The sequence below is a fragment of the Saccopteryx leptura genome, chromosome 3 (genome assembly GCF_036850995.1).
Source record: "Saccopteryx leptura isolate mSacLep1 chromosome 3, mSacLep1_pri_phased_curated, whole genome shotgun sequence".
Taxonomy (NCBI): Eukaryota; Metazoa; Chordata; class Mammalia; order Chiroptera; family Emballonuridae; genus Saccopteryx; species Saccopteryx leptura.
The window spans coordinates 269,502,472-269,574,560 of NC_089505.1; positions in this window are offsets into that span (position 1 = coordinate 269,502,472).

The following is a 72,089-nucleotide window of genomic DNA, read 5'->3' on the forward strand; positions in this document are numbered from 1 at the left end:
CAATATCAGAAATGAAGACTACACTAGAAGGAATTAACATCAGGCTGGATGAAGCAGAGAACAGAATTAGTGATTTAGAGGACAAGATAAATGAAAGCACAGAAGCAGAACAGCAAAGAGAAAAGAGGCTAAAAAATCTGAGGAAACTCTAAGACAGCTCTGTGACAACATGAAGAAAAATAGCATACACATCATAAGGGTTCCTGAAGGAGAAGAGAAAGAACAAGGGATAGTGAACCTGAATGAAGAAATCATAGCTGAAAACTTCCCTAATTGATGAAGGAAAAAGTCAAACAAGTTCAAGAAGCTCAGAGTCCCATTAAAGAGAAACCCAAAGAGGCCTACACCAAGAAACATAATTAAAATACCAAAGTTACGAGATTAAAAAAAGAATACTAAAAGCTGCAAGAAAAAAGCAGTGAATCACCTACAAAGGAGCCCCCATAAGGATGACATTGACTTTTCAACAAAAACACTTGAGGCCAGAAGGAAATGGCAAGAAATATTCAAAGTAATGCAAAACAAGAGCCTACAACCAAGACTACTTTATCGAGCAAGGCTATTGTTTAAAATTAAAGGAGAAATATAAAGCTTTCCAGACAAAAAAAAACAAAAAAAACAAACAAAAAAAAAACAACAACAAACCCAAGAAATCCATTACAACCAAACAAATGCTGCAAAAACTGTTAAGGGGCTGTTGTAAACAGAATAAAGGGAAAAAATATAGAAAAAGAGGAATGAGATTTAAAGAAGAAAATGGTAATAAACAACTACATATCAATAATAACCTTAAATGTAAATGAGTTAAATGCTCCAATCAAAAGACATAGTGTAGCTGTGTGGATAAAGAAACAGGACCTGTACATATGCTGTCTACAAGAGACCCACCTCAAAACAAAAGATACACATAGACTGAAAGTGAAAGGATAGAAAAAAATATTTCATACAAATGGAATTTTTTAAAAAGCTGAGATAGCAATACTTATATCTGACAAAATGTACTTTAAAACAAAGGCTATAGTAAGGGATAAAGAAGGTCACTACATAATAATAAAGGGAGCAATCCAACAGGAAGATATAACTATTATAAATATCTACGCACCTAATATAGGAGCACCTAAATATATAAAGCAGACTTTGATGGATATAAAGGGTGAGATCAACAGCAATACTATAATAATAGGAGATTTTAATACCCCACTAACATTACTAGATAGATCCTCAAAAAAAAATTTAACAAAGAAACAGTGGACTTAAAACAGGGGTCAGGAACCTATGGCTCACAAGCCAGATGTGGCTCATTTGATGGCTGCATCTGGCTCTCAAACAAATCTTTAATAAAAAAATAATAACGTTAAAAATATAAAACATTCTCATGTATTACAATCCATTCATTTTCTACCGCTCATGTTCATGGTTGCAGGTGGCTAGAGCCAATCACAGCTGTCCTCTGGAACAACACAAATATTTTATTGGATAATATATAATGTACAAAGGTTGTATGGCTCTCATGGAATTACATTTTAAAATATGTGGCGTTCATGGCTCTCTCAGCCAAAAACTTTCCCGACCCCTGCCTTAAAAGACACACTAGATCAACTGGATTTAATAGATATCTTCAGAACCTTTCACCCTAAAGCAGCAGAATATACATTCTTTTCAAGTGCTCATGGTACATTCTCTTAGATAGACCACATGTTAGGACACAAAATGAGTCTCAATAAATTTAAGAAGATTGAAATCATATCAAGCATCTTCTCTGATCACAATAGCATGAAACTAGAAATCAACTACAAAGAAAAGCTGAAAAACATTCAAACACTTGGAGACCAAATAGCATGTTATTAAATAATGAATGGGTTAACATTGAGACCAAGGAAGAAATTTTAAAAATTTTGAAACAAATGAAAATGAACATACAACAACTCAAAATTTATGAGACACAGCACAAGCAGTCCTGAGAGGGAAATTCATAGCATTACAGGCATACCTTAAAAAGCAAGAAAAAGCTCAAGTAAATATCTTAATCCTGCATCTAAAAGAATTAGAAAAAGAACAGCAAGTAAAGCCCAGAGGAAGTAGAAGGAAGGAAATAATAAAGATCAGAGTGAAAATAAATGATTTAGAGGCTATAAAAACAATACAGAGTACCAATGAAACCATTGGTTTCATTGAAAAGATAAACAAGATTGTTGAAACTTTAACCAGACTAACCAAGAAAAAAGGAGAGAGGATTCAAATAAATAAAATTAGAAATGAGAGTGGAGAAGTAACAGCTGACACAGCAGAAATACAAAGAATTGTAAGAAAATACTATGAAAAATTGTATGCAAAAAATTAGACAACCTAGGTGAAATGGACAAATTCCTTAAAACATATAATCTTTCAAAAATCAATCTGGAAGAATCAGAAAACCTAAACAGACCGATTACAACAAATGAGGTTGAAACAGTTATCAAAAAATTCCCAACAAACAAAAGTCCTTGGCCAGATGGATTCACAGGTGAATTTTACCAGATATTCAAAGAAGAACTAACTCCTATCTTTCTCAAGCTATTTCAAAAAATTCAAGAGGAGAGAAGACTTTCAAGCTCCTTTTATGAGGTAAGCATAATCTTCATTCCAAAACCAGGCAAAGACACTACAAAGAAAGAAAACTATAGGCCAATATCCCTGATGAACTTAGATGCTAAAATTCTCAACAAAGTATTAGCAAACTGGATCCAGCAATACACAAAAAAAATCATATATTATGATCAAATGGGATTTATTCTGGGGAGACAAGGCTGGTACAATATTTGCAAATCAATCAATGTGACTCATCACATAAACAAAAGGAAGGAGAAAAAACATGATATCAATAGATGCAGAAAAAGCATTTGATAAAATCCAGTACCATTTATGATCAACACTCTCAGCAAAGTGAGAATACGAAAACATATCTCAACATGATAAAGGCCATCTATGACAAACCCACAGCCAACATCACAATCAATGGGCAAAAATTAAAAGCAATCCCCTTAAGATCAGAACAAGGCAGGGGTGGCCCCTTTCACCACTCTTATTCAACATAGTACTGGAAGTCCTAGCCACAGCAATCAGAAGAAGAAATAAAAGGCATCCAAATTGGAAAAGAGGAGGTAAAACTATTATTATTTGATGATGACATGATACTGTACATAGAAAACCCTAAAGTCTCAGTCAAAAAACTACTGGACCTGATAAATGAATTCAGCAAGGTGGCAAGATATAAAATTAGTATTCAGAAATTAGAGGCATTTTTATACACCAATAATGAATTGTCTGAAAGAGAAATTAAGAAGACAATCCCCTTCACTATTGCAACAAAAAAATAAAGTACATTGGAGTAAATTTAACCAAAGAGTCTAAAGACTTGTACTCAGAAAATTATAAAACATTGATATAAGAAATCAAGGAAGATACAAACATGTGGAAGCATATACCGTATTCATGGGTAGGAAGAATAAACATCATTAAAATGTCTATATTACCCAAAGCAATCTATAAATTCAATGCAATTCCTATTAAAATAGCAATGACATACTTCAAAGATATAGAACAAATATTCCAAAAATTTATATGGAACCAAAAAGAATACAAATAGCCTCAGCAATCTTGAAAAAGAACAATAAAGTGCGTGGTATCACACTTCCTGATATCAAGTTATACTACAAGGCCATTGTACTCAAAACAGCTTGGTACTGGCATAAGAACAGGCATAGAGATCAATGGAACAGAATTGAGAACCCAGAAATAAACCCACACCTTTATGGACAATTGATATTTGACAAAGGAGGTAAGAGCATACAATGGAGTAAAGACAGTCTCTTTAACAAATGGTGTTGGGAAAATTGGACAGGTACTTGCAAAAAAATGAAAATAGACCACCAACTTACACCAGTCACAAAAATAAACTCAAAATGGATAAAAGACTTAAATGTAAGTCATGAAATCATAATCATTTTGGAAGAAAACATAGGCAATAAGCTCTCTGACATCTCTCCCAGCAATATATTTGCTGATTTATCTCCACGAGCAAGTGAAATAAAAGACAGGATGAACAAATGGGACTATATCAAACTAAAAAACTTTTGCACAACTAAGGACAATATGAACAAAATAAAAAAACAAACCACACAATGGGAGAACATATTCAACAATACATCTGATAAGAGGATAATAACCAAAATATATAAAGAACTTGTAAGACTTAACACCATGAAGGTAAACAATCCAATCAAAAAATGGGCAAAAGAAATGAATAGACACTTCTCCAAAGAGGACATACAGATGGCCAATAGACAAATGAAAAAATGTTCAACATCACTAATCATTAGAGAAATACAAATTAAAACCACAATGAGATACCACCTCACACCAGTCAGAATGGTGCTCATTAAAAAAAACAACACATGATAAGTGCTGGTGAGGATGTGGAGAAAGGGGAACCCCTCCTGCACTGCTGGCAGGAATGCAGACTGGTGCAGCCACTGTGGAAAACAGTATGGAGATTCCTCAAAAATTAAAAATGGAACTGCCTTTTGATCCAGCTATCCCACTTTTAGGAATATATCCTAAGAATACCAAATCACTGATTCAAAAGGAGAAATGCACCCCTATATTTATTGCAGCATTATTTACAATAGCCAAGATCCGGAAAAAGCCCAAATGTCTGTCAATGGACGAGTGGATTAAAAAGCAGTGGTACATATACACAATGGAATACTACATGGCCATGAAAAAGAAGGAAATCTTACCTTTTGTGACAACATGGATAGACCTGGAAACTATTATGCTTAGTGAAATAAGCCAGGCAGAGAAAGAAAAATATCATATGACCTCACTCATTTGAGGAATCCAATGAACAATGTGAACTGAGGAATGGAACAGAGGCAGAGACAGGATCAAAGGGACCAGAGGGAAAGCAGTCAGAGGGAAAGGGATGAGAGGATGGGATCAGAGAACAGAAAAAGATTAGTGAAATTATATATACATAACACAGCACTATAGAGGGCAGGACAGCAAATCCTGGAGGGAAGTGGTGAAGGTATTAGGGGGATGGGGCAAGAGGGGTGTAGAGAAGAACATGGGGGTAGGGGGGAGATATATTTTGTGGGACACTTGAATCTATGTAAACACAATAAATTAAAATCAATAAAAATTTTTAAAAATCAAAGAAAAGAGAAGCTTCATGAAATAAAGAAGTTATAGGCTGGATTTTATTAGTTTTTTTTGTTTGTTTGTTTTTGTTTTAATTCACTTTGTAAGACATATTGTCAATAAATTAAAAAGAAACCACAGGCTAGGAAGAAATAGTTGAAAAGTCATACTTGATGAAATATTTTTATCCCAAATATACAGATAATTCTTAAAATTCAAAATAAAGAAAAAAAAGCAACCTAATTTAAAATGTGCCAAAGACTTTGGAAGACATCACACCAAAGATGCACAAATGGCAAATAAGTATATTAAACCATGCTCCATATCATGTCATCAGGGAAATGTAAATTAAAACAGAAGTGAGATACCGCTACAACCCTATTTGAATGGACAGATAAAACTGGCCCAAACTATATGACAAACCTATAATAATTAAAACAGTATGATATTAACATAAAAACAGACACATAGATCAATGGAAAAGAATAGAGGGCCCAGAAATAAACCCATGCATATATGGGCAATTAATTTATGACAAAGTAGCCAAAAATATACAATGGGGAAAGAATAGTCTCTTTAATAAATGAGTTGGAAAAACTGGACAGCCACATGCAATAAAAATGAAATTGGATCATATCTTACACCATACAAAAAAAAAATCAACTCAAAATGGATTAAAGACTTGAACATAGGACCTGGAACCATAAAACTTCTAGAAGAAAATATAAGTTCCTTGATATTGGTCTTGACAATGAATTTTTGGATTTTGACACTAACAACAAAGGCAATAGAAACAAAAATAAACAAATGGGACTACATCAAACCAAAAGCATCTGTACAGCAAAAGAAATCATTTAAATGAAAAGGCTACCTACAGAATGAAAGGAAATCATATGTTTGACAAGGGGTTAATACCCAAATTATATAAAGAACTCGTACAACTTAATAATGATAATAATAATAATAATAAAACTATCCAATTAAAAATGAGCAAGGGATCTGAATAGACATTTTTCCAAAGACATACATACAAATGGCCAGCAAGTACATGAAAAGGTACTTAACATCACTAATGATCAGGGATATACACATCAAAACCACAATATTATCTCACACCTATTACAGTGGTTATTACCAGAAAGTCAAGGAATAACACGTGTTGGTGAGGATATGGAGAAAAGGGAACCCTTGTGCACCATTAGTGGGGATGTAAATCGGTGTTGCCATCACGAAAATTATATGGAGGTTCCTCAAAAAATTAAAAATACAACCAACATATGATTTAGCAATTCTACTTCTGGTTATTTATCCAAAAATAAATGCAATCACTATCTCAAAAAGATATATGCACATGTTCACAGCAGCATTATTTATAATAGCCAAGATAAAATATATTATATTACATACATATATGTACTTCAACCACAGAAAAAGAAGAAAATCCTACCATTTGCAGCAACATGGATAGACCTTGAGAGCATTATGCTAAGTGAAATAAATGATACAGAAAGACATATACTGTGTAATCTCATATATGGAATCTAAATTTTTTTTTTTAATGAACTCATATATACAGAGAAAAGATTGATGTTGCAGAGGTAGAAGGTGAGAGTATGGGCAAATGGGTGGGAAAAAAAAGAAAAAAGGAATGGCCAACAGAACACTGACTCCAAATGCTGGCAAGGATGTGAATCCCACAGGAACTCTCATTCATTTCTGGTAGAAATGCAAAATGGTACATCTACTTTGAAGACAGTTCACTTTGGTGGTTTCTTATAAAATTAAGCATACTTTTACATACGATACAGCAGTTGTGCTCCTTGGTATTATTTACCCAAGGAGTTGAAAACTTATGCCCACACAGAAACCTACACATGGATGTTTATAGCAGCTCTATTCATAATTGCCAAAACTTGGCAGCAACCAAAATGTCCTTCAGTAGGTGAATGGATAAATTAACTGTGGTACATCCAGACAATGGAATATTACTCAGGCTAAAAAAAAATTTTTTAAAATGAGCTAGCAAGCCATGAAAAGACATGGGGAAACCTTAAATGCACATTACTAAGTGAAAGAAGCCAATCTTAAAAGGTTACATACGAGTGACGTCATGGAAATGGCGCTGTGAGCTGCGCGTCCGACAGCTCTCCCCTAAATCACAACAAATTTATCAACTAGAAACAGAAAAATCTATCCTCAGAGCATTCCGGAATTCCACACAAACTGATAGCAAAAGGACTGTTATCACTTGAATCTGAGAAACTAGGGTGTGGAGGAAGCTACCACAGGGACGTTCATTCAAGCCGCGAGGAAGTGAGCCTGTGGTGAGTTAGCCCACACTCAGGAGCCGCGAGCCGCCGCGAGCCGAGCCGCCGCGAGCCGCGGGGCGCGCGCCCGGTCCGGTTGCAGAGTGAGCACCGCTTACGTTCCCAGTGGCCCGCGCACTACGAGTGAGAGTCGCCAGCCACCGGTGCCCGGAGCACCCCATTCGCGCACGTGCCCTGGGCATTCCACGCGTCCAGAGCGCCCTACTGGCCCGCACACCCAGGGGGCCCCATTATCCTGCGCCTGGTGCGATCCAGCCGCCAGCGGCAGGGTGAGCGGGAGAGGCTTGGGAGATTCTCTCCGTAGGCGGGGCACCTCACCCAGCCATTCAAGCTAACAATCAAGCGTTGGGGGAGGGGCGCGCGCAGGCAGCCTAAAATACCTTCGGGAGCACAGCTGCGACCCAATCACTGAAATTAGCTTAACCCATGAAATCTGCGCACCCTCGGTTCTAATTGATAAGATCTCTCTCAGTTCAGCGATCCAAGACAAGAGGCGTGATATTTTTTAGTGCCTCTCGCTAAAGGGGCGGGGGCAACTTCTGATTGATAGAGCCTCCATATTCAGGGATAAACGCTAACAAGAAGGACTTGGCAGATAATAAGATCTATACTACACTAGTCGCAAGCAGAGACTAGTGCCTCTTCTTCCCAGCAAAAACAGGCTACAAAGTGTGGAAAGCCTGGGTTAAGAGGTCCAACTGAATGATAGGCGCTGAACAGTCACCTTGACAACAATTGACTCCCACCCCCGCCTGATTACACTGGAGGCCCTGACTGCCAGAGCCTTTCCCAAAGCTTTGCACTGAGTGGGGATAGAGTGGGGATTTCCCAGCTCTTTGAGCCTCTTACTCCCCAGGCAGAAGCAGTTGCAGCCTTATAGCTGGATCACCAGGCTGCTAATTCAGAAAGGGGGGACTAGGAGAGAGAATCCAGGAAAGCAAACTCTCTCATCATTGGACCCTGCAAACGCCAACAAGCCTTGACTACCAGCAAGACTAAAGCCAATTATATGACATTGCCATAGAATCCCATCAACTGCAAATCCCTACCTAAGTGTGACACAGGGGCAGAGCCTGGGGTACAGAGTCACCGACCAGGAAGAGGGAGAGAAAAGAAAAAGGAAGAAGTTAACCTCTCAAAATCAAGAAAAATCCACAGACTTTACAACTTGTTCCACTAATTCTTTTTTTGTTGTTGTTGTTTATTTCTTCTATCTTATTGCCTTTATTTCCTCCACCTCGGTCCTTCTATTCTCTGCCCATCTTATGCTTCCCTTTTCTTGAACTACACTACCCATGAGTGTTACATTTTATTTCTCTTCTTCATCCTCACCCTCCTTTAAGGTTATACTCCAAAACACTTAACTCTCACTCTCTCCTCTTTTGTTTTTTTTTGTCTTGCTTTATTTTGTTTTTTTTCTCTTCCTATTTTATTTTTTCCTTCGTTTTTCTCTTTTTCTTATTTTTTCCTTTCTATTTGTTTTTTCTTTTCTCATTTTACTTTCCTCCCATTTAATCCTCAATCACGAACAAATTAGTTAATTTGGGACTCAAGGCATTTTTTGGCTTTATTTTTCTTTTTTGCTTTTGTTTTTATTTTTTTTTTCTTGTTTGTTTATTTTTGTGGCATTTTGGGTCCTCCCAACCCAAGGTCTCCATTGTATTTAGTCTTCGCTCCACTTAATACAACAGATTTTTACTTATTATTTTTATTTTTTTCTTCTTTATTATTCTTTTTTGGTCCTTTTTTCTGGTTCCCTCTTATCCCTCTCATTATATCTCTTAGTTGACCATCACTTACAAGCAAATCATCTTATGCTTGTCTAAGATTTTCTTCCTTTTTTTTTTTTTTTTTTTTTTTTTTTTTTTTTTTTTTTTTTGCATTTAGTAGGTCCCTTCTCCCTTTTTTTGCCCCTTGAAATCTTCACCCCAAATCAGGCCCTCCATTATAGGCATGATATTTCCCTGAGGAGGGGAGAGGAGGGAAAGAGACGAAAGAAAAAAGGGGGAAATAATAAATTATTACTGGTTTTTTTTTGTGGGGTGTTTTACCTTTTTTTTTTTTTTTTACTTTTTACTCTTTATTAATTCTAATTAGTGCTATCAACAAGACCACCCTCAGATGCCGATAAGAAAGAGGAAATCGAATATTATGGATACAAAAGAAAGAGAGGTAACACAAATAGATGTGGAAAAATCTATGGAGAAAAGATTTAACATATTGGAAGCCTTGGAGCTAAATGACAGAGAATTTAAAATAGAAATCTTAAAAATACTTAGAGATATACAAGAAAACACAGAAAGGCAATATAGGGAGATCAGAAAACAACTCAATGAACACAAAGAATATATTACCAAGGAAATTGAAACTATAAAAACAAATCAAACAGAAATGAAAAACTCAATTCACGAGCTGAAAAACGAGGTAACAAGCTTAGCTAACAGAACAGCCCAGATTGAAGATAGGATTAGTGAAATAGAAGACAAACAACTTGAGGCACAACAGAGAGAAGAAGAAAGAGACTCAAAAATAATAAAAAACGAGAAAGCCCTACAGGAATTGTCTGACTCCATCAGAAAGAATAACATAAGAATAATAGGTATATCAGAGGGAGAAGAAAAAGAAAATGGAATGGAGAATATACTCAAACAAATAATAGACGAGAATTTCCCAAGCCTGTGGAAAGAACTAAAGCCTCAAATTCAAGAAGCAAACAGAACACCGAGTTTTCTTAACCCCAACAAACCCACTCCAAGGCACATCATAATAAAGATGACACAAACCAATGACAAAGAAAAAATTCTCAAGGCAGCCAGGGAAAAGAAGAGTACAACATATAAAGGAAGGCCTATTAGATTATCATCAGATTTCTCAGCAGAAACTCTACAAGCTAGAAGAGAGTGGACCCCAATATTTAAAGCCCTGAAAGAGAGGAACTTTCAGCCAAGAATACTATACCCATCAAAGCTATCCTTCAAGTATGAAGGAGATATAAAAACATTCAAAATACAGAAAAAATGAGAGAATTTATCAACAGAAAGCCCCCACTCCAGGAAATACTAAAGGGGGTTTTCCAACCAGATTCAAAGAACAAAAGAAAACAACACCACAAGTAACAGCTCCAACAAGAACACAATAAAACCAAACTTAAACTGTGACAACAAAGGAAAAAAAGGGGGGAGAGGATGAAGATTAACAGTAGCAAAGGACGATGAAGTGCAGAAATACTTATAAGATAGGGTACTACAATGAATATGGTAGGTACCCTCTTCATTACTTAATGGTAACCACCCTTGAAAAAACCACCACAAAAACACTTGACTTAAAAAAGGTAGCAACAGAGGAAAGAAGTATGGAACACAAACAAACAAAAACAAATGATAGAAAAACAAAAGAGAAGAATCAAACTAGATACAAAACTAACAGAAAGCAATTTATAAAATGGCAGTAGGGAACCCACAAGTGTCAATAATTACACTAAATGTAAATGGATTAAACTTACCAATAAAAAGACACAGAGTAGCAGAATGGATTAAAAAAGAAAATCCAACTATATGCTGCCTACAAGAAACACATCTAAGCAACAAGGATAAAAACAAATTCAAAGTGAAAGGCTGGAAAACAATACTCCAAGCAAACAACACCCAAAAAAAAGCAGGTGTAGCAATACTCATATCTAATAATGCTGACTACAAGACAGAAAAAGTACTCAGAGACAAAAATGGTCATTTCATAATGATTAAGGGGAAGTTGAATCAAGAAGACATAACAATCCTTAATATATATGCACCAAACCAAGGAGCACCAAAATATATAAGACAGCTACTTATTGACCTTAAAACAAAAACCAACAAAAATACAATCATACTTGGAGACCTCAATACACCGCTGACGGCTCTAGATCGGTCATCCAAACAGAGAATCAACAAAGACATAGTGGCCTTAAACAAAACACTAGAGCACCTGGATATGATAGACATCTACAGGACACTTCATCCCAAAGCGACAGAGTATACATTTTTCTCTAGTGTACATGGAACATTCTCAAGAATTGACCATATGTTGGGCCACAAAGACAATATCAGCAAATTTAGAAAAATTGAAATTGTACCAAGCATATTTTCTGATCATAAAGCCTTGAAACTAGAATTCAACTGCAAAAAAGAGGGGGAAAAACCCACAAAAATGTGGAAACTAAACAACATACTTCTAAAAAATGAATGGGTCAAAGAAGAAATAAGCGCAGAGATCAAAAGATATATACAGACAAATGAAAATGAAAATACGACATATCAGAATCTCTGGGATGCAGCAAAAGCAGTGATAAGAGGAAAGTTCATATCACTTCAGGCCTATATGAACAAACAAGAGAGAGCCGAAGTAAACCACTTAACTTCACACCTTAAGGAACTAGAAAAAGAAGAACAAAGACAACCCAAAACCAGCCGAAGAAAGGAGATAATAAAAATCAGAGCAGAAATAAATGAAATAGAGAACAGAAAAACTATAGAAAAAATCAATAAAACAAGGAGCTGGTTCTTTGAAAAGATCAACAAAATTGACAAACCCTTGGCAAGACTCACCAAGGAAAAAAGGCACAGGACTCAAATAAACAAAATCCAAAATGAAAGAGGAGAGATCACCACAGACATCATAGATATACAAAGAATTATTGTAGAATACTATGAAAAATTATATGCCACCAAATACAACAATCTAGAAGAAATGGATAAATTCCTAGAACAATACAACCTTCCTAGACTGAGTCATGAAGAAGCAGAAAGCCTAAACAGACCAATCAGCAGGGAGGAAATAGAAAAAACTATTAAAAACCTCCCCAAAAATAAAAGTCCAGGCCCAGACGGTTATACTAGTGAATTCTATCAAACATTCAAAGAAGACTTGGTTTCTATTCTACTCAAAGTCTTCCAAAAAATTGAAGAAGAAGCAATACTTCCAAACACATTTTATGAGGCCAACATAACCCTCATACCAAAACCTGGCAAGGATGGCACAAAGAAAGAAAACTACAGACCAATATCTCTAATAAATACAGATGCTAAAATACTAAACAAAATACTGGCAAACTGAATACAACAACATATTAAAAAAATAATACATCATAATCAAGTGGGATTCATCCCAGAATCTCAAGGATGGTTCAACATACGCAAAACGGTTAACGTAATACACCATATCAACAAAACAAAGAACAAAAACCACATGATCTTATCAATAGATGCAGAAAAGGCTTTTGATAAAATACAACACAATTTTATGTTTAAGACTCTCAACAAAATGGGTATAGAAGGAAAATATCTCAACATGATAAAGGCCATATATGATAAACCATCAGCCAACATCCTATTAAACGGCATAAAACTGAGGACTTTCTACCTTAAATCAGGAACAAGACAGAGTTGTCCACTCTCTCCACTCTTATTTAACGTGGTGCTAGAAGTTCTGGCCAGAGCAATCAGACAAGACAAAGAAATAAAAGGCATCCATATCGGAAAAGAAGAAGTAAAGGTATCACTTTTTGCTGATGATATGATCCTATACATCGAAAACCCAAAGGACTCCACAAAAAGATTATTAGAAACAATAAACCAATACAGTAAGGTCGCAGGATACAAAATTAACATACAAAAGTCCATAGCCTTTCTATATGCCAACAATGAAATACTAGAAAACGAACTCAAAAAAATAATCCCCTTCACGATTGCAACAAAAAAAATAAAATACCTAGGAATAAACATAACAAAGAACGTAAAGGACCTACATAATGAAAATTACAAAGCATTGTTAAGAGAAATCGAAAAAGATACAATGAGATGGAAAAATATTCCTTGTTCTTGGATAGGAAGAATAAATATAATCAAAATGGCCATATTACCCAAAGCAATATACAAATTTAATGCAATTCCCATCAAAATCCCTATGAGATTTTTTAAAGAAATGGAACAAAAAATCATCAGATTTATATGGAACTATAAAAAACCCCGAATAGCCAAAACAATCCTAAGGAAAAAGAATGAAGCTGGGGGCATTACAATTCCTGACTTTAAACTATATTATAGGGCCACGATAATCAAAACAGCATGGTATTGGCAGAAAAATAGACACTCAGACCAATGGAACAGAATAGAAAGCCCAGAAATAAAACCACATATATATGGTCAAATAATCTTTGATAAAGGGGCCAACAACACACAATGGAGAAAAGAAAGCCTCTTCAACAAATGGTGTTGGGAAAACTGGAAAGCCACATGCAAAAGAATGAAACTCGACTACAGCCTGTCCCCGTGTACTAAAATTAATTCAAAATGGATCAAAGACCTAAATATAAGACCTGAAACAATAAAGTACATAGAAGAAGACATAGGTACTAAAATCATGGACCTGGGTTTTAAAGAACATTTTATGAACTTGACTCCAATGGCAAGAGAAGTGAAGGCAAAGATAAATGAATGGGACTACATCAGAATAAAAAGTTTCTGCTCAGCAAGAGAAACTGATATCAAAATAAACAGACAGCCAACTAAATGGGAAATGATATTTTCAAATGACAGCTCAGATAAGGGCCTAATATCCAAAATTTACAAAGAACTCATAAAACTCAACAACAAACAAACAAACAATCCAATAAAAAAATGGGAAGAGGACATGAACAGACACTTCTCCCAGGAAGAGATACAAATGGCCAACAGATATATGAAAAGATGCTCAGCTTCATTAGTTATTAGAGAAATGCAAATCAAAACTACAATGAGATACCACCTCACTCCTGTTAGATTAGCTATTATCAACAAGACGGGTAATAGCAAATGTTGGAGAGGCTGTGGAGCAAAAGGAACCCTCATTCACTGTTGGTGGGAATGTAAAGTAGTACAACCATTATGGAGGAAAGTATGGTGGTTCCTCAAAAAACTGCAAATAGAACTACCTTATGACCCAGCAATCCCTCTACTGGGTATATACCCCAAAACCTCAGAAACATTGATACGTGAAGACACATGTAGCCCCATGTTCATTGCAGCACTGTTCACAGTGGCCAAGACATGGAAACAACCAAAAAGCCCTTCAATAGAAGACTGGATAAAGAAGATGTGGCACATATACACTATGGAATACTACTCAGCCATAAGAAATGATGACATCAGATCATTTACAGCAAAATGGTGGGATCTTGATAACATTATAAGGAGTGAAATAAGTAAATCAGAAAAAAACAAGAACTACATGGTTCCATACATTGGTGGAACATAAAAATGAGACTAAGAGACATGGACAAGAGTGTGGTGGTTACCAAGGGTGGGGGGAGGGAGGACATGGGAGGGAGGGAGGGAGAGAGTTAGGGGGAGGGGGAGGGGCACAGAGAACTAGATAGAGGGTGGCGGAGGACAGTCTGACTTTGGGCGAGGGGTTTGCAACATAATTTAATGACAAAATAACCTAGACATGTTTTCTTTGAATATATGTACCCTGATTTATTAATGTCATCCCATTACCATTAATAAAAATTTATTATAAAAAAAAAAAAAGTTACATACTGTATGATTTCAACTATAATTGATTCTGGAAAAGGCAAAAAACTAAGGAGATATTTAAAAGATCAGTGTTTCTCTGTGGTTTGGGGGAAAGGGAGGCGAATAGGTGGAGCACAGAGAATTCTTAGGGCAGTGATACTACTCTGTATGATTCTTTAATGGTGGCTATACGTCATTATAAATGTGTCCAAACCAGAGAAAGTAAAATACCAGTAGCAAACCCTAAGGTAGACCGTGGACTTTGAGTGATTAAGATGTATGAATGTAGGTTCATCAATTGTAACAAATGTGCCACTCTGGAGTGGGATGTTGCTAATGGGAGACGCTATGAATGTAGGGGCAGGAAATTTATGGAAAATCTATGTATCTTTTGCTCAGTTTTACTATGAACCTAAAACTGCTTTAGGAAATAATGTATATTAACTATATATTTGACACTTAATGGATAGACCTCATAGGCTTCATTGTACCTGGGTCAGATAGGGAGCCAGCTGTTTCTCTGGAAAAGAATCTTCTGATCTTCCATTGAGATGGCACTGTGCCAGCTGTCAGTTTGGGAAGTAAAAACAGGGAATGAAACTGAGGATCCTATCACTCTTCCAGCAGATTCTCTTGTTTTCATTGTCACACCTCACCCCTGACCTCACAGTCCTTGTGAATTTCTGCCAGATTTCATCCACTTCTCCTTAGTGTTCCACTCTGAGGTTCATAACTTTCTGTACTCTGTAGTGATTATCTTTCCTCTATTAGCTTCTTGCAAAAAAAAAAAAAAAAATTGTTGGAATCTCCTCTAATGCCTCCTCTACTTTTTGTCTCTGAGTCCTTATATAATTTCCATCTCAATTAGTGGCATAATTACTTATATTCTTATCTGCCAGAAATCAGTATGTCACTCTTTTATCTCATCCAATTGTTCACCTAGTCTAACTGATTTTTTTTTCTGAAGTTGGAAACGGGGAGGTAGTCAGACAAACTCCCGCATGCGCCCGACCGGGATCCACCCGGCATGCCCACCAGGGGGTGATGCTCTGCCCATCTGGGGCATTGCTCTGTTGTGACCAGAGCCATTCTAGCACCTGAGTCAGAGGCCATAGAGCCATCCTCAGCTCCCGGGCCAATTTTGCTCCAGTGGAGCCTCAGCTGCAGAAGGGGAAGAGAGAGACAGAGAGGAAGGAGAGGAGGAGAGGTGGAGAAGCAGATGGGCGCTTCTCCTGTGTGCCCTGGCTGGGAATTGAACCCGCGACTCCTGCACACCAGGCTGACGCTCTACCACTGAGCCAACCGGCCAGGGCCTCTAACTGATTTTTATATTTGAAATATCTCCTAGATGTGTACCCATCAATGCTACTTTAGATCTGGCCCTCCCCCTTGGACCACTAAAAAAGAGAAAGGAATCTTAGGGGGAACCGTCCCAAAGTGAGCATTTGCCTTTGTGTTTCAGTACTAATGAGAAACAAAAATTCCCCAAGATGAATGTTACTGGCCATTTGGCTGGTGTCCTCTAATAGAGAGATGGTTGTTATAACAAAATACAAGCATTTCTTGGGACAACTCACATCCTTTTATCCTGTGTATATCAAAGAATTTCCTGGAATGAATGTTATTTTTTACTTTCCTTCCTTCTGGAAAGATCCTGGGATGTACTATTGGCAACTGTTACTGAAAAATAACCAATAAATCTGATAACTGAGAACCTTGGAACCTGATTACTCTGGAAACTGCATCTGGTGGATCTGATGAGCTGAGGCCTAAGTCCTAGGTCCATGTTGACCCCAGGAAGTCTGATACTCCAGGAAAGTGCAACTATCAGTGGATACTTTTCTCCCTCTCCCTCTTCCACGTTGCTACAGTACCATATTCTGAAAAAGTATTCATCATATTTTCAGTGTTACTCTATATATCATCAAAGGCTAGGCAGCATAGTTACGGGCTATCAAGAAATAACCTGAAAATAAATCTCATTATGTCAGACTAATGGCTTCTTCTTTAGTGTGAAAATCAGTAGAGCCAAGCACATGATTGGTACAGTGCATTATCTGTATATACACACATGCACACACAGAATTCATATTTATATTCATATCTCTAAGCTGCCGCATCATAATACACTGCTAAAAACTAGGACTCCTTTGGTTCTTCTGGTTGCCAAGGTGATTCTTGCTGGAGTAAACACAGTTTTTCTGGTTGACTCAGACAGAGAGAGCTTCATTAGGACTTCAGGACTTCTGTTAAGGAACCCTCCCCTTTCCTGATGTCCTTCTTCCTGCCCACTCCTTCCCCAACACCACGCAGAAATGCACAGTGCCAGCTGCAGAGCTGGCTCGAGGTCTGAGGAACTCTGTGTGGGAATCCTCAGTTAACACATAGAGCCTGAAAAGAAACAGGGGGGAAAAATCTCGCTGCTCAGCTGAATTCCAGAACTGACTCATTCCAATACTAACAGATGAGTAGAAGAATAGGAAAGCAAGTGTCATGATCCCACCCCTCCTATTTTCCCTGGCTCCCTCCTCTATCATTCCTGCCTCCTCCACTCCCCCCAATTCCTGCATCTGAAGCAGCTCTAATATTTAAGTCTGAAGACCTGCCATCTTTTACTTCTCAGTCTTTCAATGTTACAGTCCTTGAGCCAACTAAGGCTATATGATAACTAAAAGAAAAATACGTTTAAGGATGAGATTATAGAGCTTTGGAAAAGTTCAGTGCTCCTTCCCAGGAAGACAGCACTGCCTTAATGCAGCAGAGCGCACCGGGACAGGCCCCCCGTGAGCCCTGCGACCCGGCCCAGGTGGCCAGGATACAAGGGTAGTCTGATAAGGCCAGCTTCTCCCACAGGCTTTCCCTGGACACAATTTTTATATCTCTAAACTCCAAATTTTTATTGGAAAAAAAAAAAAGTTCTCTACCTCACTCCCTAATATAAAATCAAACAGAGGGACTTACATTTTGAGGTCTGGCTGTGCCTTTAAATATGCTGAATGTTTCTCCCCAGATTATACCAGAGGCAAAACTCAGTCTCTGCTGGTTTTTCCAAGAAATCCACTCATGCCAAATTTGGGTCAGTTTAGTAGAATTTACTTAAGCTTTTGTGGAGTTACAAGAAGGGGATCACATCTCAAAATGAGGAGCTTTTTCTCCTTTCTCCTCAGCGCTTCCTTTTCTTTGCTCTCCCTCTGTGCCCACTACCCCTCCAAAATTTTCTCACCCAATTAGACATAATAGTTTCCCTCTCATTCTGAAGCTGTAATGCTCAGTGACATCCAGACCCTGGATGAGGGTGGGGTGGCTAGAGAGGAGGCAGGAAAGGAGCTGGGCTTAGATTCTACCCTAAACTTGCATAAACATATGCATCAAAATGCTCAGAAAAACAAAGGCCTCTTCATTAACATAACCCACTCTCTTTAGAGTCCTATTACACATATTACAGATAACAAATCTTTCCCCTGATATCAGAAGATATATGTACAAATAGTTGCAACAGTGGAAATTACTTTTGACTCTGAGCCCAAACAAACTGCTGAAAACCTCTCTCTTTCCTGGTGGGGTCTCCGGGGACTCACTTACTCTCCTTGGAGAATATTGCTTTTATTTTGGTCAGAGCAGCTGGTCTCCATTCTGCTGCCTGGTAGGTGGAGTCACCTCTACTCTTTTTTCTTCTGACCAAGGGCTATCGTGCTCCCTGGGCCCATGCCCATGTGGCCCATAGAGCCAGTGATATATTTTCCTGAGTTGGAGGAGGTCTCTGTCTCTCAGTCAGGTTTATGACTTTTATGCTCTGGTCCCTAAACAGGAGTCCTCCTGTTACAGTTCTTGTACATTTCTTGCTCTGTCAATTTCTTAACCATTCTTCTCTTTGAAGGAAAGTCCTCAGTGTTACACACAAAAATATCCCTTACTGTCCACCTTTATGTACTATCCCAGGGCCAAGTTCAATTGCCTTGCCTCTCCCCTACTTCAGTGTGCATCCATAGCTCTCTCTGGTGTGTATGTGGGAGAATACAATACTGTTCAATCTGAGCATCTCCCCAACCACTTACCTCACAGCCTCCCTGTTGCTCCCAGTGTTCCTTTTGTCCCTTCATGAAAATAAGATTCTTTTAAGCCCATCCTGACAAAAAGCCCAGCCTAGACTGCCCAGGAACCCTCACTGGGCCCACAGAGCAGAGCTAGCAAATAGAAATGTAATGCAACTTCCATATGTAACTTTAAATTTTCTAATGGCTACGTTAAACAAACAACATAAAATAAACAGGTAAATTTTAATAGCATTTAACCTAACATACTTTATATACTATAATTTCAACAAATAATCATATAAAACTTTTAATGACTTTTTCTGGTATAAAATCTTTGAAATCTAGTATGCACTTTACACTTACAGCATATCTCAATTCAGACTAGCCACATTTCAAGGACTCCATAGCCGCATGTGACCAGTTGCTGTGATATTGGACAGCATCGTCTTAGAGTGGGTAGGTATATAAACAGGCCCTTCTCATATATACAAAATATGCACAGATGTCTCAAAGTACAAACTGCTCAGCCAAGCTTTTAAGACCTTCTTTAATGTGTCCTACAGTTTCAGCCAGGCTGGTCTCCTTGTTGGTACTACATTACCCCACGTTCATTCCTGCCTTTATGCTTGGCCTTTGCTCTTCCTCTGAGCAGTGACCTTCCTTCTTTTCTCTTTGCTATTCCAACTCCAAGCCCAGCTACAGTTAGTTCCATCTCCTCCTGGACTATTCCAGTTCCTACTGCTCTTTCTTCAGAGTTTCCTACAGCAACCCTTTATAGGCAGGACCAGTTAGACATTTAGACATTTCTTTGAATATATTGTCTTTGTATTACTTGCTATTATAGAGGAAACTCTTTTCTCTACCAAAAATGAGAGCCCTTTGAGAAAAATACCCCTGTTGTATATTATACTTCTCATTCACCTGATATGATTTATCCTAGCACAGAACCCACAGTACACATTAAAAATGCTTTTTAGTGGTTTAATATGCTGTTAGTTGTAGTTTTTATGCCATTTCACTTGTACCTTGTCTCTCCACATAGATGAAAACTTCTCCCAAACCATATGTTTGTTCTCTTTTATCTCCCAAATCACTTAACACAAATTCTACTAGGATTTAAATATCTAAGTTTAGCCAAAATTGGAAAGTACTTGGCAGATTAATAAGTGCTTTTGCATGCACAATCTTATTTAATTCTCAAGAAAGCTCTTTGAGGTAGAACTTACTGATATCATCATCACATTATAAATAATTAACGTGAGGTTCAGGGAAGTTGACTGATGTGCTTGAAGTCACACAGCAGGAAAATGCTACAGTGCCCAGACATCTAACAACAAATAAGAAGCCTTGCTTTTCATTTATTGATTTTTTTTTTTTTAGAGAGAGAGGAGTGAGAGAGAGAGACAGAGAGAGAGAGAAGGGGGAGGAGCAGGAAGCATCAACTCCCATATGTGCCTTGACCAGGCAAGCCCAAGGTTTCGAACCGGCGACCTCAATGTTCCAGGTCGATGCTTTATCCCACTGCGCCACCACAGGTCAGGTCAAGCCTTGCTTTTCAAATCAGTGGTTACCACCTGTACCTATCATACCTCACTCCTACTCTCTCCAAGTCATGATGGAGCTATGGTTTTTGTTTTGCTTAATTTTTGTAATTAATGTTTTCCAGAAGATTCTTGGGCATGTGGCCCTGCCATTTCCAAGAATAAGCATTTGAGAACTACTCCTCAGACAATGCTATATAAAGGGCAGCTCCCTTCTTTGCTCCCGTGGGGAGGATTTCCAGGAAAAAAATGTCCTTGTAAGGGATCTCTCCACCTGTTTTTCTTCCCTGGCCTGAAAAGAGAAAGGAGTACAAGAATTGTTAAATATATGTGAATGAACGCTATTCAGTAATAGTTCTATCCAAGTGTCAGCTCTCATATTAATACTCCAAAACTCCAGTGATAATAGTTCAGAACTTTCAGCTACACATTCCCCCTATACCCAGCATGCCCCACACCCATTAAAAGCAGCATTATTGAAAACAGCAGCTACTGGGTGTGCTTAGAAACAACTCTTCTAGAGTAAATAACTTGGAATGTTTTTATTTTAGAATATCAAAGGGAGTCTGGGCCACATTATGGCTAATTGACTACATATTTTCATAAGCAGAAATGAAGCTATATTTTAGTTATAAGGATACAACCACATTGTCTTTAATACTGGTTACCAGCTTAAAAAAAAATGAGACAAAGAGAAGCAAAAGTGAATTGCACACTTAATTTCAGCCTGACTGAAATCTCAGCTCTTAGTTCTAGAACAAGGAGGTAATGGGGGGTATAGAGCTTATTTTGGCCTAATTACAGCACTTTAAATCATGCTGCCATGGCTCTACCTTTGTGTAGATCTGTTCTGATAATGAAATGTTTTTAGAGACAATGTTCTCTCTCTCTTTTCCTCTTTCTCCACCGTGGAGTGAGGTGGTTAAAGCAACCTAGCTGACTAGAGAACAATGAATTCTGAAAGCTGAGCATACTTAAACGAAGAGCCAATCCTCAAGTTAAGAAACACTTAGAACATAGTTAATCGGTCTCTTTTCATGATTGGCATAACTGTTTTTGTGCTACAGGCTAATTAGGCTTAATAAACTATTATTTTAGAGCTTAACCAACCATTTCTGAGCTTAGCTAGAGTGGATCTGTAGGAGGACTGGAGAAGTCCCAGTGCAGAGTCCCCTCCCCTGCCACCTGCCCGCTGCCCATCAATATCAGGGGAGGGGCTGCAAGTGAAGCCACACCTAGCACCCCACCTCTCAGTTGGTTTCTTCTGTTTTCTCTGCTGGTGAATTAATGGCTCAACTGGAGACTTCTAAAATATCTAGTCTGTGGGTGGCCTTGATTAAATGCTCTAGGAAGAAAAGAGGAGAGAGGAAAATCTTGATTATCCAGAACCCCTGGATAATGAGTCTTTCTGGGTGGTGAAAATTTCCCAGATAACTAAACGTTTGCTTCTTTAAGCCCTAAACTTTTCATTTTACCTACATATTTCAAATGGAAATCTGCATCCAATGTTTTCCCTGGGTTCTTAAACAATGGCCATAATATAACATGTCCTTGACGGAGTCACAAAAATTATAATTTATTACATTGACTTATAATAGAAATACAATAGAAAGATGACCTCAGAGGTTGCTGAGACATGTAAGATGGTTTATTCCTATATTAAATGACCCAGATTTATATACATGTAAGTCCTTGCAATGGCTTTTTATAGTTTTTCTGAACATCTTCCTCTCTATTGTCAGTGTACTTATCACTAGCAGTTTCCTTTCCCTCTTTTAAACTGCTACATACTGCAAATTAGAATAACTAGGGTGTCTATATTTGGTGTAAGTGAAGGTAAATAGGCTGTGACAGAGGAAAGGACATAAGGACAGCAAATATGACTTTCTTGTGTCTTACAGAATTTCCTCATTTGTGCCAATTTTATATATGGTACTTTCTATGTGGGGAGATGATCAGAAAGCTGAATTCTGAAAGGTGAGAGATTACTGTAGCTGCTTCAAAGAAGTTGATTTGAAAACATGGAGATATGAATCTCACAGAATTTATAATAAAAATAATTTTCTGGGAGAGACAAGATGGCACTGGAGTAGGCGGAAGTACCAGCATCTACCTCCCAGAACCAAAGTGGATTACAAACTAATTTTATGAACTATCATCTGGAAAAACCAACTTTGGACTAAACTAAGAGGACTCTTCAACCAAGGAACACTGAAGAAGCCACACCGAGACTGGTAGGAAAAGCAGAAACACAGAAACGTGGAGAGGGCTGCCCAGCTCCTTGGAGCGAACGGCAGTAGGGAGAGACTCACGTGGTGGGAAGTGAGTTTAGCAGAGGGGAAAGGGTCTTGAGCCCCAGAAACAAAGCCCCAGCCTGCAGCCCCAGAGCCCAGAAGAGGCGTAAGGACAGTATTTAGCTGGAAACAAGTCAGGATACTGTTTGTGAGAAAGAGTCTGATTTCTCAGACCCAGGATCCTTCTTAAAGGGACCGCGCAGAACATCTCTCACAAAACCAATCACCTGGGGCTCCTGGGGACAAGGGGAGAGAGGAGAGGACCAGAGTAACAGGAAGAGAGTGTAATCTAGGAGGCATAGGGAGAAACATTTTGGGAGATAGCCACCCTAACCCCTAAGACAAGTCACTCCCCAAAGCTGAAGTGAATATTTCCCCCGGAAACAGCCATACCAGCAAAGGGAAGCAGGAGAGCAGCCAAACAAGCTCCCCCGTGGCATTCAGAGCAGAGTCGCATAGAAGGAGGGAGCTTTCAGGTCTAAAGTAGTGAGTTGTAGGGTTCAAGCTGCAATGCCCACACCCACGCGGCTGAGGGCTCGCGGGAGGGCGGGCGGCAGTGGGAGACAAAAGCGCGGTTCTGCTGGCAGGGGCGGAAGCCAGCTGGCCACCACTGGGCTCAGGTGTGAGCTCAATCTTGCCCAGCTGGGGAGAAGGGGGTGTGCAAAAGCGGTCAAGCTCAGCTGCCGGCAGCCTGTAATCCAGCCTCTGGGAGAAGGGCGGGAACCCAGGAAAGGGTGGAGGCCAGCCCCTGAGCAAGGGCAGAGGAGCACAGCCCTGCCCCACCCATGCAACCCAGGCTTGCGGTCTGACTTGATAGCTGGGGTTTCCCACGGGAGTGGAGCCAAAAGCCCAGAAGAGGCAGAGTTCCGCTACTTAGTTGAGCTTGGGCACGCAGCCCTGCCCGGCGGTAGAGCCAAGGCTAGCAGCCGTTCCTCGAGTGGGATCCTCCTACAAGGGCAGAGCAAAAGCCCAGAAACAGGCGGAGACCTGCAGCTGAGCAAAGGTGCTCGCCAGTGCCCTCAGGACGGAGCATAACGTCACACACGGGGGCGGGGCAAAGGCCAAGGCCACCAACCCTTGTGCACCCGAGCACATGATCACAGCCACTCCTGTGAAGAGAAAATGTGGAGGCAGAGAAATACAACACAAATAAACCAAGAGAAATCCCCAGAAAAGGACCTAAGTGAATCAGATATAACCAAATTACCAGATGCAGAGTTTAAAATAACGATTGTTAGGATGCTCAAAGATATTAGAACAACCATAGATGGCCATTACGAAAACCTAAATAAAGAGATAACAAATATAAAAAAGGACATTGAAATAATAAAAAAGAATCAGTCAGAAATGACAAATACAATATCTGAAATAAAGAATACAATGGAAGAATTAAAAGCAGAGAATCAAATCAGCGAGTTAGAGGACACGATAAATAAAGGCACGGAAGCAAAGCAGAAAAAAGAAAAGAGACTCAAAAAGGAGACTCTGAGGAAACTCTAAGAGAGCTCTGTGACAAAATGAAGAGAAATAATATCTGCATCATAGGGGTTCCTGAAGAAGAAGAGAAAGAACAAGGGATAGAGACTTTGTTCAAACATATTATAGCGGAAAACTTCCCCCAATTAAGGCAGGAAAACATTTCACATGTTCAGGAAGCACAGAGAACTCCATTAAGGAGAAACCCAAAGAAACCAACACCAAGACACATCATAATTAAAATACCAAAGCTAAATGATAAAGAGAAAATATTAAAAGCTGCTAGAGAAAAAAAGACTATCACCTACAAAGGAGCCCCCATAAGGATGACTTCTGACTTCTCAACAGAAACACTTGAGGCCAGAAGGGAATGGCAAGAAATATTCAAAGTAATGCAGAACAAGAACCTACAACCAAGACTACTTTATCCAGCAAGGCTATCATTTAAAATTGAAGGAGAAATAAAAAGCTTTACAGACAAAAAAAAACTCAAGGATTTCACTGCAACCAAACCAAGGCTGCAAGAATTGCTAAGGGACCTGTTGCAAATGGATCAAAGGAAAAAAAGAATATAGCAAAAGAGAAATACAGTTTTAAAGAAAAAAAAATGGCAATAAACAATTACATATCAGTAATAACCTTAAATGTTAATGGATTAAATGATCCAATCAAGAGACATAGGGTAGCTGCGTGGATAAGAAAACAGGACCCATACATATGCTGTCTACAAGAGACACACCTTAAATCAAAAGATGCACACAGACTGAAGATAAAAGGATGGAAAAAAATATTTCACGCAAATGGAAATGAAAAAAAAGCTGGGGTAGCAATACTTATATCAGACAAAATGGACTTTAAAACAAAGACCAGCCCTGGCCGGTTGGCTCAGCGGTAGAGCATCAGCCTAGCATGCGGAGGACCCGGGTTCGATTCCCGGCCAGGGCACACAGGAGAAGCGCCCATTTGCTTCTCCACCCCTCCGCCGCGCTTTCCTCTCTGTCTCTCTCTTACCCTCCCGCAGCCAAGGCTCCATTGGAGCAAAGATGGCCCGGGCGCTGGGGATGGCTCTGTGGCCTCTGCCTCAGGCGCTAGAGTGGCTCTGGTCACAACATGGCGACGCCCAGGATGGGCAGAGCATTGCCCCCTGGTGGGCGTGCCGGGTGGATCCCAGTCGGGCGCATGCAGGAGTCTGTCTGACTGTCTCTCCCCATTTCCAGCTTCAGAAAAATACAAAAAAAAAAAATACAAAAAAACAAACAAAAAAAAAACAAAGACCATAGTTAGAGATAAAGAAGGTCACTACATAATGATAAAGGGAGCAATCCAAAAGGAAGATATAACCATTATAAATATCTACGCACCTAATATAGGAGCACCTAAATATATAAAGCAGACTTTGATAGACTTAAAGGGCGAGATCAACAGCAATACTATAATAGTAGGGGATTTCAATACCCCATTAACATCATTAGATAGATCCTCAAGAAAGAAAATTAACAAAGAAACAGCAGACTTAAAGGACATATTAGATCAACTCGATTTAATTGATATCTTCAGAAACTTTCACCCTAAAACAGCAGAATATACATTTTTTTCAAGCGCTCATGGTATATTCTCTAGAATAGACCACATGTTAGGGCACAAAAGCGGGCTCAACAAATTTAAGAAGATTGAAATCATATTGAGCACTTTCTCTGATCACAATGGCATTAAACTAGAAATCAACTACAATAGAAAAATTGAAAAACATTCAAACACTTGGAAACTAAATAGCACGTTATTAAACAATGAATGGGTTAACATTGAGATCAAAGAAGAAATTAAAAAATTCCTAGAAACAAATGATAATGAGCATACATCAACTCAAAATTTATGGGACACAGCAAAAGCAGTCCTGAGAGGGAAGTTTATAGCATTACAGGCATACCTCAAGAAGCTAGAAAAAGCTAAAATAAACAACTTAACCCTGCATCTAAAAGAACTAGAAAAAGAACAGCAAGTAAAGCCCAGAGCTAGCAGAAGGAAGGAAATAATAAAGATCAGAGCAGAAATAAATGACATAGAGGCTAAAGAAACAATACAGAAGATCAATGAAACCAGGAGCTGGTTCTTTGAAAAGGTAAACAAGATCGATGAACCTTTAATGAGACTCATCAAGAAAAAAAGAGAGAGGACTCAAATAAATAAAATTAGAAACAAGAGTGGAGAAATAACAACTGACACAACAGAAATACAAAATATTGTAAGAAAATACTATGAAGAACTCTATGCCAAAAAACTAGACAACCTAGATGAAATGGACAAATTCCTTGAATCATATAATATTCCAAAAATCAATCTGGAAGAATCAGAAAACCTAAACAGACCAATTACAACAAACGAGATTGAAACAGCTATCAAAAAACTCCCAAAAAAGAAAAGTCCTGGGCCTGATGGCTTCACAAGTGAATTCTCCAAATATTCAAAGAAGAACTAACTCCTATCCTTCTCAAGCTATTTCAAAAAATTCAAGAGGAAGGAAGACTTCCAAACTCCTTTTATGAGGTGAGCATAATTCTGATTCCAAAACCAGGCAAAGACAACACAAAAAAAGAAAATTATAGGCCAATATCCCTGATGAACTTAGATGCAAAAATCCTCAACAAAATATTAGCAAACCGGATCCAGCAATATATGGGAAAATATCATACACCATGATCAAGTGGGATTTATTCTTGGGAGGCAAGGCTGGTACAATATTTGCAAATCAATCAATGTGATTCACCACATAAACAAAAGAAAGGAGAAAAACCACATGATAATTTCAACAGATGCAGAAAAAGCATTTGATAAAGTCCAGCACCCATTCATGATCAAAACTCTCAGCAAAGTGGGAATACAGGGAACATACCTCAACATGATAAAGGCCATCTATGACAAACCCACAGCCAACATCATACTCAATGGGCAGAAATTAAAAGCAATCCCCTTAAGATCAGGAACAAGGCAGGGGTGCCCCCTTTCACCACTCTTATTCAACATAGTTCTGGAAGTCCTAGCCATAGCAATCAGACAAGAAAAAGAAATAAAAGGCATCCGAATTGGAAAAAAAGAAGTAAAACTATCATTATTTGCAGATGATATGATATTGTATATAGAAAACCCTAAAGTCTCAGTCAAAAAACTACTAGACCTGATAAATGAATTCAGCAAGGTGGCAGGATATAAAATCAATACTCAGAAATCAGAGGCATTTTTATACACTAATAATGAACTGTCAGAAAGAGAAATTAAGGAATCAATCCCCTTTACCATTGCAACCAAAAAAGTAAAATACCTAGGAATAAATCTAACCAAGGAGATTAAAGACTTGTACTCAGAAAATTATAAAACACTGATAAAAGAAATCAGGGAAAATACGAATAAGTGGAGGCATATACCGTGCTCATGGTTAGGAAGAATAAACATCATTAAAATGTCTATATTACCCAAAGCAATTTATAAATTCAATGCAATACCGATTAAAATACCAATGACTTACTTCAAAGACATAGAACACATATTCCAAAAATTTATATGGAACCAAAAAAGAACACGAATAGCCTCAGCAATCTTGAAAAGGAAGAATAAAGCGGGAGGTATCACACTTCCAGATATCAAGTTATATTATAAGGCCATTGTACTCAAAACAGCATGGTACTGGCATAAGAACAGGCACATAGATCAATGGAACAGAACAGAGAACCCAGAAATAAACCCACAGCTCTATGGACAACTAATATTTGACAAAGGAGGTAAGACAATACAATGGAGTAAAGATGGCCTCTTCAACAAATGGTGTTGGGAAAACTAGACAGCTACCTGGAAAAAAATGAAACTAGACCACCAACTTACACCACTCACAAAAATAAACTCAAAATGGATAAAAGACTTGAATGTAAGCCGTGAAACCATAAGCATCTTAGAAGAAAACATAGGCAGTAAGCTCTCTGACATCTCTCGCAGCAATATATTTGCCGATTTATCTCCACAGGCAAGTGAAATAAAAGACAGGATAAACAAATGGGACTTTATCAAACTAAAAAGCTTCTGCACAGCTAAAGACAACAAGAACAGAATAAAAAGACAAACTACACAATGGGAGAATATATTTGACATTGCGTCTGATAAGGGGTTAATAACCAAAATTTATAAAGAACTTGTAAAATTTAATACCAGGAAGACAAACAATCCAATCCAAAATGGGCAAAAGAAATGAATAGACACTTCTCCAAAGAGGACACACAGATGGCCAACAGGCATATGAAAAAATGTTCAACATCACTAATGATTAGAGAAATGCAAAATAAAACCACAATGAGATATCACCTCACACCAGTCAGAATGGTGCTCATCAATAAAACAACACAGAATAAGTGCTGGCGAGGATGTGGAGAAAAGGGAACCCTCCTGCACTGCTGGTGGGAATGCAGACTGGTGCAGCCACTGTGGAAAACAGTATGGAGATTCCTCAAGAAATTAAAAATCGAACTGCCTTTTGACCCAGCTATACTACTGTTAGGAATATACCCCAAGAACACCATAGCACTGTTTGAAAAGAAGAAATGCACCCCCATGTTTATGGAAGCATTGTTCACAATAGCAAAGATCTGGAAACAGCCCAAGTGTCCATCAGAGGACAAGTGGATTAAAAAGCTTTGGTATATATAGGAGATGACGTCAGAGTAATGGCGGGGTAGGAAGCGATACCGATAAATCTCCCCCAAAACTCAACAAGATCTTCAACCAGAAACAGAAAAACCTATACTTGGAGCTTCCAGATGCTTCGCAATACACCCAAAGGTATGATTGAGTGAAAAATTGGCTAAATATATAACCAAACCCCGAAGGAAATAGGGAGTAAGAAATGCTCCGCCTTCCTCACTAACCTAAACAGGGCGGCTTTCTCTGGTAACTGTGAATATAGAAACTGAGGCGGGCAAAGGGGGTAAATACAAACGGCCGAACCAGGCTGTGGCACGGAGATCCAAGCCGAGGAAAATCTGATCCTGTGGCAACCCGGGCAATACAAGCTAACACTCGCGCCAAACCCAAACAAAGAAAGATAAGCGGCGCGGCCATTTTACCCGGTCTCCTGGTTGGTGCGCAGTTAGTGGGCGAGAGATTTCTTCCTAGGCCCCGGGAGTCAGTGCCCGTGTTGCCCCACGGAGAGGCAGGTCAGAGGCCTTTCTGTGGGCCGAGGGCAGAGTCTCTGGGCAGCCTCAGCGCCCTGGGAAAGCCACGCACGGGAGGGAGTGAGAACTAATTCCAATGGTGGAGATTTTCCTTGCCGAGGGTGTTTCACTCAGAGGGAAAGCGGCCGGCCTCATATCCTGGTTTGTGCGCGCAGATAAGGAGTGAGCGATTCCTCTGAGTGCCTCGGCAGTGCGCGCCCGTGTCATCGCACAGAGGAGCAGAGTCAGGGGCCTTTGTGTGGGCCAAAGCGGAATCTCGGGCCGCCCCAGCGCCTTGCAAAAGCCGCGCACGGGGACGGAGCGAGACTCAATTCCAATGCTGCAACTTTTCCCTGCGGTCGGGGGTTTCACTCAGAGCGTGAGACTGCTGGCCGGATATCCTGGTCTGCGCGTGCAGCCAGTGAGTGAGAGTTTTCTCCAAGCGCCCCGGAAGTGGGCACCCGCTTGTGTTACCGGACAGAGTGGCAGAGCCAGAGGTCTGTGAGTGGGTAGAAAGCCCGCCTGATTATGCTAGCAGCTCTGACTGACTGAGCCTTACCCAGAGCCCTGTGCTGAGTGGAAATAGAGTGGGGAGTTGCCAGCTCTTTGAGCCTCTTACTATCCAGGCAGAGGCAGCAGCAACCCCATAGCTGGATTATCAGGCTACTAATTGAGGAAGGAAAGACTAGGAGAAAGGCTCCAGGAACACGGACTCTCTCACTGTCAGAGCCTATAAATGCTAATAGCCTCGACTGCCAATGAGACTAAAGCACAATACATGACATTGCCATAGAGACTTATCAACTGCAAACCTCCACCTGAGCGTGGCAAAGGGGCAAAACCCGGGGTACAGAGTCACCGACCAGGAAGAGGGAGAGAAAAGAAAAAGCAAGAAGATAACCTCTCAAAATCAAGAATAATCTGCAGACTTTATAACCTATCCCATTTTATTATATTTGTTCGTTTGTTTCTCTTATCTTCATTCTTGATACTTTTTTTTTTCCTCCTCCAATTTGGCCGATTAACTCTCTACCGGTCTTACTCTCTCCTCTCCTTGAACTACACTACCCATAAGTGTTACATCTCCCATTATCTTCTCTCTTCTCTTCCTTTCTCTCTATGAAGGTTGCACTCCAAAACCCTTAACTCTCTCTCTCTCTCTCTCCTTTCTTTTTTCTTCTTTTAGTGGTTCCCTCTTTTTTTTTTTCTCTCTCTCTTTCTTTTCTCCCTCTATATTAGTTTCTTCCTTTTTCCTTTACATCTCCTCTCATTCAAACCTCAATAACAAACAAATTATCTTATCTGGGACTCAAACTTATGTTTGTGGCATTTTGAGGGGTTTTTACTTCACATTTTTAACTCACTAGCAGTGCTCCCATCCCTGGCTCTCCATATTATCTAGTTCTTGTTCCACTAAATACAATAGTAATTTTTTAATTTGTCCCCCCATTTTTCCGTTTTCCTCTTAATCCTCTCATCATAACTCTTAGACAACCAACACCTAAAAGCAAATCATTTTATTCTTGACCCAAATTTTTTCCTTATTTGCTTTTTGTGGGTCCATACGCTCTTTTTTTTCTTTTTTCTTTCTTTTTTTTTTTTTTTGCCCCTTTATTACTTTTCCCCAATTCAGGCCCTCCATCACAGGCATTGTTTGTTATAATTCACAGTCCACCACAAGATTTTCTCAAGAAAGAGGGGAGAGGAGAGGACAGGAAAAAAGGAGGGGGGGAATAATTTCCTTTTTTTTTTTTTTTTTTTAATTTTTACTTTATTTTATTTTTCTTTATTTCATTATTAATTTTTTTTTAAAAAAACAACTCTTTTCGATTTTTTATTTTTTTATTTTTTTTAACTTTTTATTCTTTATTAAATCTCATTAATACTATCAACAAAACCACCCTCAGATGCCATTAAGGAAGAGAAAATCGAATATCATGGATACAAAAGAAAGAGAGGTAACACAGCTAGATGAGGAAAAATCTATGGAGAAAAAATTTAATATATTGGAAACCTTGGAGCTAAATGACAGAGAATTCAAGATAGAAATCCTAAAAATCCTCCGAGATATACAAGAAAACACAGAAAGGCAATTTAGGAAGCTCAGAAAACAACTCAATGAACACAAAGAATATATGTCCAAGGAAATTGAAACTATAAAAACAAATCAAACACAGATGAAAAACTCAATTCACGAGCTGAAAAACGAAGTAACAAGCTTAGCTAATAGAACAGGTCAGATAGAAGAGAGGATTAGTGAAATAGAAGACAAGCAACTTGAGGCACAACAGAGAGAAGAAGAAAGAGACTCAAAAATTTAAAAAAATGAGATAGCCCTACAAGAATTATCTGACTCCATCAAAAAGAATAACATAAGAATAATAGGTATATCAGAGGGAGAAGAGAGAGAAAATGGAATGGAGAACATACTCAAACAAATAATAGATGAGAACTTCCCAAGCCTGTGGAAAGAACTAAAGCCTCAAGTTCAAGAAGCAAACATAACTCCAAGTTTTCTTAACCCCAACAAACCTACTCCAAGGCATATCATAATGAAATTGACACAAACCAACAGCAAAGAAAAAATTCTCAAGGCAGCCAGGGAAAAGAAGAATACAACATATAAAGGAAGGCCCATTAGATTATCATCAGATTTCTCAGCAGAAACTCTACAAGCTAGAAGAGAGTGGACCCCAATATTTAAAGTCCTGAAAGAGAGGAACTTTCAGCCACGAATACTATACCCATCAAAGCTATCCTTCAAATATGAAGGAGAAATAAAAACATTCACAGATACAGAAAAGATGAGGGAATTTATCATCAGAAAACCCCCACTCCAGGAATTACTAAAGGGGGTTCTCCAATCAGATACAAAGAACAAAAAAAAAACAGAGCCACAAGTAAAAGTTCCAAGAAGAACACAATAAAACCAAATTTAAACTGTGACAACAACAAAAAGAAAGAGGGGGAGAAGATGGAGATTAACAGTAGCAAAGGACGATGGAGTGCAAAAGTACTCACAAAATAGTTCGCTACAATGAACAGGGTAGGGACCCTTTTCATTATTCAAAGGTAACCACCATTGAAAAAACCACCACAGAAGCACATGAGATAAAAAAGATAGCAACAGTGGAAAGATGTATGGAATACAACCAAATAAAAACAAAAGATAGAAAAACGAAAGAGAAGGATCAAACAAGACACAAAACTAACAGAAAGCAAGATATAAAATGGCAATAGGGAACTCACAAGTATCAATAATTACACTAAATGTAAACGGATTAAACTCACCAATAAAAAGGCACAGAGTAGCAGAATGGATTAAAAAAGAAAATCCAACTGTATGCTGCCTACAGGAAACTCATCTAAGTAACAAGGATAAAAACAAATTCAAAGTGAAAGGCTGGAAAACAATACTCCAAGCAAATAACATCCAAAAAAAAGCAGGTGTAGCAATACTCATATCGGATAATGCTGACTACAAGACAGCAAAAGTACTCAGAGACAAAAATGGCCATTTCATAATGGCTAAGGGGACACTGAATCAAGAAGACATAACAATTCTTAATATATATGCACCAAACCAAGGAGCACCAAAATATATAAGACAGCTACTTATTGATCTTAAAACAAAAACTGACAAAAATACAATCATACTTGGAGACCTCAATACACCGCTGATGGCTCTAGATCAGTCATCCAAACAGAGAATCAACAAAGACATAGTGGCCTTAAACAAAACACTAGAGCACCTGGATATGATAGACATCTACAGGACATTTCATCCCAAAGTGACTGAGTATACATTTTTCTCCAGTGTACATGGATCATTCTCAAGAATTGACCATATGTTGGGCCACAAAAACAACATCAGCAAATTCAGAAAAATTGAAGTTGTACCAAGCATATTTTCTGATCATAAAGCCTTGAAACTAGAATTCAACTGCAAAAAAGAGGAAAAAAATCCCACAAAAATGTGGAAACTAAACAACATACTTTTAAAAAATGAATGGGTCAAAGAAGAAATAAGTGCAGAGATCAAAAGATATATACAGACTAATGAAAATGACAATACAACATATCAGAATCTATGGGATGCAGCAAAAGCAGTGATAAGAGGGAAGTTCATATCACTTCAGGCATATATGAACAAACAAGAGAGAGCCCAAGTGAACCACTTAACTTCCCACCTTAAGGAACTAGAAAAAGAAGAACAAAGACAACCCAAAACCAGCCAAAGAAAGGAGATAATAAAAATCAGAGCAGAAATAAATGAATTAGAGAACAGAAAAACTATAGAAAAAATTAATAGAACAAAGAGCTGGTTCTTTGAAAAGATCAACAAAATTGACAAACCCTTGGCAAGACTTACCAAGGAAAAAAGAGAAAGAACTCATATAAACAAAATCCAAAATGAAAGAGGAGAAATCACCACGGACACCGTAGATATACAAAGAATTATTGTAGAATACTATGAAAAACTTTAGCTACTAAATTCAACAACCTAGAAGAAATGGATAAATTCCTAGAAAAATACAACCTTCCTAGACTGAGTCAAGAAGAAGCAGAAAGCCTAAACAGACCTATCAGTAGAGAAGAAATAGAAAAAACCATTAAAAACCTCCCCAAAAATAAAAGTCCAGGCCCTGACAGCTATACCAGCGAATTTTATCAAACATTCAAAGAAGACTTGGTTCCTATTCTACTCAAAGTCTTCCAAAAAATTGAAGAAGAAGCAATACTTCCAAACACATTTTACGAAGCCAACATAACCCTCATACCAAAACCAGGCAAGGATGGCACAAAAAAAGAAAACTACAGACCAATATCTCTAATGAATACAGATGCTAAAATACTAAACAAAATACTAGCAAATCGAATACAACAACATATTAAAAAAATAATATACATCATGATCAAGTGGGATTCATCCCAGAATCTCAAGGATGGTTCAACATACGTAAAACGGTTAATGTAATACACCATATCAACAAAACAAAGAACAAAAACCACATGATCTTATCAATAGACGCAGAAAAGGCTTTCGATAAAATACAACACAATTTTATGTTTAAGACTCTCAACAAAATGGGTATAGAAGGAAAATATCTCAACATGATAAAGGCCATATATGATAAACCATCAGCTAACATCATATTAAATGGCACTAAACTGAAGGCTTTCCCCCTTAAATCAGGAACAAGACAGGGTTGTCCACTCTCTCCACTGTTATTTAATGTGGTACTAGAGGTTCTAGCCAGAGCAATCAGACAAGACAAAGAAATAAAAGGCATCCATATCGGAAAAGAAGAAGTAAAGGTATCACTTTTTGCAGATGATATGATACTATACATCGAAAACCCCAAAGAATCCACAAAAAGACTACTAGAAACAATAAGCCAATACAGTAAGGTCGCAGGATACAAAATTAACATACAGAAGTCAATAGCCTTTCTATATGCCAACAATGAAACAACTGAGAAGGAACTCAAAAGAATAATCCCCTTCACGATTGCAACAAAAAAAATAAAATACTTAGGAATAAACATAACAAAGAATGTAAAGGACTTATATAATGAAAACTATAAACCATTGTTAAGGGAAATCGAAAAAGATATAATGAGATGGAAGAATATACCTTGTTCTTGTCTAGGAAGAATAAATATAATCAAGATGGCTATATTACCCAAAGCAATATACAAATTTAATGCAATTCCCATCAAACTTCCAATGACATTTTTTAAAGAAATAGAGCAAAAAATCATCAGATTTATATGGAACTATAAAAAACCCCGAATAGCCAAAGCAATCCTAAAGAAAAAGAATGAAGCTGGGGGCATTTCAATACCTGACATCAAACTCTATTATAGGGCCACGACAATCAAAACAGCATGGTATTGGCAGAAAAATAGACACTCAGACCAATGGAACAGAATAGAAAGTCCAGAAATAAAACCACATATATATAGTCAAATAATTTTTGATAAAGGGGCCAACAACACACAATGGAGAAAAGAAAGCCTCTTCAATAAATGGTGCTGGGAAAACTGGAAAGCCACATGCAAAAGAATGAAACTGGACTACAGTCTCTCCCCCTGTACAAAAATTAACTCAAAATGGATCAAAGATCTAAACATAAGACCTGAAACAATTAAGTACATAGAAGAAGACATAGGTACTCAACTCAGGGACCTGGGTTTTAAAGAGCATTTTATGAATTTGACTCCAATGGCAAGAGAAGTGAAGGCAAAAATTAATGAATGGGACTACATCAGACTAAGAAGTTTTTGCTCAGCAAGAGAAACTGATAACAAAATAAACAGAAAGCCAACTAAATGGGAAATGATTTTTTCAAACGACAGCTCAGATAAGGGCCTAATATCCAAAATATACAAAGAACTCATAAAACTCAACAACAAACAAACAAACAATCCAATAAAAAAATGGGAAGAGGATATGAATAGACACTTCTCCCAGGAAGAAATCCAAATGGCCAACAGATATATGAAAAGATGCTCATCTTCTTTAGCTATTAGAGAAATGCAAATCAAAACGGCAATGAGATACCACCTCACACCTGTTCGATTAGCTGTTATTAGCAAGTCAGGTAACAGCAAATGTTGGAGAGGCTGTGGAGAAAAAGGAACCCTCATACACTGTTGGTGGGAATGTAAAGTAGTACAACCATTATGGAAGAAAGTATGGTGGTTCCTCAAAAAACTGAAAATAGAACTACCTTATGACCCAGCAATCCCTCTACTGGGTATATATCCCAAAAACTCAGAAACATTGATACGTAAAGACACATGCAGCCCCATGTTTATTGCAGCATTGTTCACAGTGGCCAGGACATGGAAACAACCAAAAAGCCCATCAATAGATGACTGGATAAAGAAGATGTGGCACATATACACTATGGAATACTACTCAGCCATAAGAAATGATGACATCGGAACATTTACAGCAAAATGGTGGGATCTTGATAACATGATACGAAGCGAAATAAGTAAATCAGAAAAAAACAGGAACTGTATTATTCCATACGTAGGTGGGACATAATAATGAAACTAAGAGACATTTATAAGAGTGTGGTGGTTACGGGGGGGAGGGGGGAATGGGAGAGGGATAGGGGGTGGGGAGGGGCACAAAGAAAACAAGATAGAAGGTGACAGAGGACAATCTGACTTTGGGTGGTGGGTATGCAACATGATTGAATGACAAGATAACCTGGACTTGTTATCTTTGAATATATGTATCCTGATTTATTGATGTCACCCCATTAAAAAAATAAAATTATATATAAAAAAAAAAAAAAAAAAAAGCTTTGGTATATATATACTATGGAATACTACTCAGCCATAAGAAATGATGACATAGGATCTTTTACAACAACATGGATGGTTCTTGATAACATTATACTGAGCGAAAGAAGTAAATCAGAAAAAACTAAGAACTATATGATTCCATACATAGGTGGGACATAAAGAGGAGACTCAGAGACATGGACAACAGTGTTGGGGTTACAGGGTGGGGGGAGGAGAGGGAGGGGGTTGGGGGAGGGGAGGGGCACAAAGATCATGGCTTTTCAGCATTTGCCATATTCCCCCCTTAATCTATAGACAGACAGCAAATATTTACGTATGGTGTTTCCACTATAAAGACTGCTGTCTTAGGGACAAATGCTGATAAACTATTTCAGCAGTTCCTCCTTCTTCAAAGACTTATATGTCAACATAGAGCTCCATGTTTCATAGGACATACTCAAGCTTACTCCATGCTCCCTGGAGCTTTAGCACAAGGGAATGCCTTTTTTTTTGTAGTATTTTTTCTTTTATTTATCTATTTTTTGTATTTTTCTGAAGATGGAAATGGGGAGGCAGTCAGACAGACTCCCACATGCGCCTGACCGGGATCCACCTGGCATGCCTACCAGGGGAGAATGCTCTGCCCATCTGGGGTGTTGCTCTGTTAAAACTGGAGCCATTCTAGTGACTGGGGCAGAGGCCATGGGGCCATCCTTAGTGCCCAGGGTGGCTTTGCTCAGGTGGAGCCTTGGCTGCGGGTGGGAAGAGAGAGACGGAGAGTAAGGAGAGGGGGAGGGGTGGAGAAGTAGATGGGCGCTTCTCCTGTATGCTCTGGCCAGGAATCGAACCCGGGAATCCTGCACACCAGGTCAATGACTCCTACGGGTCTACCATATCATGCTTTTTACTTAAAAAAAAATTTACATTTCTTTTGAATGCTGATGAACAGGAGACACTAAATCTTTTTCGCCTGCAAACTACTACCTTCTTTATTAGATCCAGCTAATAACACTGTTTTATCTTTTTCCAAATAGCTCCAGATATATGGAAAAGATTTATATAGGCAGATGGGGATCCTCAAACCCCTCAGCGAGATCTTCTGAGCATGGCTTTTAAGATACCTAGAGGCAGAAAAAGCCCAACAGAGATCAGGGGAACTACCAGCTTTTAGGATACACCCATAAAGGCTCCAACGCCCCAAAGGGGTCTCATAGGATGCCATCTGGGTCCTGCTTCAATAGTGGAAAGGAAGGTCATTGAGCTAAAGCCTGCCAGGCTTACATGCCTCTGCTGTGAGGAAACAGGGACACTGGAAGGTAGGCTTCCCCCTCACTCCTCTAAGGGAGGGTTCAGTCTCTTCCAGCCCTGCTCCAGCCACCTATGACCTAACCTTGCCCAGAAAGCTGGGGTTTGCCACTGAAGGCTGAAGGTGCCCAGGGCCATTGGCCCCATCTACGACACGGTGGACGAGCCTAGGGTATTTCTTCCAAGAAGCAGGTAAACTGATCTCATTTGCACAAGGGCCACTTAACTATGTTTTGCCTGAATAGTCAGATTTTTTATTCTTCCCTCAAAGATCTCTGTTGTGGGTGTTGATAGTCCTATTTTCTGCTGCTTTGCTTAATATATAGTGTTTCCTTTATCCCTCCTACCTCAATGCCCCACTCATAATTCAGGCTGGGACCTACTCCTAATTTAGAGCTCTTTTTCCTCCTTTTGCCAACTTGTATTATGAATTTACCTTTGCCACCCAACTTAGTGTATCCCAAGGTTCTCTTTACCATGCCACAGTTGCAGAGCTCCAGGGAAAAGCAACCTGGTCTCAACTCTCCAGGCAGAGGAGAACAGAAGCTCCATATCCACACATGCTGCAAATGGCTTTTCCAGTCTACTTGAATCATTACCAGCTAGAAGCAGCGGTCATTGGGACTTGGACATGAGCTGCAAAATATAGAATGGTGACAATAATTCCAGTGCCATGCGGACTTTTCCTGTGTGGACCTTTCCTGGACTCTTGCTCCCTGTGACAGCTCCTAACAGACTGAACTGTGGTTGGGTTGCATTTTTCAGGGATTTGGCATGGTGATGGGGCCAACTTGGACTTGGTGAACATGTTAAGGACACTACTCTTTCATGGATTCTTGCTGTATTGGCCAAGAGTTTGTTTAAAGGCTTTTAATCACTGTAAAAAAAAAAAATAGAAAGTTGGATAAAGAAGATGGGGCACATATACACCAAGGTATACTATTCAGCTAGAAGAAATGATGACATCGGATCACTTACAGCAGAATGGTGGAATCTTGATAACATTGTGCGGAGTGAAATAAGCGAATCAGAAAAAAACAAGAACTGCAGGATTCCATACATTGGTGGGACATAAAAGCGAGACTAAGAGACATGGACAGGAGTGTGGTGGTTATGGGGGGTTGGGGGAAGGAAGGAGGGAGAGGGGGAGGGGGAGGGGGAGGGATACAAAGAAAACTGGATAGAGGGTGACGGAGAACGATCTCTCTTTGGGTGATGGGTATGCAACAGAACTAAATGACAAGATAACCTGGAAATGTTTTCTTTGAATATATGTACCCTGATTTATTGATGTCACCCCATTAAAATAAAAATTTATTTATAAAAAAAAAAGAAATTAAAAAAATCTCAACAAAACTGTGGAAAAAAATAATTTTCTGAATACGTAAGTGATACATGCCCATTTTAAAATATTTAAAGCTTATAGATATATACAGTGTGGAAGAGGAAAACCCCTCATATTATCTCCATCTCCACCAAATAACTACTTGTGAAGAGTACATCAATGTTATCTCTATCCACATATTATGTTATTATGACTTTTTTAAAAGATAATTTTAATATCATACCTTACAACTTAATTTTTCAACTTATCAATTTATCTCAAATATCTTATGAATTCATACATTTTTAGTTACTTTATTGCTTTTAACTACAAATTAGTATTCCACAAAAGAAGTATCATAATTTACTTAAACAATCCTCTATTGATGGATATTTGGGTAGTATCCAGTTTTTCAACAATAAATGGACATCTTGGGATATGTACACTTGAGTGAGTATTTGGGTAGAATAAATTCTTAAATGTAAGATTTGTCCTTTGGATTCTTTTCTTAGGATTGCTATAACAAAGTGCTACAAACTAGGTTAGTTAAAACAACAGAAACTTATTGTCTCATAGTTCTGAAGGCTAGAAGTCCAAAATCAAGACATCTGCAGGACCATACTTTCTCTGAAACCTCCAGGGGAGCCCTTCCTTGCCTTTTCCCAGCTTGTGGTGGTTTGCTGGCAGCGTCTGGTGTTTTTTTGCCTTTTATAGCTGCATCATTCCAATCTCTGCCTTCACCATTACATGGCATTCTCTCCCTGTGTGTCTCTGTCTTCACATGGTTATCTTCTTATATAAATAAATATATATATATATATATATATATATATATATATATATATATTTTATTTTATTTTATTTTTCTGAACTTAGAAACGGGGAGGCAGTCAGACTCCTGCATGCACCCAACCGGGATCCAGCCCATCCGGGGCGTTGCTCTGTTGCAACTAGAGCCATTCTAGCACCTGAGGCAGAGGCCATAGAGCCATCCTCAGCGCCCGGGCCAACTTCGCTCCAATGGAGCCTTGGCTGTGGGAGGGGAAGAGAGAGACAGAGAGGAAGGAGAGGGAGAGGGGTGGAGAAGCAGATGGGCACTTCTCCTGTGTGCCCTGGCCGGGAATCGAACCCGGGACTCCTGCACGCCAGGCCAACGCTCTACCACTGAGCCAACCGGCCAGGGCCTACATGGTTATCTTCTTACAAGGACACCAGTCATACTGGATTAGGAGCCAGCTTCACTCCAGACTGACCTCTTCTTAACTAATTACATCTGCAACCACCTTATTTCCAAATAAGGTTACAATCTGAGGTAGTAGGGGACTGGTGATGAGGACTTTAAAGCACCTCTTTTTGTGTAGGAAGCAGAACAATTTAACCCATAACATCCTAAGGGTTTTTAAATTTTTCATAATGCCAAATTTTCTTCCAAAAATTTAGATTCTCACCAATAATTTTTGAGTATCAGTTTCTCACTTTTTTCACCTACACTCAATATTTTATTTTCTAACCTAAGTAAAAATTTCTAACTTACTTTATTTTGCATTTCTTTAATTATTAATTAATTAAGCAATTTTTCACTTGCTGTACTGATTATCAGCATTTTTTTGTGATTTGCTTCTATTATATTTTATCATTTTTCTGTTTCATTGCTTATTTTTTCTTATTGATTTGTAAGTGCTTTTTTTAGAACAATTTATAAACTCTTTACTTATGATATATGTTGTACTTTCTGTCCAATTTACCTATCTTCTTTACCTATCTTTGCACAATTTATCATTTTTATTGAGATATAATTGACAAATACATTATATTAGTTTTAGGTGTGCAGCATACTATTTGATATATGTATATATTGCAAAACAATTACCACAATAAGTTTAGTTAACATGTATCACCATATGAAGTTACAAATCATTTTTCTTGGGATGATAACTTTGAAGATCTACTCTCAGCAACTTTCAAATATCTAGTATAGTATTATTATTAAGTATATCCATACTGTATATTACAATTTCAGGACTGCTTCCTTGGCTGAGGTTTTTCCAGAACCCAGAAAGCTCTGCTCATGGCCTCCATATACCCAGAGGTTTCTCTTTCTCTGGCCCAGTCTACTGCTTCTCCCATATCCATATAGAACCCAGAAAAACACTGAAAACAGGAGGATGAGGACTAATCATTAACTCTCTCAAGGCATCTTTCAGAGGAGAAATGGGCTTCCCATTCCCAACAACATCATTCTTGTTACTTTTTTGTTGTTGTTCTGAGAGGACTTTTCTGTCCCTGGTCCTCAAGGGAAGGTAAAAAAAAATGAAATAGGTTTTATTTTGTTGACTTTACCTATTAATTTTGGTTAAGTGGCCTGTGGTAAGTTTGGTGAGTGGTTAGTGGCAGAGTTCAGATCATTACTTAGAACTGTAGGCTGTCTTCTCAGCTTCCTTCCACCAAACCCACCCAATTCACCCTTTAGAGGTGAGGATAGAGAAATTATGATGGTGAAGAAGGCAATAGCCCTGTGGGAGCCACTATAGAAGCTGTGCCTAGAGAATAGAGGCAAGCCACGGGGTCACCCAGATCCAGCCAGTACTGGGAATCAGTTTTTAAACAGAGCCATGCGTCAGAGAAGGAGAGAGTAGTCATGAGCCAGAAACCAGGGTCTCTGAAACCAAAGGAAAGTTTGTAGGACCTACCATTTGTAGGACCAGCCATTGCAGGATCCAATGACTGTCCCAAGCATGGCCTTCCCATAGTATGAAGGCTCTTCAGATATCACATGAGCCCTGCTGATTTAACCACGTCCTCCTGACACAACTCCACAGTATCTTTGACATTAAGGGTTGAACTTCAAGACAGCTCATCTGAGAATTGCTCCATAGAATGAATGCCACCTGAACACCAAATATCTCCTGTAGTGTTTCGTAAAATGTGATCTGTGGACCACCTGTCTCAAAATTACACAACAAGCTTGTAACAAATGTAAATTCCCAGGCTACACCCAGTCCTACAGCATTCAGCATCTCTGGGAGTGTGGCCAGGAGTCTGCATATTTAATAACATCCCAGATGATTCTTATTTATGCACACTGACATTTGAGCTCTCCCATGTGATATCAAAAAACACACAAGTTCCTTGGAAATGTATAAATGGCGACCCATATTTATTCCTTTGTTCATTTATTCACTCAACAAATATTTTTAAAAGGTAAAGACTTTATGTTTATATTTAAGGCATTATATTTGGTGCTGTGAAAGTTAAATTTAACTAATTAATACTTATTCAATTCTACACTCTGCTCCAGGCAAGATGCAAGGTATTGAGATCCATCGTACATAAGTAGTTCCTGACCCCCAGTCCTGGGCAGGGATGGCAACCCTCCTAGTAGCAATGTGACACAGTATTGAGAGGTGCTGCTGATTTTATGAATAAAATACACAAGACCAGAAATGAAGAAATAATTCTATTAAAGAGCAGGAAGATCCAAAAGAGGTTTTAGAGATGAGATGGCATTTAAAATGGATCCTGAATAATAATAATAATAATAATAAAAAGCTAAGGGAAAAAATGGATTCTGAAAAATGTGTAGAAATTTGCCTAGGGGAATGGGCAAGGGCAAGAGGAGCATTGTGGGCAGAAGGAGCAACCTAAGCCAAGACACAGACACAAAGATTCAAGGCAGAAGGGCAGACACAAAACTGCAAGGTCCAATGAGGGTTTATGGGGTGCCTGCCAACAGGAAACTGACTGTAATGAAGCCAAACATAGGCAGGTGCCAAATTGGGAGGAACAATGAATGTTATTCCAGAGTCTGAACTTCATCCTATGAGCCTGTGGTTCCCAAACCTGGCTATGCAGATTCCTGAGCCCTATTCACTGTGAGTCTGATTTAGTCTGGGGTGGGGCTGAAGAGTCTGTTTTCACCAAGGTCAGCAGGCAATGCACATCCATGGTTGGGACCCACTCCAATGAAGATTGCTAGAGGACTTTCAGTAAAAGAGAGTTATTATCATCATTGGACCCCAGGCAGGCCCAGGACTAGAGTTAAATGAATGAGGCACCTATAGAGCCAAATATAGGGAGAGCTTCACTCTCAACATTTGCATGATCCTGAGAGTAGTATCTCCTGAAATTTGATGCTTTTGGCATCTCACTCATTGCTCCCTAGTCCCAGCCCTGGGAAAACAATGGAGAGGCTAGAAGATGGGGAGGGCATATATCAGAACAGGCCACAAGGAAGCCAGTACAACAGTCCAGGTGAGAGAGGATGGAGACTTCAAAGATGGAGAGAAGATCAGGGAAGCCCTGCTGAGCTAGCACCTGTAAGACTGGATGTGACCCAGAGCAGCAGCCTGGGAGGACACTGAAGATGTCTAGCTTAAGGACTGGACCATGGGTGGTGGGCACTGATATAGCAAACATAAAGTAGTTTTGGAGAGCAAATAAAGGGTCCAGTTTGGGACACATTATTTGAAGTTCTTATAAGAGATTCTGGGTAGAACTATCCTACCACTTCTTCCTAAAGATATATTCTGGTGCATCCTATTGCAAGACTGTCAACAAATTCAACAAATAATTATTAAGTACCTACTATGTGCAAATCCCTGTGCTAGATTGCAGAGGCTTGGGGTGAATAAGACCCTTGGTCCCTAGGATCTCATATATGCAGATGAGTAATTCTAGTGTGCATTAGTCTATATAAGATCCAATGATAAAGTATAGAGACAGTGCTGTAAGTACCTAGGATTAATTCTGGCCATGGGGATTGGAGAAGGCTTCTTGAAGGTGAGCTCTGAGCTGGTTCCTGAATGTCGATATAGATGAGAAGAGCAAGTAAAGCCGAGGAAAATTTGAGCAAAAGCTCAGAAGTAGGAAATGCACAGTATTAGAAGACAGCTTTGGAGACCATGTTTCCACACACATTCACTAAGCACTTATGCATGTTCATAATGTAGTGTGGCAGCCATAAGAACACACTTCATAGGCCTCCAGATGTGGGGAGCTCAACTAACCAAGGGCCCAACTACCACACTCTGAAATCCACTGGCTGCTCTCAGATAATAACCGAGCAGAACAGGGATTCTGAGAGAGGCCCATTTTTGGACTCCTTTGATGACCAGTTTTGGCTCAAGTACTCCCCAGAAGTCATACTGAACTTTCTTGAGAGTGCACAGCTGTCTAGGACACTTCTACCCATCTTCCCTTCACTCCCCTAGCTCAGGGTCAGATTACATTGCAGCCTATAGCAGCCTTACCAGGAACCTCCCCAGTTTCTTTCACACCAACTTTTCCAAGGACCCAGACTAACCCAAGTAACATGAAGAGAGGATTATATCAATGATTCTTTTTCACAATTGTTTACATATAGAGTCATCCTTAAATATCCTAGTAGGAATATTTGTTCAAAGGAATTTAGCAGAGAAATATTTTATATACTTACTTATTTTTATAATTCCATTTAGAAAATTAAATTTTAATGGGTTGACACTGAACAATAAGTATATAGGTTTCAGGTAAACTGTTGATTATGTTGTATACCCATCAACCAAAGTCAAATTATTTTTTGTTACCGTATGTTTGTCCCTCTTTACTCCCTTCCCCCTGTCCCCCCACCCCTTCTCTCTCGTAACCACTTCACTTTTATTTATATCCATGAGTCTCATTTTTATATCCCACCTATGTGGGAAATCATATAGTTCTTAGCATTTTCTGATTTACTTTACACTTAGCACAATATTCTCAAGGTCCATCTATATTATGATATATATATATATATGAATTGGCTCACATGATTATGAAGGCTGAGAAATCTCAATACCTGCCATCTACAACTTGGTGATCCAGGAAAGCCAGTGGTGTAAATTCCATCCTGAAGCTAAAAACCTGAGATCAGGAGCCCTGATGGTGGTGTAAGTCTCACTTCAAGAGCAGGAGGAAACCAATGTCCAGCTCAAGCAGCCTGGCAGAGAGTGCAAGTTCTCCCTTTCTTTTTTTCTTTGCTGGTCCTCAGTAGATTGGATGGCACCTACTCACATTAGGAAAGGCAATCTGCATTACTTAGTCTACTAATTCAAATGCTAATTTCACCCAGAAACACCCTCATAGACACCTACAGGAATATTTAACCAAATATCTGGGTATCCCAATGCCCAGTCAAATTGATAGTAACATTAACCATCAAAGTACAGTAAAAGAGAAGTTATGCTGGTTCTAAGACTACTAACTAGCCTTTAAGGGAACTTCCTCCTTACTCTTTTGGTGACCTAAGTAGCCACATAAAAAGCCTGGCCGCCCCGCTGGAAAGACCATGTGGAAAGGCCCTAAGATTATATGAAGAGAGGACAGCCAAGCCAACCTTCTAGCCAGCACCATGTGAGAAAAGCCACCTTGGGCCCTCCAGATCAGACTAGCTGTAGCTCAATACCCTGAGCAATACCAGGCAATCCAAGGTGGAGCAGAGTAATCACCCAACTGAGAACTGCTGAATAAATAACCAACAAAATGGTGAAATATAAAATGATTGTTGTTTCCAGCCACTAAATTTCTCAGTAGTTAGTTAAACAGGAATAGATAGCCTTTAAGAAAGAGTCAGCACTTGGGACTCCCTTTGTATAGTCCCCATGCAACTCAAAGGACTTGACCCAACACCATAAATGCCTTATTAGACTGAGGTTTCAAGTGTCTTAGAATTTGTTGCCTGTTCACCATCTTAAAACTTGAGGTGTTTCTACGGAGGACACACAGGAATGCTCCCAGCCCACTCTAGAAATTTGTTTCCTTCAACCCTAACCTTCTGTCCTCTTGACCATTGTTTTAAAATGTGGAAGACTAAGATTGTAGAGAGAAGGAGAAAGAATAGAGTATAGAAAAAAAGAGAAAGTGGGAAGAAAATGAAGGGGAGGTTTCAGATTGGCTGGCATCAGTTCAGAAGTCAAGGAATAAAATCAAACCTTCCAAGTGGAAAAATGGGTCAGTTTTCACCCACCCTTTAGAAACTCCACCCATTGTTCAATACCAACCCCACCTTAGAGGATGAATGAAGACAAATAGCTAGCTAATGGCCAACTCCTTTATCCTCAGTTTTCACTTGCTGTCAGCTCATTCATTTTTTCATTCATTCAGTCCATATGCATTTATTGAATGACTGTTGTCTGAAGGAAAAACTAAAAAATACAGTATAATTGAAATGTTCTACTTCATCTACTTGTAACTCAAAATAAGATGATACCTTTTTCTATAATCAAATCAATAAAAATCGGCATTCCCATTTCAAGGGCAGGAAACCTATTCTCCTCTCTTAGGGTTTCCTGCCTGTGACATATTCAAGAGTCCTATGGGTGCTCACCCAAATCACTTAAAAAAATCCATCATGTCTGCCAGAAGAAACCATCCTCCACCATCATTGCTGCAGCCATGGCTTCACAGGAGAGCTGCTGAAAACTGGGAGTCCATCAAATTCCTTAAGTCAAAAGAATTGCTACAGTGGCTGAGGTCCATGGCAGAAAGTTGTGTTTAATGTGGCCAACTTGCCACCAAAGCCAGCAGCCTGGTACTGGCCCTGTTCCATAAGGGATCACTGTTAAGCCTAAGGTTCACTGCCAATTTGGCAGGGTTTCTGAGAGTGTAGGAGGACAAGAACACTTCTTTCCAATGCATCAACTTCAGATGATTTAGATAGTAGTGCTACAGATCTTTAGGGAACCATCATATACCCCAAATCCTCCCCTGCTAAGAAATGCCATGAAACCTGGGCAACCAGGACAGTAGAGGTTCCAAAGTAGTCACGAGATATACCCCAAACCAGATTTCTTCCATGAACAGTCAGATCATATTCCCAGAGAGAAGAGGAAGTCCCTGCCTTCCCTGCCCAATACTGCTTCATTTCCTATCCAAGTATTAACCACTTGTCATCCATAGCTTCAACAGAGAGTCAAAAATTATCTAACAATACATTCCCATTGTCCCTGGCCACTTCATTACAGTAAAATGTAGACTCCCTGCCTTGGAGAAAGTATACACATACAAAAACTTAGGTAACAATAGAAGAGAATAATACATTGAACCACAGAAACCTAGAACTAGAATTGACTCCAAAGACCACTTAGTTCAACCTTTCCATTATACCAACCAGGAAACAGAGGCTCAGAGGCTTAACAAATCTGTGCAAAGCCAGGCACAGCATTTAGTAGTTGAGCCCAGGTCCTTAACCCAAGCTCATTCCTCCATATTTTCGGGTACCAGCCTTCCCTCTCTTGGCTCCTAAACTAAACTGAATGATTCTTAAATAATTTGAAGGCTTTACTTTTTTCTTTTTTTGCCTAAGAAAAATAGAAACATTCCTTGTTAAGCCAGGGCCAGGGCTAACAGAGCTTGGCAGCTGGACGTGTCTTTCTAAATCTGGAAACACCACATCTCCTTTGTAAAGTGGGAGCAATGATTTGAGCCTCTTAAATGTGAAGAAATGTATTTCTTCATGAAAAAATAAAAAGATAACTGAAGTGAAATTGCTAAAGACAAATACTGGGCGAAAGAGTCAGCAGAGCAAGAGATGCTAAATTTGTCAGGACATTCAGTTTATTCATGTGCCCAAAAAGAGGGAAAATACCAGTAAATTATTTTCTGTTTGCAAATACCTTCTGTGAATTTTCTCAGAAGGTGAATGTACAGGAACTCATGAGTTTCAAGAATTGAATGTCCGAAGTATTTGATAAAGAGAACAAGCTGAAAAGGACTAAAAGGGGAAAAATCTTTATTCACTCTATAACAAAATATTCTTGTCACCAGCCAGGATCATTGATGAGCTGAGACAAATACATGTGATCACTTATTTTGGGGAGATGTCGGTTTAAAACACACACTCCATTGCCCTGGCTGGTTGACTCAGTGGTAGAGTGTTGGCCTGGCGTGCAGGAGTCCCGGGTTCGATTCCCAGCCAGGGCACACAGGAGAAGTGCCCATCTGCTTCTCTACCCCTCCCCCTCTCCTTCCTCTCTGTCTCTCTCTTCCCCTCCCACAGCCAAGGCTCCATTGGAGCAAAGTTGGCCCGGGCGCTGAGGATGGCTCTATGGCCTCTGCCTCAGGTGCTAGAATGGCTCTGGTTGCAACAGAGCAACGCCCCAGATGGGCAGAGCATCGCCCCCTGGTGGGCATGTCGGGTGGATCCCATTCAGGCGTATGCGGGAGTCTGTCTGACTGCCTCCCTGCTTCTAACTTCCAGGGGAAAAAAATTAAAACAAAAAAACTCCCACATACTCCATTTATTCATATATGTGAATGGTGAACAGCATGAAGATAACAGCAATAATGCCATCCACTCCATGCTCAGTTTTTGGGGTCTCAGTGTTTATTTTTGCATTTCCAGATTTCTAGTCTGGATGGCCGGATGGTACCGTCACCATGTGAGGAAACTTGCAGAAAAACTAACAAATTCCAATTTTGACCTTGTGTTTCAAGTGTCTATGGGACCAAAATTCTTCCAATCTATGAGTAAAATTATCCTTTTAATTGTTTGGAATTTAGTGCACAGCTTGCCAGACACTTTGTTTTTTGTTCGTCAGCTGAGTCTCTCAGCTTTTTTTGTTGTTCCTCCTTCCTTTTTTTTTACTTTACTGTGGCTTCTTGAGAAACAGTATGCCCTTGTGATTGAATGATTAACTCCTCTACTGGAACACACAGGTCTTGCCCAGCAGAATACCCATTGTATACTCATTCTGAATCATTCACTTTCGTGTGTTTACCTCTACACATTTGTATGCACATTGTCTTGACTTTGTTTTCTTTTTTCTTATTCTCTTTTTTCTGACATACTGTATCTCAAAAAACAACTGCACATCCATGATTAACTGAAATGGGGTAACACTGATTATTAAGGGAGAAAATTTAAGAATTAGGTCTGTTCACTAGAACTGGGGACAGGAGGGCAGATACATAAACTAGTGATCTAAACCCAGCCACAGATGCTAGAAATTCAGTCTGTAGGCAGAGCAGGGTGTGACAAACAGGGTGGGCCAAGTCCACATTGGCACCATAGGATATAACATGTCTTGAGGGCAGTTCATACCAGACTGGTGTAAAGAAATGATAGCATTCCTCCTAATGAGGGAAAATCAGAGGCTTGTCCTAAAGATGTTAGGCAGAATCCAAGGCAGCACCAAGGCACGGAGGAGACAGTGGCATCATCTGGTTACCAGAGCTCAGCTCAGGCAGGAAGTAGACCAGCAGTCAGGACGAGCCTGAGGCTCTTTAGCAGATCTGCCTCAAGTCCAGGAGCTGGGCATCAGGAAAGAGAGGCATGTGTGGGGAGAACTGCAGCATTAGGCGTGGAGTTGCTGGTTGAGCCTGATCTCTGCCAACACAGCTGTGACAAGACCCCTTGAGGCGAAGAACTATTCTCCTCTGGCCTCAAACTGGAGTGCACATTAACGAGTACTTAGTCAGTATAAAAGTAGTTGTGTTTAATTTAAGGGCCACCTTTAGTTAATTATTTAGAACCCTAGTATAACAAATAGCTTTATGGATTTAATGTATTGCAAGGACATAGATGGTCCCCAGAAAAGGAACAGTTGCATATAGTAAAGCCTAATTGTACAGATGACAGTGATTGACAGAGATAGCCTCATAAACGCCAACAAAGAAGATGACTGATTAGGGAGATTATACAGATGGAAACTCAGCAGCCTTCCAATCTTCAGAGGCTCTTCCCTGACCCTTAGTGCCCTGCTGTCCATACTGTGAAGCCACCAGATTGTCGGAGGAGCTCATCAGGGTCTTCAGAAGCTCCTCTCTCTTCACATTACTCTGTCAGTCCTTCATTCTGTTACGGAGACTAGCTTAGGACCTGCCCACAAGTAACTTACCTACCTGGCACATTCCTGAGTGCTTATTAGGAAGGTAAAGGGGAGATCAGTTTCCCGGGACTAGTTCCCAGGTGCGTTGTTCCTAAAGAGCTAGCTTTATTGATTGATTCCTGCACTGGTCCAACACAGTAACCCCGGGTTCACTTCACACTACCTGCTCCCTAAAGGGGGCGGCATTGAGAATCTGTTGTATTTAGATTCTAGACATTAGAATGATGTCTACACCTGCCAGCGAAGAATACATACCTGTGGAGCACACAGGAGATATGCATAGTTTCTGCTAAAGTAGCTAAAGTAAGGGCCGGCCCCAGTCAGTTGGTTGAACATAACATACATTTGCACAAAAGTTGTATTTTTCCCAGAAAGATGTGAAGATAAACAGATCCTGCCTGAGGCAAAATTGTGAAACAGAAGTCAGTGAAATGTGCCTTGGGTATCCCCCACCTCTCCTATTTCCTTCTCAGTAATTAAACCCTCCTTCCCTTCCCTGCTCCTTCCTGATTCTGGGTATCTTCCCAAAGTTTTTGTTTGTTTGTTTTTAATCTGACAATATAAGATTAACACTCTCCTTCACATTACTGTGGTAACTTCCCCAGGTATTTGCATTTTAAAACCTTTCATCATGGAAAGGAATGATTCTGTAGGTCTTTCTGGAAGAGATTTTTAGCCATATTAAGCAGGTAAAGATTTTTTTTGGAGGAAGAGAGTTTTTCCTGGTTTCAAAAATTACACTGTACTGTATCAAAGGCTAGCTGGCATCAGATGTCAATAATTAATTTTAAGTTTGCTTTAGATGCATAAGGTGCTGGAAAGTTACTTCATAAAGAACATCCTTGCTTTCTTCTTCTCTCCCCAACCCTTAGCCCATACACTTCCATTCCTCTGCTAAGAATACCCAACATTTGCAAGCTTCTATGAATTACTAAAATGTTTTTTGTATGTGTTATCTTATTTAATCTTCACAACATTCCTTTGAGATAAGGAATATAATTGTCCTAATTAAAACAGTAATTCCACTTAATGCTTCCTCTAGAAACACCATTTCCTTGGCTCAGTGATGCTACACTCTCCAGGTTTTGTTCCTCTCCTCACTGCCTCTTCTCTGGGACTTTTGTGGCTCCACTTTGCCCTGCTCCTTAAATGTTGGAATTCCCTGGACTTTCGCTACAATCTAACCCTGGCCATCTCATTACTTCAGAAACTTTAATTGCAGCATGTCTATCCAGACTTTCATGGTCACCTTCAGAGCCCAGCTCACTCTCTGAGTTCCAGGCCTTGACAACACTTCTGCTTGATACCTCACAGGTCCCTAAAACTCTGTATGCCTAAAGCAGAACGAATAACCTACCCACACCACCCTCCATCAACACTGAAAAATCTGTCCCTCAGGCAATGTTCATTGATTCCTCTGTCATCTTCCCAAAGTCAATGACCAAGTCCTGTCTGTTATTCTCCTGATGGTCCCTCACTGCTCTGCCACCATCACCTTTCCATTTAGACTCCTGTAGTGCTCCACCAAGTGGGCACACACATCTACGTTGTCCCTCTTTAACCCATTCTCTGCAGAAGTTTTTATTTAAAAAAAGAAAAACTGTTGTTGGGAACTTGTATATATCAGTCCCCATCTTTAATGTGGCCTCTGAAACTCAGGGCAGTATAGTCCCTCATTTTATCTTATTGTTCCCTTCATTATCAACATTCCTGCCCCTCTGGAAGTTCAGTGGTTTTGGTACCTTAGGGCCTTTGTACCACCTGTTTCTCTCACCTGGCTAATTCTTAATCATTCTCCAAATTTCAACTTAAAATATCACTTCCCAAAAGAGGTCTTACCTGATTCCACAAAACTAAACCATTGGGATGTGCTCTGAGAGCACACAACCCTCATCACAATTGAAATAGCATTTAATGTCTGTCTGCTACTAGACTGTAAGCACACTGTAAAGATAGCCACGGCCACCATCACAGACGCCTGGCCCATGCAGGTTTGCATTGGATTCGGACAGACGGTAATGAAACAACAGAGCCAAGAACTGGTGGGCCATCATCTTTAATTCTAGCTTGCACCCAGTGGGCAAGTAAAAACACACACTGGGCTCCAAAACCCACTCATTTAATGCTCACAAAGCTACTGACTTATCTGAGTTTCCTAGAATCAAAGGTTTCTAGCTCACTAGCCTTATTCACCTCTGTTCCCCATCTCCTTCTCTCTGCACACACTCTGCACAAAATGGCTCTCCTTCAGCATTCTGCCATCTTGGCTGCTTCTCCTGGCCTCCTCCACATGCCCTTTCTCTGCTCTCCTCTAGCATGGGCTCCTCCTAGAACGTAATCACTCTTCTCCCGGAACAACATGATCTCTTTTCCTTTTAATACCTTTTGGCGCAAAAGCCCTTCCCCAACACACATTAAAATAATCATACCCATCCCAAGCAAGAAAGGCAATTAATATTATCACCTGGGTGACGGGCTTCCACATCGGCAGCACCATCTTTAACAAAGTGAGCATAATATATTTTATCTGCCCAACACACGCCAAAAGTACATTTCTCTATTTCCCTCTCTCTCTTCCTCCCCTTCTGCCTAACCACCGTCTTCATGCTTGTCCTTGGAATCTAGCTAGCTAACAGCCAGTATCAATTGCCAGACATGTAAGTGAAGAAGCTTTCTAATTGTTCCAACTGAGGCCCTACTCATCAGGGTACAAAGATAAGCCTTCCCTACTCTTCCCTGTTTGAATTTTTTGATTCACAAAATACATGATAAAGAAATAAGTACCCCAAAAGCACCAGATTTTGGGGTAATTTGATTTGCAACAATAGTCAACCATTACAGAGTCTTATAAGCATGATGTCATCAATCAAGGAAACCAGAATGATGTCCTATGGCAGCGGTAATCAACCTGGTCCCTACTGCCCATTAGTGGGCATTCCAACTTTCATGGTGGGTGGTAGCAGAGCAACCAAAATATAAATAAAAAGATAGATTTAACTATAGTAAGTTGTTTTATAAAGATTTATTCTGCCTAATTTAGCAAAAATCCCACATAAAGTACTTGGTAAGTAGTTATTATTATATGCTTTAATTTGCTGTAACTCTGCTTTATAAATTTTATAAAGTAAAGTTACTTTCCTACTTTATAGTTCACCATTACTGTGGAACCAGTGGGTGGTTAGAAAATTTTACTACTAACAGAGATACAAAAGTGGGCAGTAGGTATAAAAAGGTTGACTACCCCTGTCCTATGGGATAATGAAATGATTAAGGTTCAGTGTAGCAAATATGGTACAGCAGCAAAAAGTTGATGTATAGCTGAGGTAAGATATAGAGTTGTACTATTGCCCTTGCAAAGTAAGAGCAACCTGTCTCAGGTGTTTGTATTTGTTGGGCTATGTGGGGAGATTAAAGTGTATGTTAGATTATTAGCTGTTTTCCAGGTGTTAGTGGTATTGATGGGCTCCAGTAAGAATGCTACATTTGGAACAAAAGTTGCAGTTGAAGCCTGACTGGTGGTGGCACAGTGGATAGAACATAGAACTGGGACATTGAGGTCCCAGGTTCAAAACCCCAAAGTCACCAGCTTGAGCATGAAGTCACTGGCTTGAGTGTGGGGTCACTGGTTTGGCTGGAGCCCCCCAGTCAAGGCACATATGAGAAAACAATCAATGAATGACTAAAGTGCCAGAACTATAAGTTGATGCTTCTCATCTCTCTCCTTTCCTATTTGTCTATCTCTCTTGCTGAAAAAATGAAAAAAAGAAAAAAAGCTGCAGTTGGAAATACAGACTGATTAAGTTTTTGATAGTACATTTTCATACTCTAAAACCCCATCTTTACTGACATAAGAATGTGGTAGGAATTACCACACCTGTGTCTTTCAAATCTTTGATGATGGTACTGATTTATGAAATTTCCTTCAGAAATTTAGTCATTCATCTATTCAAATATTTTATTGAGCACCTATTATGTGCCAGTCATTGTTCTAGGTACTGAGTATAGAGTAGTGAACAGGACAGGGGAAATAATTGCCCTCAAGGAAGTTACATTCCATGGAGAAAAAGAGACCATATACAAATAAACAATTGTACAATATATTGATAGGTAGTGATAGGTGTCATGAGGTAACATTGCTTTTCTGTAAGTATTTTGCTAATTAGGGGGTGCTTTTAGAGCCTACACTTTGCTCTTCCTGTTATAATAGCCCATACTCCCTGAGTGAAGGAATTAAGTAAGAACTCCTCTAGTTGCCTACATTGTCTAATTCTATTTGTGTCCTTAGGAAATGGTAAGTAACCATGGAGAAAGAATTTGGGGTCCCATAGGACCTACCAAGAGGTGCACTGGGTCAAAATTTCATTTAATACCTGTCCTACATAAGTCTCAATACTAATGTTGTTCTGGGTCCCAAGAAATTAATGAAAGTCCAGAGTCCATGATGAAGAGCTCCTGAATGTTTTGAGTCTTTTCCTTTCTCCAGATCACATTAACTAAGTAAGTGGTTTCAGATCTACGGTAAAAGACAAGAAGGAAGATTCACAGTTTGTTATTGTGACACTGGTGTAAATGCCACTCTCAGGCATAACTGACCAGGTCTTCATTCTAGAAGATCTGCATTGTGAATTCATGCAGGTCTAGAAATAGGGGTGAGGTGCTATGACTCACTCTGGGGGTAATGAAAGCCAAATTCTTATTCACCAGGCCAATGTCTTTTAAAAATTGCAAATCTGTTCTAGTAGGCTGCCCATCCTTTTTCAATCCCAAGAATCCCATAAACAAATAACCAACACCAAAAATCTCTGTAGATCAAATCATTCTAATTACTATTTGGCCTGTGGCTTATTCAGAAACCACAGACACTTTGCCTCTGGCAATTAAGTCTGGGACTTGGGCTCTGTTGTGCCTTGCATTCTTCCATTGCTATTAGCTGATTTAAGCCTCAAGCCTTACCTTACATATTGCTAATTATGTTAACCTAATCAAGGACAGAAGCCAGAATTTACTAATGTTTTTGCAAATGGCTGCAATAATGTTGTTATGAAAAAGCTTTCCTCAATGCCTCATCAAATGAACACCTCTCTGCAAGGAACATCACGTAACTCTTAATCACTCTACCAATACAACTTTTAAGGCAGAGATTTGCTTTGGACTTATGTCAAAGTCTTCAAATGAAGCTCTAAAGAGCTATCTGGAATATTTTGCAACCATCTATTCTGAGTAGAAAGGAGTTTAGGGACCTTTCTAAATTCTTGCAAATACCATTCTCATTTTACTATTTGAGTGAATATGTCTGGTTAAACTCCCCCAGTTTTAAAAAAAAAATTCTTAGCAGATCCTCCAGGCAAGTCTTCCTACTGCAGGTCTCCAATTTTCAAAAAGATACTCATCACTCCAGCCTTATCTTAAGACTATGTTCACTATTGGTCTTTCCAGAAGAAACACCTTCTTCAGCATTTATTGCTTCTTTCCATTTCAATGGTGGGGAGATGTACTAACTGTATGAAGGGAAAGATCAATAATTTCTGGCACTTAATATATAGTACACTTGAGAGGGAATTTAAGATTTAGAGGAATGAGCCAATTTGGGGTTAATAACTGTGGAGTCAAATGTGATTTCATCAGATGCCATTTGAATTTCTAATTCCAACCCTTCACTTATTCCTTGCTGCTCCACTCTCAAATGGCAGGCTGAAAGAATCCCCTGTGCACCCCATCTCCTGGGACCTGTAAAACATCACTCAGACAAAGCACTGCTTGGTCTCCCATTACAAGTCTGTCCACTTTGGAAAAGGGCACAAAGTTGAGGGGATAGCTTCAATATGGGTCTGAGCATTCCTCTGACATTTTCTTTTTTTTTATTTCTTGTGTTTTTTTTTTGTTTGTTTGTTTTTTGTATTTTTCTGAAGCTGGAAATGGGGAGGCAGTCAGACAGACTCCCGCATGCGCCCGACCGGGATCCACCCAGCACGCCCACCAGAGGGCGATGCTCTGCCCATCCGGGGCGTCACTCTGTCGCGACCAGAGCCACTGTAGCACCTGGGGCAGAGGCCAAGGAGCCATCCCCAGTGCCCGGGCCATCTTTTGCTCCAATGGAGCCTCGGCTGCGGGAGGGGAAGAGAGAGACAGAGAGGAAGGAAAGGGGAAGGGGTGGAGAAGCAGATGGGCGCTTCTCCTATGTGCCCTGGCTGGGAATCGAACCCGGGACTCCTGCACGCCAGGCTGACGCTCTACCACTGAGCCAACCGGCCAGGGCTCCTCTGACATTTTCAAACACTTCTATTTCTTTTGTGGCTTACTTTCTGTTTTCTACTCTTTTTTAAAAAAAATTTTAGCAAGAGACAGACAGATAGGGAGAGAGATGAGCAGCATCAACTCATAGTTACAGTGCCTTAGTTACGCATTGATTGCTTTCTCATATGTGCCTCGACAGGGGAGTGGGAGGTCCAGCTGAGCTGGTGACCCCTCGCTCAAGCCAGCGACCTTGGGCTTCAAGCCAGCGACCTTGGGCTCAAGCCAGCGACCACAAGGTTTCAAACCTGGGTCCTCAGCATCCCAGGCCAATGCTCTATCCACTGCGCCACCACCTGGTCAGGCTGTTTTTGCACTCTTTTGCCTTGCCCTTGCTGGGGGCTTCTCCTTCCCCTCAAGTCCTTGTCTACCACCAAGATGATTTGTTAAGAGGTGCTCTGGGAAGCTACATAGTGGAGCAGAAAGAAAATGGGTTTTGGAGTTTAACCTGGATTCAAAACCTAGTGCTGCAGTCACTAGCTATGTAACCTTGGTCACAACATTTAGCTTCTGTGAACACTAATTTCCTCATCTGGAAATGAAGTAAATCACTACTTCTTCACAGAGTTATTATCAGAAGTAAAGAAAACATATGTAAAGTACCTACTCAGATGCTTGGCACATGACATGTAATATATTAATAAATATACCAGAACCACATTACTATATATTACTAGTGGTAAATATTATTATTAATAATTTTTGTTCTTTCTACTTTTCAATAAAAACATTAAAATGTTCTGAGTCTTTACTATGTAGGCACATGTCTAAGTTCTCTACATATATTAATTTATTTAATCCTCTCAACAAGTCTATACAATAGGTGTTATTGCTAACCTAGTATTGCAGTTGAGCACCCTGAGGCACAGTGCATCAGTGCATCTAATTAACTTACCTAAGGTCACATGCTGGGAGGTGATAGAGCCAGAATTTGCATACAGTTAGTCTGGCTCAAAGCTGGCATCCTTTAGAAGCCACACAAGAATGCTGACTCTCAGAGTATATTTAGAGGATTTATAAGAAAAACATTGTGCTTTATATTTATTTAAAAAAAAATAGGTATTTAAATGTACCAGAAAGCCAAGCAGATCACTCCCTACAGAGGTATGCTGAATTTATTGTCAGCCATGAGGTTCATCCCCTGTCCCTGCTGTAAGATGCATTCAACTATATATAGGTAATAGAAAGTTAACCCAAACTGGTCTCTAAAGAAAATATATTGGCTCACTTAATCACAAGTTCAATTTTAGTATATATGCTGCTGACAAGAGCACAACACAAGCTTTAAGTTTGGGATCTCCAGCAACTCAGTGAGATTCTAAAAGACTCGGATTCTTTCTATTTCTCTGGTTTCCTGCCTTCTGTCGGCTTCATCCTGAAGCTGGCTTGCCTTGTGATCCTGTGGTGATTGGCAGTGCATGATTCCACATGCCAATCTAGAGGGAGTGGAAAAGAGGCTCCAATGCCCTCCCAGAAGAATAAAGAGAGGCTTTCCTGACTACACCCCTCACCCCTACGCACATATATAAGTGGTCCAATTAATATGCCCATTCCCAAACTAGTTACTGCGAAGGAGATGGAATTACCCTTAAACCAGTCAAGCTCAACCCTTGAACTTGAGGGCGTGGTCATCTTCTCCAAAGCACATGATGTGAAGGGAACAAAAAAACTTGAATAAAATTGTGATTCTCTTAGGAAGTGTGTGTGTGTGTGTGTGTGCTCGCACGTGCACTAGCAGAGGGTAGAGATAATAGACAAGCAGCATATCTAGCACTCCCAAAAGTAGATTATCTATTTTCCAATTTTTCTTGGCCTTGATTTTATCTTTCCTACAATAGGAATAATACTAATACCTGTAGCTACTTCTCATGGAGTGAACTTACATAAGATGATATATATGAAAGGATTTTAACACTATTTAAATATGAGTTATAATTATTGTTGCTGTGCAGCTGTTGCACCTGGGATTTACTATTCAAAGTATGTCGTGTGGTTAGTAACAGGACCAAAACAGCAGAGACCATGTACCTAGTCCATTTCATCCTTTCCCACCTGCTAGAACCCACTTTCTCCCATCTTTAGACACTCCACACTGCCCAAAGCAACCTCTTCCTGGTGTTCTACTCAAGCTTATCCTGACAGCCAGCATCTTGGATCCTCAAATTAATTCCCTTTTGCATCCATCCTACCACTAAATCTCATTTCCCAGCACAGTAGCTCGGTGCTGAGTTCAAGTCCAACCTTGCCTTTTACTAGTTGTGTGATTTGGGGCAAATCACTTCAACTCTCTGAACTCCATTTTCCTCTAAAGTGTGATGAGATGCTTGACTTATTAATCTCTAAGGTACCTTCAAGCTTTAACCTTTTATGAGTCTATGAATTTCAGGTAGCAAGAGAAAGAGAAGTGAAGAATTTCAGGCAGGTGGAGAAGGGTGAAGGAATTTTAAGTAATCAAGTGGCCAGTTAGCAAGACTACCCTGATTTTTGGGTTCCAAAGATAGGCAGACAGATAGGCAGACACACACACACACACACACACACACACACACATACACACATGTACCATGCACAAGCACACACATGACACTGAGTGCATGTTAGCAATGCATAGTGAACATCACAACAGGAACAAGGACATCTAATAAAACAGATGGGCCCAACTACAGAGCAGACCTGAGAAATACGGTGGGGGGAGTGAAGTAGTGAGACCAGACCTTAGATTAATTTGGCAGACTCAGAATTCCACTGATGGTGGAGAATTATCACTGCTATGGGCATTGTTCTCATAGGCCTGTATAAGCCAAAACCCAAGGGGATTTCTGCGGAGATTATTCTGATCTTCCAACCACAGGAACACATCTACTACTGGGTCTGAACTAGCTTTGCTTTTTTTCCTTCCTTGTTTCAGCTGGGTCTCAAAAGCAGAAAGGCCAAAATCTAACAAGAAAATCTGTTTCTGTTCTATTCTCTTGGCTGCTTAGGAGAGCTCTCTTGGCAGGCTTTCTGGTAACTTGTCCAAGCCTGAGGCCTCTCTTCTCTGGGGTTTCCATCACCTTGTTCAGGGGAGAAAAACCCCTAAACATCACTATGCAATGCTTGAGAGGCAGTTGCTCTTTTTCTTTTCTTTTCTTTTTTTTTTTTTTTGTATTTTTCCGAAGCTGGAAACGGGGAGGCAGTCAGACAGACTCCCGCATGCGCCCGACCGGGATCCACCAAGCACACCCACCAGGGGGCGATGCTCTGCCCATCGGGGCATCGCTCTGTCGAGACCAGAGCCACTCTAGCGCCTGGGGCAGAGGCCAAGGAGCCATCCCCAGCGCCTGGGCCATCTTTTGCTCCAATGGAGCCTCGGCTGCGAGAGGGGAAGAGAGAGACAGAGAGGAAGGAGAGGGGGAGGGGTGGAGAAGCAGATGGGCGCCTCTCCTGTGTGCCCTGGCCGGGAATCGAACCCAGGACTTCCCGTACACCAGGCCGATGCTCTACCGCTGAGCCAACCGGCCAGGGCCGCTCTTTTTCTTAGTCAGGATTCTTCAGCACTTTCCCCCCTCTTTTCCTCCAAAGAAATGAGACAATCTGCACACAGTGGAGCAAAGAATAATAATTATTATAGTGATAATAGTAGTAGCAGCTACCATTTATTACCTGCATATTATTGCTTAGGTGTGGAACTAAGCACTTTATATATTACTGCAATTACTAACTAAGTAGTAATGGCAAATATTAACATGGTATAAAATCATTAAAAGGAATAAAAATAGGTATTTCATTTTGATAAAATATATAGTCCATCTTGAAGCTATACTAGTCATGAACTTTTATGTATCTAACAACATAGTCTCAAAAATGTATAAAGCAAAAAATGCTAGAAATATAAGGAGAAATTGACAGGGCCACTATTATATTAGGAGATGTTAACATACCTCTCTCTAAAATAGATCAAATAGACAAAAATTAAGTATATTGAGAATTTATATAGCATACTAACAAGTTATATAGAAGTTTTCACTCAACAGGGATTACATATTGTTCTGAAACATATGTGGAAACAGTTACATTTGACCATATATTATTAGGTCATAGAGATAACCTTAATATGCTCAAAAAACAAACAAAAAAACAGTATTCATACAAGCACTTTCAATGACCAAAATGTAATATGGTCATTAAAATCAAAAACAGAGGATAAAAAATAAGTAATGCTATCTATTTGAAAATTTTAAACAGCTTTATATATGGTTATTGGGTATATTAGTCAAGATTTAGTTAGAGAGGTTGATCTCGTAGGGGGAAAAATATATATATATATACAGAGAGAGAGAGATTTGACCTTATGCAGTTATGGGACTTAGTTAAATAATATCTGTAAGGCTATTATTGCTGCATTTGATTCTGAAACCTGAAGTCCTCAGGGCAGGCAGTCGGGATGTAAAATGGGAAGAGCAAGAACAAGTTGGAACCCACAAGCACAAGCTGGATCATATGAGGACAGGCTAAAACCTATGTCAGTTCTTGTCTCTGACTTCAGTCATGCAGAAGCCTGGGCTCTTACTAACAGAGTTAAACACACACACACACACACACACACACATTAACACACACACATAGTGAGTGCATGTTAGCAATCAATAGTGAACACTACAAAAAGAATAAGGACATCTAAGAACTCCTCGGAATAAGGAGTAAAAAAGAGAAGCTTAAAGAGGATCTAGGAGAAGATGGAGCACTTCCAGTCTTGGCCACTGTCCCACACCAACAAGGAGAGCCAGAAAACACTGTGTGTTAGCTACAAAATGGCTATTGCTTCACTTACACTCTCCAAATTGTGCCTAAGAATCTCTTTTGTGATCCAGTCTAACTAGAAACATACAGGAAAGGGAATCCTGGGAAATGTAGTTCAGCCTAGCCAAGGTCACACCTTACAAAACCATCATAATCCATCTCTTATCAACATGGCACTCATGCATATCTCCATTTTTAATATCCAAATAAAGAAAATAGCAAAGTCATGCCTAACATCATACAACTATGCCCATACAACCAGAAACATGCTCACCCAGGGTTCAAAAAAATTAAAAGGCCAAATAGCAAATATGTACTTTAGATTTTGCATACCACCTGGTTTGTGTTGCAACTATTCAATGTTAGCATTGTAGCATGAAAACAGCCATAGACAATATGTAACTGAATGAATATAGCTGTTGCCAATAAAGCATTATTTACAGAAACAGATGGCCAGTTCTTGGACCATAATTTGCCAACCCTTGTGTTAATCTTTTCACCAAAAGAGAGTAAAAAATCCTCTTTTTTATTTAAGTAATTTTTATTTTCCTCCTGTCTAAATCACATAGCACCTTTGGATATCCTACAGATTAAATATTGAAATGCATTACTTACACTTAGCACATCTTAAATTAGGAAAGGAAGTGAAAGAGAAGGAAGAAATAAAATACTTTTGGTTACTAGATATTCAAATATATGCATCACAAAATAAGGAAAATATACTCATAACTATTATAGTCCTCTTTTCTGTGAGTGGCGCAGTTCCTTTCTTCTTTCTAATCTTATTCCTGAAGGGTCCGGGCCACTAGCAATCCTCCCTGAATTGGAGATTATTGTAGTTTTCCATTGATTTAGTAATCAAAATATATGTGTATTAAAATTTGCCATAGAGGATCTCTTGTATTCCAGACATACACATTGTGTGGTAGCTACTCAATTTCCCCTTGATAGTCAGTATTAATTACCAAAAGCAGTATAGTAAGTCTTTTATTTTCCTGTTGATTCAATGGCCTTAGGAGCCCAAAATGGCCAAGTGGCAGTCTCAACATCCAGTTCAATGAAATCATTGTGTATCCATTGGTAAAAGCATTGCTTCTTGTGAAATTAAGACTTTTAGAGTAGTAGAGCCTAAAGTTGTAAGGATGGGAAACAAAAATTATAGTAGTGAATTACAAGGGGTAATAATAAGAGCAACAGCTTCCATTACCACAATCTAAAGGAACTTGCTTCAGCCCCACAAGATGTTGTTGCCTACTTGGTATCATAACTGAGCCTTCAAAGATAATTATATCATTCTAGCACATCAACTGCTTCAGAATTATGGATAACATGGTAAGACCAGTGAACTCCATGAGCGTGGGCCCATTGCCTCATTTCACTTGAAGTGAATTCCCTGGTCAAAAGTGATATAGTATATTGGGAGGGGGAGATAAAGTATTCATTAAATTTACAAATAGTAGTTTTGGCAAAAGCATAGCAAGTAGACAAGCAGTAAAGGGAAATCCATAGCCAACAGGTGTGATTGAGGGAAAGAAGGAATGTAACAGAAATACAGGGTATGGATATCGGAGCTACGTCCTCATACAATTTACTTCTGCCTTCAGGACCTGCTTAAGTCCAATCTCATAGATACCTTTTCCTTTTGATGATGGAATATGGCTGTATATAAACAACTTTATGGCTTGTCGGGTCAGAAGATACCCAGTTAAAATGGGCAGGTTGGGTCATATGATAACTTGGTGGCTCAAGGTCAAGCATTCAATCTCTACTAAGGTCCAGTAACAAGTCAAAAGTTGTTTCTAAAAGAAAAATTACTATCCACAGAGGATGGTATGACTTGCTAAAAAATTCTAAGGGTCTGTACTGTGAATCGCCTATGGGATAGGGGCCTGCCAAAGGTTTCAAACAGCATCCCTATCTATGCACCACTAATACTTCAAGTACCATCATATCTTCTGAGTCATATGGCCCAATTAGCAGAACAGCTTGCAGAGCAGCTTGACCTCTGGCAGGGCTTGCTCTGGGATTCACTCAAAACAGGCAGCTTTTAGGTCATTCAGTAAATGGGTCAATGTAGCATGACCAAATGAGATACATGTTGCCTCCAAAATCCAAAGAGGCCCAGTAGGCATTGTGCCTCTTTCTTAATAATAGGAGTAACCAGGATGCAGCAACTTGCCCTTTACCTTAGAAGAGAAATGCCTTCATATTCCATATAATTGAACCCTTAGAATTTTCATTAAAGTGGCAGGTCCTTGAATTTCTGTGGGATTTATCTCCCACTCTTTGGCATACAAATATCTTAGCAATGTGTCCAGAGTAGTTGCTACTTTCTCATCATATCCAATAAGCATAATACCATTGATGTGATGGACCAGAGTGATGTCCTGTGGAAAAGAAGGGCAATCAAGGTTCTTGCAGACTAGATATCAATAAGTGACATCTTGCACAGTGAGGGTGTCTTGCTGCCTTGTCAGGTGAAAAACATCTGCTTCTGATGGTCTTTACCAACAGGTACAAAGGTAAAAGCATTTTCCAGATTAATAGCTACATGCCAGAAATGTGTTGATTTTCTCCAGCAACAAAACCACATCTGAAAATGCAACCACAATTGAAGGCACCACCTGATGAAGTTTATGGTAGTCCATTGCCATTCTAGTTGAATCCCAACCCTTGCATCTTTGAAGTCCTTTCAAGTGGCACTAATGTCTACAATTCTTCAAAGAGTGCAGTATTACTTTTGGTTTACTATTTTTCTAGGTATATATAGTTCTAGTAGCTTCCATTTTTGTCTTTCCTACCACAATAGACTGCATTCCATATGTCAGTGAACCTCTGTAGTGATTCTGCAAATTGCTGAGTATGTCTATTCTAAGTATGCATTCTGGATTTGGGGAAATAACCTCAAGATGGGTTTGGGAATGCACTGGGCCCACTGTGAGATGGACTTGAGCCATGTATTAGTTATATATTGCTGTATAGCAACTTATTCTAAAATATAGAAGATAATAACTATCATTATTAATTATCTTACAGTTTCTATAGGTCAAGAGTCTTGAAGGAGTTTAGCTGGTTACATCTAGCTTGAGGTCTCTCATGAAATTGCAGCCAAACTGTTGCATAGGGCTACAGTCATTTCAAGACTTGATGGAAGATGAAGGACCTACCCCTAAACCCATTCACCTGGTTGTTGACATGCTTCAGTTTCTCTGGGTTGTTGAACTGAGGTCCTCAGATCCTTGCCATATCACATGAGCATCTCTAGAAAGTTGCTCACACTATAGCAGCATACTTCCCTCAGTACTAGCTATCCAAGAGAAGGAGAAAGGGAGAGAAAGAGAGAAAGAGAAAGAATGAACCAAAGACAGAAGCCATATTCATTTTATAACCAAATATAGGAAGTGTTATTGCATTATATCTGTCATAATTGTATTCATTAGAAGAAAACCACACTCAGGTGGAAGGGATTACAAAAAAGTGTGAATACAAGGAAGTGGGGATCATTGAGGACTACATTAGAGACTGCCAACTACATTGGGTAATTGAAATAAAAATGAATTTTATGAACAACTTAGAAATATGCACTAAGAGCCAAAATAGCAAAATTAATGAGGTCACACAACACATCTCATTGTACAGATTGGAAGCTCAAGGCATAGAGCAGTGAAAAATATTTTCCCAAAGTCATTTGTTAGTGGAAAAACTGATACTCAAATTTCAGTCTAATTCCAAAGACTCATTCTGACTCTGACTTCCCCTCCAAGATGTTGTTTAACAAAGGTCATTTACTCCAGATGACTTCTGCTCACTTTTTTCTATTCTTCTCTTTCTTCCAACTTTTTCTTCTCCACAAAGAGGAAGACTATTCAGGGACTGACATATTTACATTGTTGGACCAATTATGAAACACTCTGAAATGTAAGGTTATATTTTTTCAGAGATGAGATCATTTTCAGTGGTAACCCATGGCCTATCACACTGAACTTTCTCTTCCTTGATGATTTTACATCTTTCCTATACTTCTTTGTCTTCTGAGCAAGAGCTGGTAACACTGATAACACAATTTAAGCACTGTTGTTTCTTAGCAACAGCTGGGTACATCAAGTTTCAGAGCTGCTCAGAACTTCCCCTCTGAAAGGGCCAGAGTCACTCTCAGAACAATAAATTCTAAGTTTAAAATATAACTTGAATGATTTAATTACACACCCCCATCCCCACCCACTCCTTCCATTTCCCTTTCCCTCCTTCCCAGTGGCCCAACTATTGAGATTTCAACAATAATTTCGGTAGTCTGGGAAAATGCCAAGGTCACACTTGGGAGTACCTGGCTGCCCAGAGAACAGTTTCAGTTCCCACTGCCTACCTACAAATAAGAAGCAACTTGCACATTTAGAATGATCATTGTCTTCATGTAGCTAAAATAAATCTCGGACCACAAATTAAACATTGAAAGAAATAAACTATTTTAACAACCAAACATAATTTATTTTATGAGCCCATTTCACATAGGAGTAAAATCCTAGTGCATCAATTTAGGGACCCATCTTTAGGGTTGACTTGAGGTCCAAGGTGGAAAATGGAGAAGACAGGAGAAGGGAACTCTGGCATGCATCTATTGAGATGTCCATTATTCAGTTGGTCCCTAGTTTTAAAATCATTCTTAGCCCCTTGTGCCTGACTACAGACCCCTCAAGACTGGTTCTATCTCAGATATACAGGAAACATTCTATCTCACTTCTATCTCATCTAGACATAAAAATTTGACAAGTCTTGTGACCTTCCTAGAAGTAAAGTACAACCTTCTTCTCCTAAATACCTATAGTTATCTGGGAAAGGTTTCACTTCCTTCACTATTCTCAGGAATTGGCCCTAGATTGAGCCACAGGACCCCTGTTCAGAAACCAAAAATGTTTTGCTTCCTGTCAGACACTCTTCAGTTCATCTTCATCTCTCAGTTCTGTAGACTTTATCTAACCTCAGGTGGAAAGGAGAGAGGGGAAAAAAACTGGTTTGATTAACAAAATATTATTCTAAATCTTTTTGTCTTCTTCCTGGACCTAAGGTTTTAAACTCAAAAGATAATATTTCACTCCTGTTCTCTGTTTTCTTCTGTAACAACCTTCCCTAAGACAATCATATCTCAACCATGGGGTAAGAGCCATAAAATGCATAAAAGACTTATGGGAAAACACATATCAATTAATATCAAAATATTACTTTACTAAAATTAAACACATTTTTCTTCCTTACATGATCTGTGTCATTTCTTTTTATTATTTACTTATTTTTAATCAGGGCTCCTCATTCCCCCCAATAAAGTATGGATACTTGCCTTTCTTTGGCTAACCAAACAAATACACTACAGTGTCCCCCCCACTCTAAAATAAAGAGTAGTCCCTAGGACAACTGTCAGCTTCTGGATTGTGGAATACAGAAAGGGCAATTTGACAGTAACTTGATTTTTCCCCATACTCCCATCCACCTACTTTGGCAACCTTCAGCTTGTTCTCTATATCTATGGATCTGTTTCTGTTTTGCTTTGTTTATTCATTAGTTTTGTTGTTTTTAGATTACACATATAAGTGATGTCATAAAGTATTTGTCTTTCTTTTTCTGACTTATTTCACTTAGCATAATACATTCTAGGTCCATCCATGTTGTTGCAATGGCAAGATTTCATTCTTTTTATTGCTGAGTAATATCCCATCATGTGTGTATGTATATACTGTATCTACTTTTTTATCAAATGATGGACACCTAGGCTTCCATATCTTGGCTATTGTAAGTAATGCTGCAATGAATATGGAGGCACATATATCTTTTTAAATTAGTGGTTTTGTTTTCTTCAGATAAATACCCAGATGTAGATGTGTAATTGCTGAGTTGTATTATGGATCTCTTTTTAATTTTTTGATGGTTCTCCATACTATTTTCCCCAGTGGCTACACCAATCTACATTCCCACCATTAGTGCATGAGGGTGCCCTTTTTTCCACACCCTCACCAACACTTGTTTGTGGATTTATTGATGATAGCCATTCTGTTGAGTGTGAGTTGATCTGATTGTCTTTTTTATTAATTAAATTTATTGGAATAATGGTTAATAAGATTATTTAGGTTTCTTTTTTTATAATTTTTTTTTTGAGAGAAAGACAGGAAGACAGAGATAAGAAGCATCAACTTGTAGTTGCTTCACTTTAGTTATTCATTGATTGCTTCTAATACTTGCTTTTATTGGTGGGGGTAGGTAGTGCTCAAGTTGAGTCAGTGACCCTTTGCTCAAGTCAGCAACCTTGGGCTCAAGCCAGCAACCTTGGGCTTTACGCCAGCAACCTTTGGCCTCAAGCCAGTGACCTTGGGATCAGGTTGATGAACCCGCACTCATGTTAGTGAGCCTGCTCTCAAGATGGACAAGCCTGTGCTCAAGCCTGCAACCTCAGGGTTTCAAACCAGGAACCTCAGGTTGATGCTCTATCCACTGTGCCACCACCAGTCAGGCTATATAGGTTTCAAGTGCAAATTTCTATGATACATGATCTGTATGTTGCATCGTGTTCCCACCACACAAAGTCAGATTATCTTCTGTCACCATATATTGATATTTAGCCCCCTTTACCTTTTACCACCTCCACCCCCTTCCCTCTGGTTAACCTCATTGTTGTTTGTCTATGAGTTTCAGTTTTGTATTCTATGTAAGAGTGAAAGCATATGGTTCTTAGCTTTTTTCAATTGACTTATTTCACTTACTATAATATTCTCAGGGTCCATCCATGTTGTCACAAATAGCGGTATTTCATCTTTTATTGTGGTGAATAGCATTCCATTGTATATATGTACCACATCTTTATCCGTCATCTATTGAAGGACACTTTGGTTGTTTCTGTGTCTTGGTCACCATGGATTATGCTGCAATGAATATAGGGATGTATACATCTTTGTGAATAAATATTTTCAAATTTTTCAGATAGATACCCAGGAGGAGGGTTGCTGGGTCATGTGGTAACTCTAGTCATAATTTTTTGAAAAACCTCCATACTGTTTTCCATAGTGGCTGTACCAGTTAACATTCCCATCAGTAGTGATGAGGGTTCCTTTTTTTCTTCCACAACCTGTCCAACACTTATTATTACTTGTCTTGTTGATAACAACAGCCAATCTGACAGGTGTGAGGTGGTATCTCATTGTAGTTTTGATATATATTTCCCTAATGGCTAATGAAGTTGAGCATCTTTTCATACATCTGTTGGCCATTTGTACATCTTCTTGGGAGAAATGTCTATTCAGGCCCTCTGCTCATTTTTTAATTGGATTGTTTGTTTGCTTGGTGTTGAGTTGTATGAGTTCTTTATATATTTTGGATATTAAACCCTTGTCAGAGTTGTTGTTTGCAAATATCTTCTCTCATTCAGTTGGTTGCTTTTTTTGTTTTGTTGAAGGTTTCTTTTGCTGTGCAGAAATTTTTAGTTTGATATTGTCCCATTCATTTATTTTTGCCTTTACTTCCTTTGTCTTTGGAATAAAATTCATAAAATCTTCTCTAAGGCCAAGGTTCATGAGTTTAGTACCTATGTTTTCTTCTATGTAATTTATTGTTTCAGATCTTATATTTAGGTCTTTGATCCATTTTTAATTAATTTTTGTACATGGGTATAAACTCTATCTACTTTCATTCTTTTTCATGTGGATTTCCAATTTTCCTCGTACTGTTTATTGAAGAAGCTTTCTTTTCTCCATTGTGTGTTTTTGGATCTTTTGTCAAAAATTATTTGCCTGTATACATGTGTTTTTATTTCTGAGGTCTCCATTCTGTTCCATTGGTATGTGTGTTCTTCTGCCATTACCATGCTCTTTTGAATATCATTGCTTTGTAGTATAATTTGTTTTTTAATTCAAATACTCAGTTAAAAATATAGACTTATTTTACTGTTCATATTGCCTTACTTTTACTTTTTAATTTATTGGATTGAAATGGTTTCAAATAATTTGTTTTATTCTTAATTTTTTAATTGATTTTAGACAAAGAGGAAAACAGAAAGAGGAGAAAACATCAATTTGTTGTTCCAAAGAGTAACAACTATTTATATGAACAAAGTACATACAGAAAAATAAAAGATCTTTACATGAACCTTTCATAAACCTAATGATAACCACATATAAAAAAATCAAAACTGAAGCACATAACTCATTGTGGTTTTAATTTGCGTTTATCTCATGATTAGCCACATTGAGCATATTTTCATATATCAATTGGCCATCTGTATGTCCTCTTTGGAGAAGTATCTGTTCAGTTCCTCTGCCTATCTTTTAATTGGACTGTGTGTTTGTTTTGTTGTTATTTATGTTAAATTGTATCTTTCATATGTATATAAGGATATTGACTCCTTATCAGATGTATCATTAGCAAATATCTTTTTCTGTTCAGAAGGTTGTTTTTTCGTTTTATTGATGGTTTCCTTCACTGTGCAAAAACTTTTTAGTTTGATGTAGTCCCATTTGCTTATATTTTTGTTTGTCATCCTTGCTCAAGGAAACATATCCATAAAAGTATTGGTAAAAACAACGTCAAAGAGTTTACTGCCTATGCTTTCTTCTAAGAGTTTTATAATTTCAGGTCTTACATATGTCTTTAATCCATTTTGTATCTATTCTTATATATGGTAAGTAGTCTAATTTCATTTTTTGCATATATCTGTCCAGTTTTCCCAACACCACTTATTGAAGAGATTGCCTTTACCCCATTTTATGCCCTTTTTACCTTTGTTATTGATTATAAGTAAGGATTTATTTCTGAGTTCTCTATTCTATACCATTGATTAATATATCTGTTCTTTTTTTTTTTAATTTTTTTTTATTTATTCATTTTTAAAGAGGAGAGAGAGACAGAGAGGGAGAGAGAGGAGAGAGAGACAGAGAGAGAGAAGGGGGGAGGAGCTGGAAGCATCAACTCCCATATGTGCCTTGACCAGGCAAGCCCAGGGTTTCGAACCAGCAACCTCAGCATTTCCAGGTCGACACTTTATCCACTGCACCACCACAGGTCAGGCAATATATCTGTTCTTATGCCAACACCATATTGTTTTGACTATTTTACCTTTGTAGCATACTTTGAAATCTGGGTATGTAATACCTCCCACTTTGTTTTTTTTCCCAAAGTTTCTTTGTTTATTTGGTGTCCTTTGTGGTTTCATATACATTTTAAGATTAGTTATTCTAGTCCTGAGAAAATGTCACTAATATTTTAATAGAGAGTGCATTAAATCTGTACATTATTTTAGGTAGTAAGGACATTTTAAGAATATTAATCCTTCTAATTGATGAGCATGGTATATCCTTTTATTTATTTGTATCCTCTTCAATTTTTTTAACGTCTTATAGTTTTCAAAGTATATGTCTTTTACCTTTTTGGTTAAATGTATTTCTGTGTATTTTATGCTTCTTAATGTAATTGTAGATGGGATTTTTTTCTTAATTTCTCCTTTTGACCATCTGTTATTGGTGTATAGAAATGCTACAGATTTATGTATATTGATTTTATATCATATAACTTTTCTGAATTTATTTATTAGTTCTGATAGTTTTGGGTTGAGTCTTTGGGGTTTTCTATGTATAATGTCATGTCATCAACAAATAGAGTTTTACTTCTTCCTTTTTTATTTGGATGCCTTTTATTTCCTTTTCTTGTCTGATTGCTGTGGCTAGGATTTTCAACACATGTTGAATAAAAGTAATGGTACTGGGCATTCTTGTCTTGTTTCTACTCTTAGAGGAAAAGCTTTCAACTTTTCACCATTGAGTATGATATTAGTTGTGGATTTGTCATATATAGCCTTTATTATGTTGAGATATGTTCCTTCTGTACCCACTTGGTTGAGAATTTTTATCTTAAAAGGACGTTGAATTTTGCCTAACCAGGCAGTGGCACAGTGCATAGAGCATCGGCCTGGGACACAGAGGGCCCAGGTTCAAAACTCCAAGGTCAACAGCTTGAGTGTGGGCTCATCCAGCTTGAGCACAGGGTCACTGGCTTGAGTGTGGGATCATAGATATGACCACATGGTCACTGGCTTGTGCCCAAAAGCCACTGGCTTGAAGACAAAGGTCTCTGGTTTGGGCAAGAGGTCACTGGCTCAGTTGGAGCTCCCTAGCCAAGGCACATATGAGAAAGCAATCAATGAACAACTGAGGTACTTCAACAAAGTATTAATGCTTCTCATCTCTCTCCCTTCCTGTCTGTCTGTCCCTATCTTCTGTTCTCTCTGTCTCTCTTTCTGTTTCTCTTGCTTAAAAAGGAGGGGAGAGGATGTTGAATTTTGTCAAATGCTTTTTATTCATCTATTGAGATGATCATATTATTTTTATCCATTTTATTAATACAATATATCACTTTGATTCATCCTTTTTTTTATCCATTCTTGCATCCCTGAAATAAATCCCACTTGGTAATTTTGTATAATTTTTATAACGTATTCTTGAATCCAGTTTGCTAATATTTTGTTGAGAATTTTTGCCTCTATGTTCATTTAGGATATTGGCCTATTATTTCTTTTGTAATATCTTTGTCCAGTTTTGGTAACAAGGTAATGCTGTCTTCATTGAATGCATTTGGAAGCATTCCTTCCTCTTTAAATTTTAAAAATACTTTAAGAAAGATAGGTATTAATTTTTCTTTAAA